Source organism: Porites lutea, chromosome 1 (assembly GCF_958299795.1).
Source record: "Porites lutea chromosome 1, jaPorLute2.1, whole genome shotgun sequence".
Taxonomy (NCBI): Eukaryota; Metazoa; Cnidaria; class Anthozoa; order Scleractinia; family Poritidae; genus Porites; species Porites lutea.
Genome location: NC_133201.1, coordinates 58,061,803 through 58,121,541, shown reverse-complemented (window position 1 = coordinate 58,121,541; position 59,739 = coordinate 58,061,803). Strand labels below are relative to the sequence as shown.

At 44.5% G+C, this 59,739-nt stretch overlaps 5 protein-coding genes across 5 annotated transcripts in view; all 5 read right to left on the bottom strand.

Annotated features, from left to right (window-relative positions):
* Positions 1–8,419: 8,419 nt before the first annotated feature.
* On the bottom strand, positions 8,420–21,650 carry LOC140932821 (patched domain-containing protein 3-like). The gene is made up of 5 exons (XM_073382331.1): positions 21,606–21,650; positions 21,051–21,142; positions 13,674–14,898; positions 12,037–13,165; positions 8,420–8,901 (listed from the first exon to the last, which is right to left on the bottom strand). Exons 1-5 carry the CDS (start codon positions 21,648–21,650, stop codon positions 8,420–8,422), a joined length of 2,973 nt encoding a protein of 990 aa, XP_073238432.1.
* A 277-nt stretch (positions 21,651–21,927) lies between these two features.
* Positions 21,928–22,653, bottom strand: LOC140932811 (uncharacterized). The gene has a single exon (XM_073382322.1). The coding sequence runs from the start codon at positions 22,651–22,653 to the stop codon at positions 21,928–21,930; it is 726 nt and encodes a 241-aa protein (XP_073238423.1).
* A 2,299-nt stretch (positions 22,654–24,952) lies between these two features.
* Positions 24,953–28,924, bottom strand: LOC140925828 (uncharacterized). Its single transcript, XM_073375706.1, has 2 exons — positions 27,589–28,924; positions 24,953–27,537 (listed from the first exon to the last, which is right to left on the bottom strand). Exons 1-2 carry the CDS (start codon positions 28,922–28,924, stop codon positions 24,953–24,955), a joined length of 3,921 nt encoding a protein of 1,306 aa, XP_073231807.1.
* A 4,533-nt stretch (positions 28,925–33,457) lies between these two features.
* On the bottom strand, positions 33,458–34,171 carry LOC140925745 (uncharacterized). Its single transcript, XM_073375651.1, has one exon. The coding sequence runs from the start codon at positions 34,169–34,171 to the stop codon at positions 33,458–33,460; it is 714 nt and encodes a 237-aa protein (XP_073231752.1).
* A 17,573-nt stretch (positions 34,172–51,744) lies between these two features.
* LOC140932804 (fatty acid synthase-like) overlaps positions 51,745–59,739 on the bottom strand; it is an 8,442-nt gene continuing 447 nt past the window's right edge. The window contains 10 exon segments of the mRNA XM_073382314.1: positions 51,745–52,758; positions 53,574–53,702; positions 54,464–54,779; positions 55,109–55,339; positions 55,702–56,019; positions 56,124–56,435; positions 56,902–57,290; positions 57,627–57,905; positions 58,101–58,259; positions 58,738–59,739. The exon segment at positions 58,738–59,739 is cut by the window's right edge and continues 25 nt beyond it. Coding sequence (XP_073238415.1) covers positions 52,538–52,758; positions 53,574–53,702; positions 54,464–54,779; positions 55,109–55,339; positions 55,702–56,019; positions 56,124–56,435; positions 56,902–57,290; positions 57,627–57,905; positions 58,101–58,259; positions 58,738–59,739 — 3,356 coding nt within the window. The 3' untranslated portion in view covers positions 51,745–52,537.

Genomic DNA, 59,739 nt, shown 5'->3' with positions numbered 1-59,739 from the left:
AGGAGTATTATAGGATGCCCAGGGGGCATGAGCACATTTCGTTTGTATTTTCGAGTGCTTTTCGGAACATTTTTTCTTAAAGTTTTCTTAGAATAAGATTGTGATGGGAAAAAAGATCCTTGTGCCGTGTTTGGATGTAATAATGATAGCCTTTTTTTAGTTTAGTATTAGAAACATGGTCTTTCACTGTATATTTCTCGGCAAAATAGGCGATCATTATTACATCCTGCTCCAAAGCCGTAGGAATTCCCGTGACGAATTCAATGTGTGGCATGGCGACTAGCATTTCTGTATACGCGGGCTGTCATTGTGAATAACACCAAACGTTCCTCTCCGGGGGAGGGTAAATGGTCTCTGAAGCTTGTTGCAATAGGGATCGAACCCAGGCCGTTTTTCCGGACACGGTGATTCCGGCGATAATGGAGGCGAAAGGATGCTCGAAGCGAAACCGCTGACATTTCTGTAAAAAAATTGGCACTGTTTGAAATGGGGTGAGACCAGCTTTGCGGTGTGTAGACATCAAGTGCCTTTGCATACTATCTTTTCTACTAAAGGATTTTTGGCAAACGAAACAGAGCCAACTCATGTCAACTCCTCAGGAGCAGAATGTAGACTGAGAAAGAGGAAGAATGTGGAGCATTTACATAGGATTTCAAGCCATAAAATTCTATTGTTTTCTTCCAGCACCACCAGCACCACCACCACATTTCTACTGTTTTCCCTCCTCCACTAGCACCGCCACATCTCTATTGATTTCCCTCCACCTCCACCGCCACCGGCACCACCACCGCCACCATCACATTTCCACTGTTCTCTTCCACCACCAGCGCCACCATCATATTTCTATTGTTTTCCCTCCACCACCACAACCACCTCATTTCTATTGTTTTCCCTCCACGAGATTCTATAAAAGACTACCAACTGCCATTCTTAGTTCATTTTGTAGCAATGTCTCGTGTAGTGAACAACAATCGTGGTTTTCTTCAACTGTTAGCTGATCGCCCTGCTTATCAGCGCCAGTTTCTTTTAAAGACAGCTACTCCACAGCAACTACATGCACTAGTCCAAGTCTTATACAATATGGTTGTGGGACACATTCCCATCCCCGAAGAAAATAAGCGGATATTGCTGCCATATAAGGATGCTTTACTTAGGATTTTTAATGCTATAAAAGAGGTGACGCATCGCTACGTTGAACATTCGAAGCGAAGTCTGTCACTGGTACTCATCAAAATGAAGAGAAAGATAGATTTGGTTGAAGAAGAACACCAGAGTGAACATGAAGAAAGCGAAAGTTCTGGTAATGAAAGCGGCGAGGATGAAGAACTAAGAATAAAAGAAGAACCATGAATAAATTAAGAATTTGTTCATGCTTAGCGTGCGTATATCGAGTTATGGATGCACGCGGGAAGTTTGGAGAGCACCAAAGATGCGTAAGAGTTGCACGAGGCGATAGCCGAGTGCAACTCTAGCTTTTTGAGTGCTCTCCAAACTTCCCAAGTGCATCCATAACTCGATATACGCACAGCTAAAAGCATGAGCAAATTCTTTTATAACATAGCTCACAAAAATGCTTGCTTTTTGATTAACTGCAAAATTCTCGTAATGCGCGACACAATAACAAGCGGTTCTATTGGCTGTTTACGAACACGCCACAATCGTCTAGTTTGAATGAAAATATTCTTTCTGTAAAAGTGAGAAAGAAAATTTGCTTCTTTATTCGTTAACGATCAATGGAAACTAAGCAGAAACAAAGGTAAAAGAGTCTTAAAGTTCACCTAAAGTTAAAACTAACATGTTCGTAAGAAGTCGTGGAGTATGGTTTGGATTTGCTGAAAAGATGTTTACGTTTTGCTCGGCGAAATCCAGAAAACATGTTTTTAGCGAAGACGATTGTCATCCTTCTTTGAACTTATATTCATTTACGAACATTGGCTGGTCATTACGGCTTCTTGAGAAGACCTGGCAGCAGTTGTTTTTGTGAGTAATAAATTTATGTCTTCTTGTGTAATTTGTGTTGTTATTGCGATAGAGATTTTCCTGCTTCAGTCGGATTGTCCGGAGATAACAAAGTGCATAACAAATTTCAAAACAACAATAAAAACGGAAATTTTGCCTTTAAATGTTGTTGATGACCAGTTGGTGTCTGTTCTTTTCCCAGTGAATGTCTTTCGGCCAAAATTTGCTGCAGCTGGTCTTAGACAAATTTGCGAAACGCGCAAGTTGCGAGTTTTTTTTAATTCGGCTTTATTTTTGCTGCTTGTTGGATCAGGACCTAAAAGGTCAATGCCGATAGAAAAATTGGGCAGTTCTTCGCTGGTTTTGTTCCATATTTTAAAGACAAGGAAAAGTACACTGCAGCTTAAAAGACGACAACTTTGCATCCAGGTAAAAAAAAATTCTCACGTCATCTTATTTACGCACGGGCGTGCGTAAATAAAGATTTTGTTCATAGCGGCTCAATAGGACTTATATAGGGCAAGCACGCGCGCTATGTTATAGAGATGTTTTGAGTGATCTTTCCCGTGCAGTGTCGGAAAAGCGTGCTTCTGATTTGCTGCAAAGTATGGCCGCTTCCAAAGATATTCTTTTCTGGACTCCCAGGGGACAATTATTTCGAAATAAACGCATTATTCCCGTCAAAAACATCGCCGAGCTAGATGAGTATGTGTTACTCCCTCATAACAATGAGGTTACCAAGCCTTGTGCGCTGAATACTTTTTAGATGGGCTTGCAGAGTTAGGAATCGATAAAGGTTTAATCAAGAACAAAAAGTTGTTAAGTGATTTAATAGAAAAGGAAAAAGGCCACCGAACTGTAGAAAATACTCCCGATAACGACAGTAATAATGAGGAGAGTTCATCGGATATTGAAAATCAAGAGGAGGAGGAAGAAGTGGCTTCTGAGAATGGCGTTGAAGCTGAAGGCACCCAAGAAGGCGACAACGACACTGAAAACAACAGTCACAAAACAGAAAGTAGTTATGCAGCCCTGAAAAGTCCACCACCTTTCAATTTAAAAGGCTCTGTGAACATTGCGAAAACTCTAATAAGTACTCGACATTTATCATTATCGTACAAAGGTAAAGAAGACCCTCCGGGAAGCCCTCTAATTTATTTTATTTTAAACAACATTTGGTCAGGGGTGCCCAGTTCAGCGAGGCTGGTTTGAATGGGACCCTGATGAAAAAGGGCAAGACATAATGTTCTCAAACTCATTAATAATTCATTAAGAAAATACAAAGGAAATTAATGTTTAATGAGTGTTTGGAAATCGGATGAAACACTGCTTAGTATTTGCACCCTTAATTTCTCCTTCAAAAATGATTTTGTTTGAGAAGAAATATCAAACATTCGACACAGTGTTTCATCACCAGATGAAACACCTCGAAGTTCGTCAAAAATACTCCGCTGCGCGTCGTATTTTCAACTCTCTTCTCGGTGTTTCATCTGGTGATGAAACATTGCATCTCATGTTTGATATATTACATGAAAAATGGTAAAACTTAGGATAACAAAAGTAAGGGCGGCTCATTTAGGCTTGGATCTAAAGGGCCTTTTTAGGCAAAACGCAAACTTATTGATATCATGCTCGCTCCTCAGGGCCAGAGGAAGTGTGTTCCAGGTCTTGGCTTCGCTGAACCTGAAGGAGCCCCGGTACGTAGTTGTCCTAGCAAGTGGCAGGCGGAGTAAATCTCTATGGTGCGTGTTATATGAATGGAAATCGCGCATCAGTGGCTAAATTCATTTTGTAAATATGCTGGAGCCAGGCCATGAAGGCTTTTAAACACTAGCATGCACTTTAGATATATAGTCCCGGCGGGACTGGAGCGTAGGCCAACTGAATGTGCGAGATGTCTGCAATTGTGAAACTGCAACCTTCAGTAATACTGGCGGCACGCTTATGAAGGTTGTCCAAGGACTCTCGGTCAGTCTTACCGCAGGAGTGGTCCGCAAATTTTGCAAAAAGAAAAACACTTTAACAAATATCGAATCAATACCAAGAATAACAAAATTTAGCAAACGTTCATACTTATAAAGAACAAAAGTTAAGGAAGGCTCTCTAATGATCCGCACACTTCGCAAAAATGGCAAAAGTATGAAAACAAGAATTTTCACTGCAAAAATAAAAACGCTTTAAGGTGTTTCGATACAGTTTTTCAGAGGCGATATTTTCCTTTTCCGATCGCTATAAAATTTTTACCAGTAATCGGCTATGGATTGAAATATGTGAAAATGTAGTTTTAAATAAAATCGATATTACTTTGACAACAATAAACAAAAAACTTTGAAATTGATAATAGCCAAATTTTGTGTGATCTAGACCTGCTACTGAAAATCCAACACTAGGAACTTAAAGTTTGGTGTTTAGCAAACAATATCCGTAAGAAGTAAAAAATTCTGTATGTTTGAATTCGACTAAAACGAAAAAATATTTCAAACCTTAAACTTTCAATAGCCGTGATAGGTTATTTAATAAAAACTAGTCATGGATATATGTATTGTCCGCATTAATTTGGAAAAATTAGCATAACGTCAAAACAGTGAATATTGTAACGCAGATTTTTGACTGGTTCGTAGGATAGGTTTCTCTTGAAATTTCAAGGTGTTGCAGTGAATCAATCTTAATGAAAGTTACAGACATTTTTATATACATTATGAAGATTATGTGAAGAGATTTTAAAAAAAATTCGTTCAAGTCGTTTTGGAGATATACAAGAAAGCGCTAAAAGTCCAAATTCTGAATGAAGTTGCACTTATACAAGTGGTGAGAAAACGGGTTAGATTTCAAGATCGCATGAACGAAAGTACACCAAAATTTCCTAGCATCAAAATATGATATTAAGCATCATTCTTACGCTACTTAAGAATAATTTGAGTCATTTATAACGTTTTCATTAAATAATCTATCACCGCTATTGAAAATTTAAGGTTTGAAATATATTTTCGTTTAAGTCGAATTCAAACATACAGAATTTTTTACTTCTTTCGGAGATTGTTTGCTAAACACCAAACTTTAAGTTCCTAGTGTTGGATTTTCCGTAGCAGGACTAGATCACGCAAAATTCGGCTTTTATCAATTTCAAAGTTTTTTGTTTATTGTTGTCATAGTAATATTGATTTTATTTAAAACTACATTTTCACAAATCTCAATCTATAGCCAGTTACTGGTAAAAATTTTATAGCTATCTGACAAGGAAAAAACCACTTTTAAGACGATTGAAATATATCGGTATGGCCTCTGAAAAACTGTATCGAAACACCTTAACAAATATCGAATCAATAGCAAGAATAACAAATTTAGCAAAAGTTCATACTTATAAAGAAGAAAGGTTAAGAAGGCCCCTCCAACTTGTTACCAATCAGTTTATTTTAGTTTTGTTTTCGAGTTTTGGCATTTTTAAGGTTTTTCTTATTTTTAGGGTATCCGAATGATTATTTTGTAGTACGTGCTAGTTTCTTAATAAACGGTTCAAGGAAATTCAATGTATAGCCCACACGTTTAGTTCCTTGAGTTTTTGAGTAGTATCGTCTTTATGAAGGATTTGTTAAAATTAGTTGTAGATCTTTGAAGTAGGCATGTTCTGGATTATAGCTGACCTTGAGTTTTACCTATATTGAAGTTACTGTTAATTTGTATACTTTGTCCCACCTAGCGAGCAGTTTTACCGCTTCAATTGGTTCTTTGGTACTGTCAATTACAACAATGTAGACTATTCTGTTCTTCACAAGTTAAGCGAAAGGATATGAGATGGAAAGTTCTCACGGTCAGCTAACCCAAACGCGTCTACAAGTAGTAGTTGCAAGTAGTAGTTGCTGCTAGATGAAGAAGAAGCGTTGTTGTAGCTGCTGAACGATGAGAAGAATAAAAGATTAAGAAGAAGAAAAACAGAGTCTTGGTTCCTTCGTTAACTAGCCAAGCGAGAACCTTACAGTCCCCAACATAATTGGTGGAGAAGTTCATACTTATAAAGAACAAAGGTTAGAAGGGCCTCCAGAAGTCCACAAATTTCGCAAAAATCGCAAACGAAAACTTTCATTGCTAAGAAAGAAACAAGCTAACAAATATCGCAAGACTAATAAGAATATCAAATTCCGCAAAAGAGTAAAGGTAAACAAGGCCCTTTAACGGTCCGCAAATTTCGCAAAAATCAACAACAACAACAACCAAAATTGTTCCAATTTGCAAAAGTTCAGACTTGTAAAGAATAAAGGAAAAGAAGGCCTTGGGTTTGCAAAAGTAAAAAGAATTGCCAAGAATTGCGCATTAAAAAGAAGGGCAAAAAGGGGCCACGACACCCGCACGTCAGTGTTTCTTCCCGACCCATAGATACAGGAGTGTCAAAACCCAGTGCTCACAGACGGGCGCAAATGTTAGCAACAAACGTAAACGTAAGTAGAACTTTTCATGGCCAAGAACCACCATAAAAAAACGTCCCAAAGTAACAAGAATAGTAAAAGGCGAAATCTGCCAAATTTTCGAGGCCCTTCCTTGCCTTTTCTCTTTCCAGCCCTAGAATTTTGTTAAATTTGCTATTCTTTGCGATATTTGTTTCTCAGTCTTTTTTCATAGCAAGAAAAATTCTTATCACGTTTGCGATTTATGCGAAATTTGTGTCATTCTCGACAACCTGCTTGACCTTTTTTATTAGTGTAGAATTTTGCTAAATTTATTATTCTTGCCATTTTTGCGGAATTTGTGACCTTTCCGCGGCCCTTCTTTGTCTTTTCTCTTTGAAGTCTGAAAACTTTGTTAAGTTTGTTTACTGTTGCTACTTTTGCAATATTTGTTACTCAGTCTTTTTAGATATCAAGAAAAATTCTTGTTTCTTTTGCGAAATTTGTAAAATTTGCGGCCTTCTTGAGACCCTTCTTGGCCTTTTCCCTTTCTAAGTCTAGAATTGTGTTCAATTTGTTATTCATGCTTTTCTTGCGATATTTCTTACCCTGTCTTTTTAGATTACAAGGATATTTCTTGTTACTTTTGCGAAATTTGCGACCTTTCCGAGGCCCTTCTTTGCCTTTCCCTTTGTAAGTCTAGAATTTTGTTAAATTTGTTAGTCGTGCTATTTTTGCGATATTTGCAATTAAGTGTCTCTCAATATTTCTTGGAATCACTTTGTTTTGCTAAAATTGCGAAAAAAAATTACGTTGCAAATTTATGCTACTGCGTTCGATCATGGGTATAGCTCAAATTTTCACGACTCCTTTGTCTCGCATTTTCCAGAAGAGACTTGAGCATAAAAACCAGACCAAATATTATAGAAGAATGACCAGAAAGCCTCAGAGTCATTTTAAAATTTTGATATATCGAACGTGGGTTATTATTTATAAAGGACTCTATTGTACTCATGTCATATCTTCAGTCTCTCAAGGGGGGGGAGGGGGGGGGGTCAATAGAGACGTTATTATCTCCCCGCATGTTTGGATTGCGCGCAGAACAAACAGGGATCAGCTTTATCACAGTATCCGGGCGCGTAGCTGGAGTCTTAGAAGGAGCGTTCGTTTTGAAATTGAAAGCCAAATGCGGACCGAGCACTGTCAGGAAGAAAAGGAAAAACTTGGGGCCAAAATACAAGTATTTCAAAACACGTTTCATTTCAAGGCACGAACGGAAGAAAGAGTTATAATTCTGCTTGTATGAATAAAGAAAAACTCTTGACAGATATAGATACAGAAAAGTTCGCTCTTATATTTGACTCTCCTGTTCTCATGTGTGTTTTTTGCGTTCCTTTCAATAAAATGATGTCTCAGTGAAACCAGAAGGAATAAAGAATGAAAAGACAGAAATTTTTCTGAGACTTTGTTAAAGGTACACGCTCTATGCGTCCGGTCATGGGTATTCATAAACTAAACGTCCTTGGGTGAAGAATTCCAAATAGAGTACGTGACAATTTCTTCCAAATCATCAGGTAAATCATACCTGATATGCATTACAGCAAGGGAGGAGAGCCTAGTCTCGCCCGTGGTAAACATTGTTATTCAACATGCACCAACTCAATAGTTCATGTATATTGCTTCGAACTTTGACAGTGTACCCAAGTCTTCTTAGCAATGATTATGAAGAATCTAAGCTACGACCGTAATAAAGTTAGCAGTTTTCTGAATTTTTCCAGGGTTTTCTGCAACCTCAACAGTTACGTTCCAAAGGTAGTCCGTCCGAACCCCTCAACCCCGCCCCCTTCCCCGCCCCTACTACGCGCCTGGTATCGTAGATAGAAAGTATGTTTTTACCTTTCACTTAAAGCTGCTGGCGAAACAAACAAACAAACAAACAAAACAAACAAAACTGCAATAGTCGGCGTTCAAACCTTTTCCTAACTCACACAAAAAGAAATAATACAAACTGGACCCTTTAAGGTTATAACTTTGCTATGTCAAATAAGGTCCGGTCACGCCCGAGTAGCCTCAGATTATCTTCACGATAAAGCTTCTCGCTCACGCTTTGTCGAGGCATCTAGCTCATCGTGACCACTTTCTAAGCCCTCGTTCTGACGTCCTTTGAAAACGTTCACTATATATTGATCGTAATCTGTTTCATCATTTTCCTGTCTCTCATTACTATTAGGATGCACTTCGTTGACGTTTCCTTCTACAGCCAACTCAAAGGAAGCGTTCTCGGCTGCTAGACCAGGGTTTTCATTTCCAATCACTGCCAGATGCAAATCGTGGCTACTTTCATCTTTCTTGTTTATGCTACCTAGTCTTTCTGCGCTAACTCTGACTGAGGGAGATGTGGTAAGTGAAGGCTTCCAACACAGCAAGGACATATAAACAGGCATAATGCACAGACCGTGAATAAGACCAAACCCGACGGTTCCAAGGAACATTCGGAAAAAGATTCGGAATATCTCGGACGCAGCAAATGCTAAGACGATCATTCCAAGGAAGGTACTGAAACCTAAACGATGCACAAAAAAATAAAAATAAAATAGACAAATAAATAAATAAAAAACCAAGGATAAGATCGAGCCGCACTATAGATTTCGCATATTTCTTTTCAATTTTTTACACTGGTGACTAAAATCATTTAGTATATACTAAAACAGTGGACAGTGTTTTTCGCGCTTTGATTGGCTGCTCAATCATTGAATATCCAGCGCTATTCTCGGCTTGCACTGTCACGCAATGAAAAATGAAAATGCAAACCATTCAATACAGAAGGACTAGAATCTGGGAAATGAAAAAAGATAAATATACAAAAACTCTTGCCAAGAATCAGGTCTGTGAAATATTTCAAATGCGAGATATTGGGCAAAACGGTTTACCTAAATTTATAAAGCTTTGTATGGAAACGCCATGTTGGTGTCCCTTTCAGGAACACCAATATGGCCGCCGAATACCAACACAAACATCTGTTTTCGAGTTTTCCTACTAATGCGTGAATTCTTCGCTTGAGGAACTCATAAAGATTACAGTAATATTTATTCTGAGACAAGGAATGTTTAGATTGCAAAATCTCCCAAAATCGGTAATGTTTTTAACCCACATTAGAGCTTTCCCGGCCGCCAGCGAAATGCCGCGTCACGCAAAATCCTGGAAATTCAAGCGTCCTCTCTCGCAAAACGAAGAACCCTTTCGAACCAAAAATTTGCTTATGTAAAGGTGTTTAGGTACTGTAATACCTCGTGAAAGTAGAAACTCAGAAGAATCGATAGTTTCTTAGTTTGATTTTTGGTAACGTCACGTGCAAGCTAAGAATTCACTGATTCGCCTCCAGTTCCTCCGAGCGAGCGACGCCAAACTGGCGTAAGTTACGAGCAAAATGGCTTCCCGGTTTGCCGCCATAACAAACAAGGAAATTTCACAAATAATCAAACAACCTGTTCCTGAAATACACGAAGAAGCTGACGAAATTCGGTTTGGGAGTTTTAACAGGTAAAGCTTTGTCGGTTTGACTTGGATTTATCGATGAAACCAGTGAAAAGGTTTTTTGTTTACAAATGCAAATGAAGCTTAAGTCTTGCGTTACTTTATTTACGTTACATGTTCAAAAATAAGCTTTAAATTAAATTTAATACTTTTTTTACAGAATGGTTTTTAATACAAAGAGAATTCACAACTCCTTTTCAAGAAATTTCCCCGAAAGAGCTGAACAAATACTTTCAAAAAGTTTTATTTGTCAACAAGAAAACACGACGGCCGTTCGGTCATTGCGCGCCAAAATTGTAATGAGATCGTTGACAACAGTAAATGAGTTAAAATATCATTTTTTTGCTCAATCATCTCACTGTTTTTGTATATACTGAAACAATTATTCACCGAAGTGGAGGTGACTAGTGGCAATTTTATCGAGCCGAGAAGAGACTAGGTAAATATCCACCACCAGCCACCGATTAATTGTTATCTATGCCTTCGTCGAATACTGGCATCATAAAAGTGTAAAATTTGATGTTCACGAGAAAGGTTGACCCACTAAAGGCTCCCTCGTGATTCGAAAGTAAAAAATCCCAAGCATATCCCTCAAATTACGCTCGCCGATATTATTTTCGCCGGCCGGTTTACCGTTTATTTTGCAATACTTCTGTATGTGACGTATCATGTTTGCAACCCATAGTGACCCGCCCAAATAGAGACGCATGCGTTCTTTGAACGCTTTTAAACTAGATTCGCCTGCCGTTAGTTTGATTATGTTCCACCGACATGTTGAAACCGATACTATGTGCTTGTATTAATAAAAAAGTAATGGTGTTACGTGAAGGTAAAGATCCTCATTTCACGACATTAGCTTCTAACAGTACTCATAAGACTGAGAAACGTCACACGGACGGTGCGCTTATTTTATCACCGTCGGGTGTTTAAAGGTATACGTGAAGCTACAAGGAAAGGAAAGAAGTCAAAACAAGAATTTGAAGTCACACCTGGGAATGGAACGCGGAACCTTCAGCACAAAACGCCGCGTACTAACCGACTTTGCTAGTCTTGCTCTCTCCTTGCTCTACATCAAAATAAAACTCTATAGGTAGGTTATTTAAACGAAGTCTTAGACTGCGGTTTAGGAAATCTTTGGACCTCCGGGTCCCGGTTGTTCAAGCGTTGGATAGAGCTATCCACAGGATGAATCACTATCCAGCGGATAAGTATTAGGAGGGTCTCAACATGTTGGTAGATTTGGCGGTTCACTGTAATTTTTTTTTTGCCATTTTGACGGTTGACGGATAAATTTTAGAGCCTTTGAGGGTTGACGGTTATTTAGTGAAAATTTTGTCCACGATCGAGTTCGAGTCAAAGTTAAGACTAAATTCTGTTTAAATCAATATTAAACTTCGCTTTTCACATATAAAATTTTGTCCACGATCGAGTTCGAGTTAAAGTTAAGATTAACCTCTGTATAAATCAATATTAAACGTTGTGTTTTGGAGGTTGACTTCGCTTTTCACATATAAAATTTCGAAATGTTTTATCATATAAGAAAGTTGTAGGGTCTTGTAATGTTCAGAGATAGTGTTTTTGAGAAGATGGCCAGTAGTTTTTCCAGTTAAAAGATTCTTCAGGAGCTACGTCCGTGAAAATCAGTTGAAATAGTGAGATTTGAAAAACCTTGAAACGTTTTGACGGTTAATAATACTCTACATTTTTGACGTAGACGGTTAAATTTTAGGCCGTTTGACGCCTGACGGTTAACCCCATTGAGACCCTATATAAGGGAAACCAATTGCGTTATCCACTGGACAAAGATACATCCAATGGATAGCGTTATCCAGCTTTTGAACAACTGGGGCGAGATCTCTTCCGCAGTGGGTTATTTTAAGAAGGCAAATGCTTTTATAGTCTTCACCATATGCTTTCATGAAGCTGTTCATCATAAATGGTTTTTAAATAAAGAGTTCGGCGAAATGAAAATGGCTAAGAACGCGGTTTTGTTACGCTCGTTAAATTCCCTTTAAATAAGAGGCCCTATTATTCCAGTTAAAACTAGGTGATCTCTAGGTGTCCTTTTTTGGAGCATTTTCGTTGTATAGCAGTGTCTTAGGTCCGTTATATGATAGGGTTGACTGTACATTGAATGAAGTTGACTTATCTCCCATAAGCACACTTGCACCCAGAGTACTCAGAGCATCTACCACTCGGTCATTTGCTGATAACTTGTTGGAAAAAACGTACGCATGGGCAATGTGTGCGCTGTAATCAACTGCAAACCCAATAGCCATAACAAGATTTATCATGGACACAGCGTTGAGTGACACACCCCAAATAACCATTAAGCCAAAAAGTTCACATATCAGAGCGGCAAAGTTGAACAACACGAGGATTGCCACTGTGCAGTCTACCAAGAAGGGACTGGTGATGACAAAGACTGTAATGGCAGCGATTATGAGGTTCCGTATAGTTTCACGTGATGTAATAACATACTGTTCGAAGAAAATAAACAAACGTGTAATGGGGAAGGCGCTGAGTTTGGACTTTGTTTCTAGATCTTCGCGAAGTGTTTGCATAGCATTTTTCTGGAATGTAGATTCATCGTTACCTTTCATAAAGCAAATAATGCGCGAAGCTTCTAGCGCAGAGCCATTATCAGAAAACTTCAGATCTTGAGCGAAGAATAAAAATTCTGTTTGATTGAGGAAGACTTTCAAAGCAGGCAAAAATGCTGAACCGGTAGTGCTAATGCCAGTCCTGTTAGCAAATAATGAAAAGTGATCCATCCACGACAAAGAACCAGCTAAATAATGTTCGTTGCTTTCGACAATATTCGTTAGGTTTCTGATAGCTTGCTGGGTGGAAAATTTCTCATAGCTGTCTTTTCCGGTTTCTACAATGCTGACTTCGATTGCAAGTTCAAAATGTTTTTCTTGAGCAGTCAGAAATCTTTTCAGGTAAGAATCATCCTTCGCCAGGATCCTTCTGTCGAATTTTTCCTCTACTCTTGTAACGCCGTATATTCCGACACCTAGTAACCCTAGTGACAGAATTATAACAACTACTTTTGTGGCAGGATGGGTCAAAAACCTGCCCCAGGTCTCCATAGCGCGATTTGATAACTGTGGGATCGGCTCGTCCCAGGCTAGCGCGCCCTCCTTTGGCTGAGGTGCTCGGCAGAATGGTAAGCAGTCTCGACGACCTGATTTTATTCTCTTTACGTCGTATGTCATGCTGGCCACGAAATAGGTGATGATCATTAGGTAGGAGAATGTCACTGTTAGAGCCGCATATGACAAAGCATAGGCACAGTTAGCGTGCTTTTTAACAAAAATGGGAGATATGTAAGTCAGTTGTGCCAAGTAATTAAGAATGCATGACAAGCGGATCTGGACGTTGGTTGTTAAAACATACAAAAATATAATGGGGATGAACAAGCATTGCTAAAAGAGAGCTGAATATAAGTGTTTTCATATTGAAAATAAATGATATTTACATTCTCCAAACAGACTTCACTTGTCTCTAAAAATTTCATGGTAATCACTGTCTTTATTTTCTTCATTGCGAGACTATCTTTGTCTTTATATAGTTGCAGCTGCAGTCGAACCCCGCTTAATACCTACACCTCATTATTACGAACAGTTTGCTTTGTCCCTGGGGAAAGAAAGCCCTCACATTTTCTCCAAATTCAACCCGCTTAATACGGACAACCCTTCAATACGGGTACTTTCTATGCTCCCCTCAGTGTTCATATTAAGGGGGATTGATTGTATTAAATTAGTTCCGTATATAAGTTTAAAGTTATTGCCCTTACTTTATCGCTGGAAACGAGGACGACGTACTAACAGCGAATGCCACAAGATCAGTCATAGTTGTCATGGTAACAGTGGCTCCTGAATGCGACATCACAGCCTTAATCTTTTCTGTTACTGACATGTCCCGTGGCTGTCGATCAAGTTCATCTACTAGAATGAACATGTCATCGATTCCAATCCCAAGAACCAAAAACGGCAACACGCCCATGAAACTGACGAAAGGAACGCGACACCACATGGCAAGGCCAAACGCGGATAGTATTCCAAGGGCCACAGCAAACACTCCTGTGTTAGCGAGCAACGAGTGACCGGTCAGCGGATTCAGGAACTTGCCGAGCATGACGCAAGCAAATGTGATCATTAGCATAAAAGTGATTGACACCAGAGTGATGTCAGAGCCACTGCTTTCAGCAATAGCATCGTCCTGGCTTCTCTCGCTTGAGTAATGGACTTTAAAACAGGAAAAATTACCTTCTAACGACTCCAGTTTGTCGATGAACTTCTTCTCCCACTCCAGAACTTTATCAATTTCTTTCTGGTCGCTAAAGTCATTCATTAGATACACCATTTGCAGTGCTGTGGCTTTTTTGATGGGTCTGTCCGGTGGCGTGGTGCCACCAAAAGTGCGTTTAAAGTTGTAAGAGAAGGTCCGGCCATTTCGCGTCAAAGGGCTTGAGCTGTCATAGGCTTTTGTTATTTTCCCTAGAATCTCATCCAGGGTTTTGTTATCGAGGTTGCTCTCATTAAACTGTAAAAATTCCAGCGGGTTAATTATCATGCAGTCGTCCTGTGTCTTTGCTTTGTCTCCTGACAGCGTGACACAGAATTGAGAGTATGATTCTAACTCCATAACTGCACGATGTGCCTTGAAAGCCTCCCGCAGACAATCAGGATCTAGGACATTCAGATGATAAGGAGACGCCGTTAAAAGGACGATTTCCTCACGAGCTTTTAATCGGAAGTATTTCTCGGCCCTGTCTAGATCCTTCATAGAACGACTACCTTGAGGAATATATAGATCTACTCCTCTGTTTTTTGCTTTGAACCAGACAAAACCCACTGAACATACACTTACAAATACGAGACATATTGAGATGATAATTAGCGGGTGCTTTGCGATTCCTTCGCCAAACCAGCCAAAGAAACGTTCCAGTTGAGTCATTAACCAACGACAGAACCTTGACCACCAGAAACATGGGCTGAACTTGGATGCACAGTAACCACTAGGAAGAAAAAACAAAGAATTCTCTGAAACGTTTGCAATAAAGGCGCTTTCAGATTGCTGATTGCTTTCCCTCCTTTATGAACTAAACAAATCTTCTCTTAATTGTTGAATGACTTCGAGGTAACTCGCTCAGAGAGGGCGCAGCAATCGGCTATAAAAGGCTTGAAATTTGGCGAAAAAACTCATCACCTTTGTAGTTTTTCATTGGAAAAACGGTTATTTTGTTCCTCTGAGTAACCAGAGAAAACATTTCGACTAAGCTTTTCATTGAGTATATCTCCCGGGGTATAAAAAAGGAGTTGTTTACAACATAGTTTTTAAGTTAGCCTATCTTCCTAAGAATTTTATAAATAGATCATTTTTTGTCAGTTTGCAAGGGAGCGGAATTCTGCAAATCCAGCTAACCGATTTCAAGGGCGGACTTTTTTGTGTGTTTGTTTGTTTTTTTTCAATACTACCCGCTAACCCTGGCGGAATAGGATTTAGAACAAGAAAGCTTCAGATAATGTGCGGTACAGCCGTGAAGAGGATTCGGATGTGGTTTGGTTTGTATATATCAACAACAACTGTATTTACATCAGTGAATCTCGTACGTAATGCTTGGTGAATTTACGTACTATACACCCGGAAAAGCGAAGCCTTGAGTGCTCACACCTGTAAATAAAAATACTCAACGCCATTGCCACTCTGGAAAATTGTCAGATCAGTAATACAAAAAGTTAATGTCTGTTTTAATACCTAGGTTAAAAAGTCCCCGAATCATGTATGTGGTTGGTAGCGAATACTTGTGAAACTTAATGCAAAAAATGATTTTATATAAATTTTGTTAAAAATAAACAGATGCTGCCGATTCAGTATAAAAATGAGGGCACATTTACGCCGGATGTGAAATCAGGCGGGCTACCCCGTGTTAAAACTCATCAAACTTTTAAAATGATTTGAACCGTCACTCGGCTGATGGCCCCATGGCTGGACTAAAAATAAAAATCCGAAAAAAGGAAAGATCGCAGACGGCATATTTTTAGTTTACTGTTTCCATTAGAGGTATTTGCTGAGCGATCGTACATCCAATTTCGCTACAGTTTTGTTCATAGTATTTGCCACTTTCGTATTTCATTTTGAAGATAACGACAATTTTTTTTCCGCTTTCAACCGCTTAAAGTATTTATTAAATATTTTTTCTGCAATCAAAAGGATCAGTTTGCGGGTAATTCTTATATTCTTAACACTACCCCTGTTAAAAACGGCTGAATTTACCATAGAACTTAATCTCTCATCAAAAGTCGCTCAAAACTCACTGGACACGACCAACCGAACAAGTAGTTGGTGAAAGCCCACAAACCTATGGTTTATCGAAACATTTAACTTGAATTGAAATTGTAGTCTGGTGACTGATAAAAAAAATTGACCTGGACAGGAAAATTGGCTGACTTTGCCATAAACTGGACAGTTAAAAGATGATGGAGCCCCCCAGCAAGGGCATTTGAAATGATGGAAGCCCCAGTTTGTTAGTTGACTGTTTAGTGAGTTTAAGTGAAAATAGAAAAAAAAAATCTGTAGATACCCAATATGGACGTTGCTCCTTGCTTTCTCTTGTTCAGAGGGATTGCAAATCACTTCTTGGCTTCTTGCTTCCATCTGGGAAAGCTAAATATCTGATTATTATCGGCTATGGATACTCTTCAATTGCAACTACACGGTACGTCTGCGGCGTTGACTATTTTCATCTCGATTAATCGATGTTTCAAACAGCTTGTGGCACTTTCTTAGGAAACGTATCTTTCGTGACACATTACGGACGTTTATGCAAATTTCTGTTGAAGCAAAACAATATTAGTTAGGCAGAGTGACTTTCCATTGGACGAGATCTTGGAGGTGTTACATTCTTTGGAATATAACGTCATGATCCTTCGGACAAAACCTGTGTACCACTTTAAGACGGAATCCATCAGGGAATTGAGTAATTTTAATTTCCAGTGGGCAAAAACCTTGTACCAGAATAATTTAAAGAATATTGCATTCTTTTTTACATTTTTCAAGGGCTAAAGATGTAATTGGTCATCTGTAATAACATCAAAGAAAATTTCTCTTGGGAGTCCGAGAAACTGAATGTCAAATTTTACAAGAATTGTGAAAACACAGGTAAAATTCTGAACATTCATTTTGTAAGATGTAATTTTGTGAAATTTGACATTCATTTTGTCGGGCTCCCATGAGAAATTTTCTTTGGTGTTATTACAGATGACTTATTACATCTTTAGCAATTGAAAAATGTAAAAAAGAATGCGATTATAAATAATAAATTATTCTGGTACAAGGTTTTTGTCCACTGAAAGTTAAAAGTAATCAATTGCCTGGTGGATTCCCTCTTAATAGATCAGATGACGCAGGTGCAAGGTATACACTTGGAAATAACGAAAAACAGCAGAATACATCAAAGACTACAGGCAAAACCCCCGGAAAACGAGACAAAAATCCTTTTATTAGGCGGGCTACCCAAAATTTCTTATTTTAACTTCTTTAGTGTGTTTTTTTTTCAGTCAGTCTGAGTTCTGTTTGGAAAGGGTATATTGATTGCATTAGGTCATCCTAACAAATTACGCTAAGCTTTCATAAAAGGTACGGATTGTATTTTTTTGTTCTGGTTTCAAACCTCTTTCATGCTGATCTAAATGGAAAAATACTTATTTGAAAGAAACTGGTAACTTTCTTTAACTGTTTAAATTTGTAAAAGATGACATGTGATTTTGACTGTCTGCAGCTTCCTGGCTTCACTAAACTCGTGGGATACAATTTAGCAAATGTTGCTCATGAAAAATAAAATGTGCTAAAATTAATTTTGTCGTTTCAGTTATTTGTTTCTATTCTATAGTAAAAACAACAACGTACCCAGGAAATCTGTGTTTGCATGTTGGTAAATGTAAACATTACATCTACATTTACACTGAAATTGATAAGATATCGCTCCAACTTTCACAAAACATAAAATGCAAAATAATCAATAAACAGAATAAATTGTATAAAATTGAATAAATGAAATGGGTGAGTATATGCACGAACAAATTGATGAAAACGGGATATTTTGAAAGATTATAGCAGGAATGCTCTAAGTCTTGTTCGTTTTCAATGTATATCATAGATGAGCGTAAACGAATAGTACACGACGTGAAAAAGTCTCCTCTGTTGCCGAAAGTACTTAGTTGGCCATCTAACATTATGGTCGACTGATAAAGAGTTACAACACGCAGAGACCACTTTGAGACCAATATTAACGAACGCGTATGCTACTAGGAACAATATCGGTTTCGTAATACGCTAAAACAGGTTATCAACAAACCTGACAGCTTGCATGAACTCAGACCTAAACAATTTCCGAAACTAGTGAGCTATGAAGGCCGAGCAATATCCCAGCAATATCGGCTATATGATAATAAAGATGATATCAATTTAACCACGCCGAACTGAAGAAACCTTACAAATGGTTTAATTTTGAATTAAATGCTCAGTTTTTCAAGGTAGACATCATAATGATCTAAAACAGTCCTCGGGAACTTGCTTTGAATTGTCATTCTGTTCGTAGCGCAGCCAGACGAGTACTATCAGATGTTGTGTAAACTTTTGACCTTTGCTACGAATACTTTTTCGTCTCTTCTATTAGTTCTTCGCCTGTGACATGTATACAGTGCGCCGATTGCCAGTCTTCGTGTAAGCTGCAGAATCATATTTTGTGGCTCTTTTTCTCATACCATATGAATGTGCCAATATCGACCATATTGACCAGTGTCCAAGCGGTTAAATGTAAGACAAAAATAGGTTTAATAGCTGGAATAGGGAACGGGAGTTACGCTGATACGTTCTAGGGCCCATCATTTGACAGAGTAGCCTGGAAATTGTACATGAGCCGGGTTGGCCTCGTTTGCCCTGCTGGTTCGCCTTGTAAACATGAGTTAACCCGTCAAATTCTTAAACTGCCTCCTTGACACTTTTTGCCTTATCGAACACTGTGATCCAAGAACATATGAATGCTGGTTAGGCCCCGTTTATAGCGAGAAAACCTGTCCTTGGTAGAAGAGTCACCCTGCCAGACGAGTGATCTTAAGCGAGCGTTTATATGAGAAAATGTTGATTCCTTTGTAAACAGCTCTCGCGCATGCCTTGATTGCCTCGCCTTGAATAAATTGACCCGGCTGGGTGAGCCAAAGAAAAGAGAAGACTAGAGAAAAGTTGACCCGGATAGGAGAGTGACCCTACATGCCTAGCCGGGCCACCCATCTAGTCGAGTCAACTTTTTGTTTCTCATGTAAACAGTTCACCGCGTTTCGTAAAGGAAATGTATGAAAAGTTGGCTCGCCCAGTGAAGCTTGGTTGGGCAACTTGTTTAAATATATATTTTTTGTGTTATTCTTTTGTTTACTTCTTCATCGCCTTGCCGTAAGGATCAGTTTGCCGTTTCATATTTTTGTACAAGTTTAATTGTACTGATCTAGCTGGTATACAACTGGGAGATCCGGCACCACTCATTGGTTTGTTGCTGTGGACTTGCTGACATTTTAGCGGGGCTCCCACGCGCGCGAAGCGCCCCTGGGACAGAGCCCCATACCCATAGATTATGGTCAACCTCTTTTCCTTTGGTTGTCACGTGATTGACCGAGCGTACGTACGTACGCGTCTACGGATTGTACGGGTGGGGTAGGGGAGACTATCAAAAGGAAGGGAGGGGTGTCTCAGGCGTGTCTTGCCAAGTCCACATCTTTTACATTGGACATTCACAATATCGTCAATTGACAGCTGTCAAAACAGGATAGCCACTGACCAGTATCCCATGACCATATCGCGGGCTCATGTGTCAATTCATTGAGGTGACGTGATTTATTTGGAAGCTGTCCGCTGACCAGTTAATTATTTTACTAGATCGCGATTAATGTTCAGTCTCATACTTTTTAGCTAGTTTGGGATCGGAGCACAGGAAAACTGATACACGTCAATGTTGTGATCCATTGACAGCTGTCAAATTAAGGTATCCACTGACCAGTATCACTTGACTGTATCGTGGGCTCAGGTGTCGACCCATCGAGGTCAAGTGTTTTTTTTGAAGTTATCCGCCGACATGGTACTGGTTTTCAAATGATCGCAGGCTGAAGTTTAATTTTTTTTAAAATTCATATGAAATATGTTGTGTTTATATGCCGCACAATTAAAATTTTGATTTCAAACTGACCTCGGACGCGAAAATTCAGTCAGCTGCTACAGGCAGGGAAGACAGTTGCTTTTGACTTTTCTCGCCATGTTCACGCGTTGGTCACGCTCTACGTCCAATGTTTATGCTCTGATTGGTCAAAATTTGACAGGTGAGTTCATGCGGAAAATTTATGCAGCATCTTGAATCTTGTTTACTTTGACGGGCGTCTGGAAAAGCGGGAAACCGGAATCCGGAATAGGAACGGGAATAGGAACAAGAACAGGAACCGGAACCGGAATAGGAACCGGAATGGGAAGAGAAACCTATATAAAAGCAGGGACAACATTTACCTTAATTTAAGTTAATCTGGATTTATAATTAATTCCTATTCAGATTATATACGAAAAATAAGGGAAAAAATAGAATTGGAACCGGAATAGGAGGGGGAATATAAACAGTGTATAGAAATATGAAAAGAAACAGCTATAATCGTGGTATAAATAAAAAGCCAGAGAAATAATTAAAGAAACAAGACAACACCCTTGAAATGTTAATCTAATTAACCTTTCTTTTTCTTTAGCCTATGACACATTGTGTTTCCGTGTCAAACATAACAGCGAACTTAAGCAACGAGAACGCTGACCGTCGCTTGATGGAGCGCTTCTGTCTCACACAACGAATCTGAATTCTTCCTCTTACCTTCCACTGTGCGAATTTGTTGAGTCAGAGCACCGAAAGAGAGAAAACATCCACTTCCAGTTTCCATTTTTAATGTCCTGGACGTCAACGTTCAGGTTGCTTATTAATGTCCCTATTGCACTCGGTTGAGGTAGATGAAGTGCTGGCTGGGATGGGGATAGGGGGGACGGGAGGGGGAGGAGGTACTTGTTAATACCCTTTTTAAGCTGAGGACTATCTATATCTGCTTAACTTCCCAATTTAGCACAGTACAATATATCTATGCAGCAAACCTGAGGTGTATGGCAGCCCAATAAACATCTCTGATGGGTGTCTCGTTTACACATGGTCTGACAAATAATATTAACATGTTATAACCTCCTTCCTGTGAGAGACAAAAGGAACCTTAAGATCTGACAAAGGGAATGCCAGCAAAAACGTCACTGAGAAATTGAATTCGGGTCTTAATTCAAACTATTCCTCATTAATTTCAAATTGTCCAGGCTTTTAAAGGTTGGGAAATGAAGCTGGAGACCGCGTCCGAGCTCAGAAAAACACAATAAAATTTATCGCCCTACGTTCACGTTCTCAAGAGAACTTAAGATTTGATCATTTACGTCGTAGTTGTGCATAGGCGGTGAAGAAATTGACAGAAAGCGCGATGCACTCGCAAAGCTGTTGCTTCCAGGTTTTTCTACCTTCTCGTTGCTGCAATATAAAGAGATTCGGGGGGGGGGGCATGATACCAGACTAGTTTTCTTATTTTTTTTTGTATAAATTGAATAAGAATTAGAATAATTTGAAGTAAATGATGTCCCTGTTCTTCTTTTGGGTCCCCTTCACATTACTGTTCCTGTTCCGTTGCCGTTGCCGTTTCCGGTTCCTGTTCCCATTCCCGTTCCTATTCCGGATTCCGGTTTCCTGCTTTTCCAGACGCCCTACTTTGACAGCTGAAGCTGACAGAGTTTTGTGTCAACTGTAATGTTATTGAGAGGCGAAACAGGCTATAACACAACAGCTTTAATCGAGCTAGTACAAGTAAAAGGAGCACATGGTAAAAACAGCCCGCCCGCTAAGACTAATGGGACATCTAAAGCGATTACATCACATCTCCCCTCTAAGTCGGAAACAAACTTTTCTTATAAGCAAACAAAGTAAAGTTCAGAGTCTCTAATCTTTAAAACGTTCTGGGAGTCTTATCTCGCGACCACGTCGCGTGGTCCTCCTAGGAGTAGTAGATGTCGGGGTCTGGATAGGACTGTTGATCTTAATACTGGGCAAGGTTTGATCAGGAACTGCACTGTCTCTCTGGTTTCCTGCTTCAGGTGGGTCTGGTAGGAGGTTCAGGTGGCGTCTATTTCTCCTCAGCTCTCCATTTGGGGTCTCTACTGCGTAAGACTGTGGGGTGCCAACTTTGTCCAAAACTGTCCCTTCGACCCTCCGGTCCGGTAACCAAACACGTTCTCCAGGGGAGAGGTCTGAGAGGTTCTTTGCAACGTGGCGCTTGTCAAAGTTCTTCTTTTGTCTAGCTTTGAGGGAAGCATCTTTTTCTCGGAACTGCTCCAAGTAATGCCAACTGGGGATTAGCTGCGCTGGAACAGTAGGGACTTGAGTACGGATTTTTCTTCCCATTAACAATTCTGCTGGGCAGAGTCCACTCTCAAGGGGTGTGGCACGGTATGCCAAGAGAGCTTTGTAAGGATCTTGAGCTTTCTTAAGCAGGTGTTTCACTGTCTGAACTACGCGTTCCACTTCACCATTCGCTTGTGGATACCTCGGGCTGGTCGTAATGTGGGTAAATGCATACTCTTCGGCGAACTGGGCGAATGCGTTTGACGAAAACTGCGGGCCGTTATCTGACACAAGTTGGTCCGGTATACCATGTCTTGCGAACATAGATTTCAGATGTACCACTATATCCGGTGAAGTTGTACGGGTTAGCTTAGCAACTTCAACATAACGCGAGAAGTAATCAACAACAAGCAGAAAGGTTTGACCTTTCAGTTCAAATAAGTCTGCGGCAAGTTTCTGCCAAGGGCGATCGGGTAGTTCCGATGGGATCACTGGCTCGGGTCTGTTTACACGCTCTTTGATGCACGTGGAACAGTTGTTCACCAGTTCCTCGAGTTGTTTGCTCAGGCCTGGCCACCAAACTGATGTTTTGGCTCTCTCTCTGCATTTAGTAATGCCTTGATGGCCCTCATGTAACTTATCTAGGGCATCAAGTCGCATAGACACAGGAATCACCAGTCGGTTGCCTTTCATTAATAAGCCTTGCTGCACTGTCAGGTCACCTCTCTCTTGCCAGTAGGCTTTAAGTGGAGTAGGAAGATGGGATTTCTCTGGCCAGCCATCAGAACAATAGGTAATGAGTTGCTTAGTAACTTCATCTTGCTTTTGCTGGGACCTCAGCTCCTCAAGTCGATCTTCAGTAGCAGGTAAGTGCTTTATAACTGAGTCAACATAGGCTTTGACATCATCAGTCAACTTTTCTTCTTCTTGGTTCAATGGTCTAGCAATCGGGGCTCGTGACAGAGCGTCTGCAGTGCAGAGGTCTTTACCAGGTACATGGCTGATAGTGTACGTGAAGCGCATCATTCACATTCTGAATCGCTGTATTCTGGCGGGGAGATCCTCAAGACTCTTGGAACCGAGCAATGACACTAAGGGCTTGTGGTCTGTTTCGATGTGGAATTTGAGTCCAATCAGGTAGTCTGCAAAGCGTTCACTTGCCCAAGTTATGCCCAAAGCTTCTTTTTCTATCTGCGCATAACGCTGTTCTGTGGGGCTCATAGCTCGTGAGGCGTATGCAACAGGGCGCCATTGGTCATTTTCTTGCTTCTGCAATAATACAGCTCCCAGGCCATAGGATGATCAATCAATCAATCAATCAATAAACTTTATTTACCCTCGAATTTACAGTGTAGCACTCAAGTGCTAATATCTTCGAGCCAACTACATTAATAAATAATTATAATAAAAAGTTAATTCTATATAGCAAAAAAGATAACTAACTACCTAGACAACTAACTTGCAAATTATCATGATGTAGAAAGGTTTGCAGTTCCTGCCCTTTTAAGTAAATTATTGTTCCCAGTAGATATCAGTCGTCGAAAAGAAGTAAAATCAGAAATAGTGCGGTAATGGTCAGGGAGAGAATTCCAAGATGTTGCTGCCAAGTAACTAAAGGAATTGATACCATAAGAAGTGGTCGATGGTTTGGGCAAACAGAGCATATTATGTCCTCTTAAAAAATAGGTGCTAGAGCGTAAACGCAACATATCTTTTAAATATCTTGGATAATCAGAAAAATGAAGACATTTAAAAATAGTGAGAATCATGTTTTGTAAACGCTTGTCCTTAAGGTTTGCAGTGCCTGCCTTTTTAAGTAAATTATTGTACTCAGAGTTAAAATCCTTGAAAATAAATCGAAGAATACGTTTGTTTAAAAGGTCCAGTTTATCAGAATCTTGTTTACTAGAGAAATGCCACACCATAGAACAATAATAAAAGTGAGGAAGTATAAATGCCTTATAAAGACGGAGCATGGTTTCAGTAGACATCAGTTTGCCAAACCTTGACATAACGCTAAACTGATTGTTTACCTTTTTGATGATGTGATGATGCGTCACTTGAAAGTGTTGTTGCCCGATGTGCATCATAGTGAGCTAGGGTGGATGTAGATGCAAGGCTCTGTTTCAGGGCTGAGAAGGCCCGCTGTTGTGCGTCACCCCAAGACCAGTGGTCTTTTGAACTCAGGAGGTCTCTCAGTGGTTTAGAAAGCTCTGCTATTCGTGGCTGATATTTGTTCAACTGGTTAACCATGAGTAGTAATGGAGGCTACTAATTGTACTAACCAATCACAGCGCAGCAAAAATTGTCTCGACCAATCAGAATCAAGCATACAGCCCATGTGACCAAAGTGACGTCAAAGCTCCCAAATATGGGCATAAAAATCACGTGACCCCCCACAAGTGGTGGATCCGCATACTTGGCATAGTTTTGAAGGACCGCGTAGAACCTGGGTACAAGGGAGTCACTCAAACCAAAGCCCCAGTCCCCTCGCATTCCCCCGGAAGTCCATAAAAAACACACACTGTATAGAGGTCCACATCATGGTTTAATACAAATCTCGACAGTGCCCTAAATGACATCCGGGACGTGTGTGAGGTCCTAGTGACATCACGCCCATTGTTTACAAATCTAATAGAAGATCCAATTCGTCCCCAATCCTCTCGTAGCCATAGGGATAGCTGGATCGAGTCGACACATCAATGACACGCTTATCAAACACCAACCCATACTGCTTCACGCGCGGAACCACTTGAATGTGTTTCTTTTCCAAATCCCGTGTGAAATGATAGGGGTTGACAATGTTCAAATGTCGGCGAGTGTCCTGAGGCGAGTTTAATTCCGAGAGAATGTTCTCTTTCATGGTATGAAAATTGAGGATGGCCGACCCCCGGACGTTCAACGTGAAACCGCGGACCTTGCACACCACTTTACCTCCACGGGTCGTGTACCCATAATTCTTGGCGCCCCCCGAAACAAACTCGGTGATGACATCCCCGTCCAATTCATCCGTCATGTCCCCGAGAAAATCCCCAGTGGTAATGCTGGGTTGACCGGGACGCCACTTGTACACTACACTGTCGGTATCATAGTAGAGGACTTGCTGTTGCAGGGTGTCCAGGGACTCATAGAGTTTGAGCCGAGCATGGGACGTGGTGAACGCCGCCACAAAGATATTGGTCTTGGTGCCTTTGACAGCATTGTCTTCGACACTGGTGTAGACGGCTTCCAAAATGTCGTCGGTACAGAGGCGGAGCGTACTGATATCGAGGGCTGCATCGGAAACGAGGCTGAACAAATGGGCGGGGTTTTGAACGGTGACGGTGGTGGGTTTGTTGATCCGCTCGCCGAATTTGCCCCAGAAACTGTTCAGCATGAGTTTGGCGGTGGCCTTACGACCAGGGTTTTTGGCAATGCTGGCAATGTCTAGTCGGATCCCCTCCCGTTCCTGGTAGCGAAGAATGTACTCGCGTTTCTGCTCGAGGGTCTGACACCAGCTGGGCCACCCCGCGGATTCTTGCTTGAGTTTGAGCCAAGTGTTCACGTACTCAGCGAAAAGACCTGTTTGGCGTTGCTCGGGGGGAAAATGCCAGACTTCATGGATCTTGATCAGGGTGTACCCCTTTTCCACCGCTTTGACCAATTCGGGCGTGCACCAGGTCCCACGTAGTGTACGATCCGCATCCGAATGAGGGCAATAATGGGTTCGGGTCAACATGGGTTGGGCTTGCTCTGCCTGGACACAGGCACGGCAGAGAGGAAACGTGAGTTTTTGGCCACAGCGTACAGGCAAGACGGGGTGGAATAGACCAGCCGGGGGTAGAATATCCACCGTCGCCACACCAAAATAGGACGCCAGGGACTGGTCAGCGGGTTGGGTGATGATCTTGGGATGACCGATTGGGTAGGGACAGTTCTTATTCACCCATGGGTACAGAGAAGTCACATCCACATAGCGTATCTCTTCATTCTCTTCAGCCACGGCATGCAACGCCACGGCACCGGTGCGTCCCCCAAAAAAGGCGTCACGGGGTTCCAGGGGCGCGACCAGATCGAAGGACGTCAGGAAACGTTGGACGGCTTCATCGGTAGCCACCAGTTTGTCCCATTCACACTCCCACATTTCAATCACCGTATAGCCGGCTCGGAGCAGGGCCATGCGTTTAGAGAGCGTGGCTTGATAGAGTTCCTCCACAGTTCGATCTGGTGTGGCATAATGTTTGGCGTTCCTCATGGGATAACAAGTGGGACAACCGTGATCCAGACACCCATGAAATTCATAGACGGTGCGGGTCAGAAAATCATAGCCATCGACAAAATAACTGTTCACGAGGGTCCGGACAAACTGCTCGCCCCCATTCCGGACATGTCGAATACGATCGGCACTGGCTCCCTCTTTAGGAAGAAGGTGTTCTTGGTAATACAGCCATTGTAGGGCCTTGAGGGATTGATTGACTTGGGCGCCTCGCCAGCCCCTGAGCGGTTCGACAGCGATGGTGTCGGGGGTCAAATGGTGCTTGCGCCAATAGAGATTGCAGGCACTGGCGATGGTGATGCATTTGGCCATGGGATTGAAACCAGCCTGCTGTTCAAATTCTTGCTGAAAGGCTTCACACCCCGCTTTCAACAACGCCACATCCGATTTGCAGTACTCGATCATGTCTTGCTGGAAATCAAAACGCACGTTACGACGGACTTGCTCCGCATGCCAACGCGTCAGTTCGTCTTTCTTTTTGGCCATCATACCCTCAGGATCGTAAAATTCCAAATCAGGGATGCGGCCCACATACTGTTGATGATCCGGGGTATTAAACAAATGCGGAAAAAAGCCCTTCTTCAATTCGGTCAAATTGAAGGTGCTGGGAAACGAGGCCAATGGCATGGGCAGGAAACACAACGAGTCAATGAATTTGAGGGGTCCACTCCTGAAGGACAACACTTTAGCGCCCACGGTCAATTGATCCACCACCTCGCGTTGTTGCTGGTACAGTTCATGCAAAATAAACATACCGTCAAAGCCTTTCAAATTGTGAAACACCACAAGAATCTCCCGTTCACTCTCGCTGTCTGGAATGTCCGTGAGATCATCCAAATCATGCAAAAATTGTTGGGCACAGTCTTCTCCGTCCAACACATGAATGGTCGTTTCTTCACTGGACGAATAACATAACAAATTGGCCACAAACACACCTTCCGCATTCTGCATGGCTTCAAAATCGGCGTAAACAAACAGGGGAGAGGGTGGCGCCACCATGCTACCTCCCCCCTCCTCTGTGGGTTCAGGCTCTTCCTCATTCTCGACCACGGGTTGAATGTAACACTTATGGTATTGGATGGGTACCCATTCATGACACACAGGACATTTGGCGTACCCGCACTGGTGACGTTGGTTAGGGAGAACGTTGTACTGGGCCTGGCACTTGAGACAGGTTTTGATGGATTGACATTGCCGGCTTTCCACATGATGACGTTTGCATTGCTCACCGTAAAACTTGCGATGACAGAAGGGGCAATAGTCCGTAGGGCGGGTACCACGCACATACTCTGGACAGTCAAATCGACCACACGCTTTGCAGCGTCTTCCTTGACATCTGTGATGAGTCCGGTCGTTGGTGTTGAACCCCCGTTCACAGTCCAGGCAATAATAGGATCGGTTGACAAACGCCGGAAAGGAGGTGCAACCATCAAAATGATGATTGGATTTGAGTAAACGAATCGAATGAGGCGCGTCAGGGCCTTTGAAGATCAGAAAAAAGGGTTTCATCCGGGTCATCACCAACAATTGATATTGAGACCCCAAGGCTTGCTGAAATTGACGCAGCTCGGGTAAACCACAGGGACCCTCAGCCACCCCTGCTTGCTGATGGAGGGCCTGGGCTTGACGTGACTGCACAGGAAGCCCCCGTTTGAGATTCTCCCAATCGCGAAACCCATCCACGCCTTGATCTTTATGGCAGTGGGCACGCATGGTGACGATCGCGCGAGCACAGCATAGGGCATCTCTGTTTCGAATGGTGATAATACATCTTTTTTTCTTATTTTCTCGATCCAGGCATAGTCGACCAGGATTGCGTTCTTTATGTCGACCAGACCCTGGACCGGGCATGGAGACAAACACCACATCGACTTGGAATCCGTGGTCGGGGTTGAAGGCTTCATTGCTGTTCAACTTGCCGGCCAAGGTCGCTAACATTTCATCCAAACGGGCAGTGCGTTGTAAAAACTCCCCCACGGTAAAATTGGCGGTTTGGTAAGCGTGGGTGAATCCATGCGCTGTAATAGCAAAATTCACAAAATGATGGGCAGGTCGCTGCTCACGGCCCAGTTCTGTTTCAATGGCTTGATGGAGTGCTTCGGTCAACGCCAACCCAATATTGTCCCCAGGCACAGGATCCCGCAATTGCCGTAATTGCGCATTGAATTGCGCCCGTTCCACCACATCACGCCAGCGGCGTCGTCGACCGATGGGTTGCATAGTGAATTGAAAGAGAGGGCCACGGGCAGCAGCCCCTCCCAACTGTTCCCACCGATCATAGGCGCGGTCCAATAGAGCATCCCCTTCGTCATCGTCACTGAATGGATACGCCTCCGCCATGACAGCAGCAACAATTTTGAATTTTCCCGCGCTGGCTGTTGACTTTTATAGACCGTCTCACGTGATTTCGCCTGCGCTGGGATTGGTGGACCCAGCTCAGGTGAGAGTCAGGTGAGGGGGTTTGATCGACAGGAAGAAGATTGAGGGGGGTCCCCCCCCATGGGTACAGACTCCTTCCATCGCCTCTGGGCCTGGACCGAGATCGATGATTGGCGGAGAATCCCTTAGATAAAGTCTGTCCATCAGAACAGACGTCAGTTGCGTTCGAGAAATGCCTAACAAAAATCCTGAGAAAGCAAGAGAGTTGAAACACGCGTGGTACGTCAAGAACAAAGAGAGATTGTTACAGCAGAAACGGGAAAAGCGGGCGGCCCAGAAAAAGGTGAAACCCCCTAAACCGCCTAAACCAGCGCCGACCCCCGATCAGGAAGCGCGAGCCCGAGAATTGAACCGACTGGCCTGTCTGCGCTACCGCACCAAAAACGCGGCCTACGTGCGTCTATTGAACCGAGATTACTACCACAAACACCGCGAGCAGATTGTGCAACAGCAACGGGACCGTCGTGCCAGGGATCGACAAATCAAAGAGAGTCCTTTCCGAAAGTTACGAACCTTGGCGGACGTGTGTTCTTCCCGTTGGCTAGAATTAAATTATGGATACGCCAGTATCGCGCCGAAAAAAGCGGGACCCCGAGGCCAACAAACAGTCCCAAAAACTGTATCGGAAACGTCAGTATGCATCCGTGAACGGGATCGAAAAAGTAAAGGCCCTCCATCGTCGACGCTACCACCAGCACATGGCAAACTTGAAAGCCAAAGGGGAGTACGAGGCCTTTAAAGCCAAAAAACTAGAGTATGGGATGAAACGCTATTATGCCATGTCGGAGGAACAACGGAGTGAAGTAAAAAAGAGAAACGCCCAAGCCCAGAAAAACTGGATGGCCAAAATGAAGGAGGAAGGAACCTTTGAAGCCTACAAAGAACGCGTGAATGAGCGGCGGCGACAACTCCGGGCCGAAAAACAGCAAGCCTTAGGGGAAGAGGGGTGGAGAGCGTTACAGAAAGAAAAATATCGGAAGCGGATGGAGACCACACAAAACCAACGCTTGGCCGAACATTTGGAACGTCCCTTTCCCCTCCCGTGGTGGCCGATAGACTGGTCCGACTCCGAGCCTGACGAGGACCCTGTGCAATCATCCCGTTCCAATGCCTTACAACAATTACAACAATACTTGTAAGAACAAATGTGAGTTTTATTAAACCATGTGTTTTAGATTAATCCATTGTGTGATAACTGTGTTCCATTAAATTACATGCCCAATCTCACTTTGGTTTTCATAATGCGTCTCACAATACGCTCCGTCAGGGTTTTACTACCAGGGAGTTGATCAATCTTGGCAATCATCTTGCGATCCGCCACCCATTTATCTTTCAAGGTCTTGGCTTTATCATAGTCCATGTCATGCACTTTCGCAATCCTGTCTAACCGGTTGATGCCGGGATCCCCACGGGCCAACCGTTTTTTCAAATGAGTGCCAGGGCCCATATACTGATAACCGGGCCAATGAAATTCAATGCCCGTCTTGTTGAGGAGGTTTTGCACATCAAATAATTTGCCCCCGCGTTGCGATCGTCGTCGTCGCCGCTTCGGTCGGGCACGGGAGGTAGTCGTCGCACGACGTCTCCGTCCCATCACGGGGTTTTCCACGATTTCCAATCCAAGGCTTTCTTGGCGAACCCAGCAGCTTTCTTTTTGGCGATACTGGCGGCTTTCTTTTTAGCAGAGTCTGTCGTGCGTTTGCGAATATCACGCGTGACTGCTTTCGTGATCGAATCCGCCCGTTCTTTAGGGGTTTGCCAGGGTGCTGTACCGTGCGTGTCTGAAAAAGGCAACTCGTGCGCCAACTCCGCGCTGCTCACTTGGGGTGTAAACTTGAGTTTCTTTTTAGCACTCGGGGTGATGTTCGGTTTAGGCGGGACCGGTGGTTTTCTGGGCCCAGCTGGCGTGGAGCCTTGTTTTATACCTTTGGTGGCTTTGACCAATTGCGTGAACCACGCTTGCATCGGCCCCGCTTCAAAATCATCATCCTCGCCGGGCGTGGCAGTCCCTGCAGCACTCACACCCCCCGCGGGTGCTCCAAAGGGTTGACGCACTTTTTTGGTCCAATGGCGTAACTGACGGCTCACGGCTTTGAGTTGCGGGCGTTTCCAGGCATCCGGGACCTCACTGGTCAGGAGCACATGTTGTCTGGCCGCCAAATCCGCGGCTTTACTCAAGCGAGTGTCTTCCACCAATTCTTGTTTGTACTTTTCTTTTAATTGTAAAAAAGCCGGGGCGTTGTCCACCGTGGTGCTCACCATCTCGGGTTCCATGGTGCAACTGAGGTGTCTCCTTTAGCGCATGCAACGTTTATAACATCGGTAGAGTTCCGGCCAGAGAGCGCCGCCGGTTTGAGCCATCATGATAGCGCGCCGTCGTTTCACCGAATGCGCGGGTTTGGCCATCGCGCGTAAACTTTGGGCATGCGGTTTGAGCAACGTGATAGTCTGTCGAGAACGGGGCACCGTGCCACGGAGCGTGTTCATCACTAATTCACTGATGGCATTGATCTGATCCGCATTGGCCATCCGTAACAATTCTTGTCGTTTATGTTGATTGGCTTCTTGTAAGACACTTTTCAAGAACGGGGCTTGACGTTCCATGCGCCACGCCATGCTGAAGGTTCAGAAATTGCCACGACCCCGCTCTATTTATGGTAAACTGGGCCCCACACTGGCGACACAGTTCCCCATGATAATGCCGTTGCATATGGCGTCGACATCGTTGACACAATACGGCCTCCATCTCCTCCGTCCATTCTAACGTCAACGTGATGGCTTTACGGGGGGGTCTAGTCCGGTCGACGAACACGGATCCTGGGTTTGTATTTTCGGAGCCACAAAGGCGAGAGAGCCATTGCCAACAACGGTAGCCTACCTCCGCGTTGCAAACCACGTCGACGGCGTCGTTTTCGGGGGACATAACGGTGTCGGCGTCCATTGGGTCCACGGACCATCCTCCAATAATGTCTGGGTCCCTTCCCAACGTGTCTTTTATAGCTTTCTCAGTGTTTTAAACCCGCCCCACCCCGTTCGTCCTAACATCCGCTGAACCCGTCGTTGATTCGCTGCCATTTGCTTGGCACTGATCTTGCCCACTTTTTTCTTTTTCTTTTTTTTCAAGAGGATGGCGGCCGCCACGGCAGGGAGGAGGAGCGGGAGAATACCCCCTCGTTGCTGTCGGCGTCGTGGACCGCAAGGCATGATTTGTCTGTCCAACGAACGACACACCTCTTGTCTTTTATACTGTTTTTTTTTCACATGATGGAACAATTAAACGATTCCCCCGCATAGCGTTTTCGTTTGCCAGAGGCCACTTCTCGTCGGCGTTTTTCGCCAATAGCGATGGCACGCTTGGTTTGATGATCCCCAATGGCTTTGGTGATCCCATAGCCGGCTTTGAGAATCCCGAGAGGCAGGCCGGGCCCGACACCCCCTACTTGACCCCTTCGTCGTTTGGCGGGGGATCGGCGTCGGGTCGTGGTGCGTTTGCGTTTGCGTCGAGGGGCCATCCCACTTCAACATCGGCCACACATGGTTTTGGGGACGGTGAAAGGAAGGACCCTGGTTTTATAGCTTCACGAGCGTCGTCCCCGTCCACGGGCTCGGCCACGGCCACGGCCGCGGCCACGGCGGGCTGGTGCAGGGGGTGGACTTGGACTGGAGGTTCGCGTGGACGTGCGACGTACCGACGGTCGCCCTCCCTCTTCATACACGGTGGTCACCGTATTGGTATGCGTGATATTGCGAATGCGTCTCCCTCGCGCCCGTTCTTGCGCATCTTCGTTCAGCAAATCCAACCGTCGCCTTAAGCCTCGTCCTCGATCGTCATCATCATCTTCATCTTCATCCTCCGACGGTGGGGAGGAATCGGGGGACGGTGGAGAGGGCACACGGGGACGTCGTCGCGGTTGTTTGGCGGCCACCGTGGGTCGGCCCGTCGGGGTCGTCACCGTGGACGTGGTGGTCCTGGTGCCGGCTCCAGCGCTGCGTCGGGAAGTGGAGGGGCGGGAGGGAGCCGTGGTGGTCGTGGCGGTGGTGACAGGGCGTGGTCTGGGCCGTCTAGAGCTGGTGGTGGTGGTAGTGGCTGTGGGACGTGTGCGGGTGGATGTGGTGGGACGGGTTGGGGTGGCGGTGGTGGTAGGAGCGGTGGTGATCGTGGGTGGTGGTGGCGGTGCCGTGGTGGTGGTGGCCGGGGCAGTGCCTGTGCCTGCCACGGGGGGTAACGTAAAGGCATTCAGGGCATCGTCCACATTGACCGGGTAGGTCAAATTAAGATCCTCAATCTCTTGATCCAATTGGGCTCGATCCACGGGTTGGTTCAATTCAGCCACCATGTCTGTCATGGAACTAAGGTCCCGAAGTACCGAGGGCGAGGTCGGGGACCCCACCCCGGCAGGCGAGAAGGTCGGGGTGTCCATGCGGGCCGCTAAGTCACGTTGTTGTCCGCCTTCTCTTTGCCGACGGACCCGGGCGAGTTCTCGTTGCAGCTCGTTTTCGAACGGCAGGGACATCCACGGGCAAGGTATGGACTTGCGCCTTGCCTTCTCGGCGCGTTAAATGACTCCACAGGCGGTACCGATCATCCGAGGCCGGGTGCACATCCAACATCAAATAGCCAAAGGGACGGGACGTGATGCGTTTAAATAGGCGCAAGACTTGACGCCATCGGTCGGGAAAAGCTTGCAGTAAAATAGTGCGTATGCCCGTTTGATCCCGAGGGTTCTTGAAGGCCACAATGTAATGCGCGTTGCGATTAATGGTCTTGGCAAATTTACCCGGTGGGAATAAATCTTGCGTCAAATACAAGACGGTGATATTGCGATGATGGGAATCTTTGGTGAACAAATCCAACACGCGTTTGTCCTGTCCCCCTTCTTCCATCAAATCGTCCAAGACGAGCACGCCACCGCGCGTCCGGCCAAACCATTGGGTCAAATGACGGGGGTCCGGTAACCCGCGATGAAACTGAATTCCCTCTTTCTTTTGCATACGCTCAAACCGGGGTTGCCATCGGTCGTACGCGTAGACGATCTTCTTGGGTGGGACTTGAAACACGTTCAGGTCTCGTAACCATTGTTCCACTAACTCGCTCTTGCCACTGCCCGACGGGCCCGCGATAATCACACTACTGGGCTGTCGAATCATCCTTCCCACGGTCGAGGATGACGTCGATAATGACCCGTGGCCCCTTTCGCGCCCATACGTTTATACCGTTTGTCACGTCCCAATTGATCCCCGATTTTATACGCTTTGGCCAACACGCTCATGATCCCTCGCCCGTTTTGACGGAAACGGGGTCGTCGTTGGGAGGAAGGGCGCTGCCGTCGTCGTCGTCGTCTGTGACTGGGCATGCTGTCCAATACTCGCGGTAGAGGCGTGGCGATTCGAACTGAATCAGGTGTTCCATCGTCTCTCTTAAATGCGTTTCTTGCATGGTGTCCATGTACTGTTTGAGCGCGACCCAGTCCTGGTCTTGGGCCAGTTGGCGGGCCACGAGCCAATGATACCCATCCCAGGCATCCACCCCTCGGACGGTGTTCACCCGTTCAATGGGGTGGGACCACCAATACAGGGTTTCTTCTAACATGAAAGCGTCCATCACCCGCTGGACATCCCCTCGCGTAATCATGATGAGAGTTCAAATGACCCCTCGAACACAGCACCTCTCGTTTTATGGTGTTTTTTTATTTCAACACTCACAAGGATTACAAAGCATAAAGGCCTGGCGGCTCACATTTTTTTGCCCTCCCTCGTCTGGGCGGGCATCGACTTCATCTTGGACTTCTTGTTTAATCACCCATTTCAACCGCTCGGCCACTTTCTGATCATTCAACACTAAATTGTCGCAACTCCATTGCCCCAAAAAGTCTTGATAGGACTGGCCTTGGGCACGGGCTTTCAAGAAAAATAACGCATAATGGCCACAGGTCTGACTATCCAAGGCTTGCAACGTCTGGTCACTGCGGATCAGGTGCTTCCATTGACTCCACCATTGGTGCAGGTCCGGGTGGGTGTACACGTGCAAGGGCAACCCATAACTGTCAAAGATCTCGCACTTGTTCTGTTCCGTCCATAGACCCAACCAATGTTGTCCCGGTTCTCCCGCTGGATCCGTGTTGACAATGTAGGCTTGACGGACACTCTTGGGGGGTGAACGGGGTAACTGGTCGGCGGGGAACACGCCATGAAACACGCGTCGCAACGTGGGATCTTCTAGGGCCAACGTCCGCAGCACCCTATCACTGAGCGCCACAAACTCCATGCCCGGTGTCTTCTGTCTTCTGAATGCATCTCAGCCGTTGATGTTGTATTTTATACCTCCCATATGATTGATCTCATACATGTTTTCATACTCGCTCCAGACCAACACAGTGATGTTGTGATTGACAGCCGCTGCAAAATCAATGATCAGTCGCGTATTGCCCGATTGACGGGGGTTGCGATACTGAGGATCATCGGCTTTTCCACTGGGCACATTATTGAACAAGAACAACGTGCAGTTCTTGCCTTGTCCCCAATCTCCAGGCAGTAGCATGGGGATCTTGTCTTCATTGTAGGCACCCATGGCTTGTAGAAATCGATCGTAGCCCAGCAGATCTTCATAGGCTTGGTCTCCTGTCAATTGCAGGGTTCTGTAAGGGTATTCTTCTCCATTCAAAGTCTGTCGTATCTGGGTGACCCCAAACTTTTCAAAGGCAAAGGGGTAGCGTTGTAGGTCTCCATTGAAGGTATTGGAATGCAATAATCCGACCATCACTCGGTCAGGAAATCGACCCACAAACGCATTGTCTTGTTCCCACTGGGTGGTGCGTCCATCAAAGGAAAAGGTCCGGATTTCGCTCCGCACCACAGGGTAGCGGGCAATTTGTTTGCCCAGCTGTCTTTCTTTCTGCAGTCTCACATAGACACTGGCATTCAAGGTCACTTTTCTCATCAGCAAGGTGACTTTGATGTCTTCTGGGTGAATGGCTGGAAATTTCTTGGCCACTAAGGTGCCTTTGTTGGGGGTGCCCATCATGTAGACGGTGTTGGGGTTGAGGAAGAGTTCAAAGTCCATCTGGATATTGGGGACCAACAATTTGCCTGTTCGGAGGGGTGGCAAATGAGGGCGGATGAGGAAGGTGTGCCAATTTTCGCTCAGCAATCGGCTCGTCAAGGCACGCAATTCTGCATTCCCACTCCATCCAGCGTTCGTGGGGATATCCGAATTGGCTCCTGTGGCTCCCATGATATTCACCACATTGAGGGCATTGACCCATCCTTGGGGGGCTAACTTGGTGGCCCCTTCTTCTCGGTTGTAGTTCAGGAGGGTTTCTAGGTAGGCTCTGTAATGATAGGTGTTGCTCTGTTCCGTCATGAGGACTCCATTCATGCTCAAGGTGATATCTCGAAAGATGGAGTGTCCAAAATTGTTGACGCAGTACGTGCTCTTGGAATTGTTGGCATCTGACGCGGCGGTCAAATCAGCGCTCAACCCATTATACCCAGCGGCTGGATCGGTCAGACGGACTTTGACTTTGAATCGAATGGAATTGGTATCGTAATAATCGTCGGAGCCCGGGATGGAGAACGTGATGGGTTGGATCCCCGTCAAGGCGGGTTGAAACTCCACCCCCCGAGAGGCTTCGTACCGATAATCCACATCGGGCACGTCAAACAGTTGGAGCGACATGATGCGGTCTGTCCCTGGGGTTCAACGTTCCCCCCTTTTTATACGTTTTCGCCTCCGTTGCCTCCTGGCTTTGGCTTGGTTGGCCATAACACTTTTCTGAGATCCCCCCCTTTCATCTGGCGCGCATATCGAACCATTCTCTTCTCCATGGCCAGGGGGTCCAACAGACGGGAGGAGGTATGCATCAAGGGATAGCGCGCCGTCGTCGACTTGCCAAAGATCGTGCCCCCGACTTGGTACGGCGAGATGAACCGTCCACGGGCCCGTTGCCATCGAATGCGATTTTGCGTTTTGAGAAAACCACCCACGCGTACCATCTTGTTTTCAACGTCCAAAGATGTCCCGTATACGTTGAGTCGCTCTTTTATAGGTTTTTTTGGCTTGGTGTTTGCCGCCTGCCCACACCATGGCGGGGGCTTTCCGTTTCAAGCCGCGGGTGAGTTGCCCCTGTCGATCCGCCCACGTTTCTGCGGCACTCTTGCCTCGTTGAATATCTCGCAATCCCGCTTGCGCTTGCTGTAGGACCAGGGGTCCCGCCAGTTTGATCAAGTCTTCGGCCAACCCTTTCCCCTCTTGCGAGGTGACCACGGGCGTGTGGTACCGCGTTAAACTGCCTCCGCGCATGGGGTCGGTGTCACGTCGAAGGTGCTTTTGGGTCCCTCGCGTGGCGTGAGTGGCTTTTTATAGCTGTTTGAGACCGATGGTCACCAAAGTTTTGCCCGGGGGTAAGATGGCCAGGGGTCCACTGGTACTGGCAATTTCCACTTCCAAAATATCCAATTGTTGTCCTCGTACTTTGATCCATTGATGGTGCAGGGGTTCCGCGGTGCTTTCCCCATCGCCGGTTCTCAACAATTGCACTTCCCGTAACAAGGGATACTTGCCACTGCCCACGACGGTGGATTCTACGAGATCCGAATAGACCATGACGGTGCGTTTACGGGTCCCCACAATCTTTTCAAAGGAGGCATCGAGATTGTTCAACCTCCATTCCACCATCAAGGACAATTGCACAAACTTCACACCAGAATGGGTCACTACATGGAAGGGATCATGATTGGTAACAGAACCTGTGTTACCGAACACTAAGATGGGATTGATGCCCATGTACTGCTCGCCTTCCCAGTCGTAGGGCGTGCGATTTTGGGACCCAGTGGGTTGGGTTCTCGAACCGTAGGAGGCTGTCGGCAGCGTGTATTGCAGATTGGGCCCTATTTCATACATGGTCGTGTTGTTTCGACCGGTCTTTTCCACCACCAACCCAAATTTGAGCGCAATGGCCAGGTTGATGAACAGATCTGTGATGGCGCTCTTGTCCACTTTCAATAAATCCTCGGCGGACAAAGCCTGAATCACCAAGGCACCTTTTTTCCAGGACAGTCGGGGTATCGCGTTTTTTTTGGCACTGACAATCGGTTTTTCGTCGGGTTCAAGGACCAAACGCTGTATTTGTTCTTTCATCACATTGTGCATGATTTTGTTGTTCACTTCTTGCATCACGCGTTGCCAAAACATACTCCCCGTCGCCACGATTTGATTGGCATTCATGATCTCTTCCAATTCCACTTCGCAGTCCACGGTTTTGGTTTCCACCCGTCGATAGGAGTTTAGCACAAACTTGCGGATCACATACGTCATTTTGAATTTGAGCACTTTGGTATGAGGATCCGCGGCGATGACGGCATTGCTCTGGCCTTGATCCGGCACGGTCAGCGACATCAAGGAGGCATGCCACCCCGCGCCCGGTAACACCAGCCGTTCGGGCAATCGCACCTTGAAACTGTTGTTGGCATTGTTGGGAAACTCGTTGGTGGGATCACTGACCAGCGTCAGGCGTTTAATCTCACTCATGATGAAGAGTGGTCCCCTCTGACCAGGAGCAGGGTCCCTTTTATAGCCATTGGGCCACTTTCTGTTTGCTGCGAGGGACGCGTCCTACCACGGAATTGAAGGTCGATTGTTTGGGATGAAAACACACTTGCTGGGCAATGTTGGGAAAGGCCCGGGCCAATTCCATCAGGGTCATGCACGTCTTGGGTTTGGGGGGTTTCTTCTTGCGCATCGGGGGATGACGCCCCGCGCGTCGGCGTTGTTGTTTTTTCTTGGAGGGGGACCGTAACGCCCCTCGTTTCTTGGCATACGCTTCGGCTCGATGGTAAGCATTGGCGTACGCCCATTGCTGCTTGGTCGGACTGGCCAATTTTTCCCACCACGGTTGGGTTTGCCGTTGTTCGGCCGCTTTCTTCTGAATGAATTTCAGCACGTCGGCGTCGCTGGTGGGAGAGGGCGTGTAACTGGCGCGCGGTCGACTGGAATCCGCTTGCACTTCATCGAGAAACCGTACCCGCTTTTTTCTTTTTCGAGGCGTGATTTTGACGCGGACCATGCTGCGCGGGAATCCAACTATCGTACTTGGCCGGCCACCCTTTCCACCGGACCAATACCCGGCGTCCTTGGCGTTTCAAGACTTTTTCGACCCGAAATAACGAGTCGTCCGACACTTGTACTTTTTGAACATCGGGTTCGTAAAACGTGCCTTTTATAGGCGTACCGTCCCATTCACTGAGTCGATACGTGACGATCGGATGACGACGAACGTGCGTGACCACAAACACTTCTTCCGTCCACCCGGGCAAATACCCTTTTTTGAGGGGACGATGTTTCTTGTTGAGACGCACCCGATCCCCGACGCGACATTTAGGCGGTAGTGGGGTCGATTGGTCCAATCGCGCGCCGTAGAGTCGGTCCCACACCTCCGGGACTGTTTTGGGGGTGACTTGATGCGGGGCCAGCCCAATACTGCGATGCTGGGTGTGATTGTAGGTATGGATCAAGGGTTGTAACACGTCCACGTACCGTAACGTATTGTGAGCAGTGAAATACCGGTACATGCGTTGTTTCAACGTGCGATGCCATCGTTCCACCACGGAGGCTTTGCTATCCCCAAACGTGTAAAAATGATGCCACCCCTGTTGCTTGAACCAGGCTTGTACTTTTTTATTTAAAAATTCTTTGCCTTGATCCGTCTGCACGCGGAGCGGTCGTCGCGGTGAGGCTTGTCGACGAATCTTGTCTAACCCTCGGAGCATCTCCGTGCTGCTTTTGGATTGGATGGGGACGGCCCAGGCGTACTTGGACAGGACGTCGATCACGGTCAACAAATAGTTGTTCCCCTGATTCCATCGACGGAGTTTTTGCATGTCGACCAAATCCATTTGCCATTGTTCGTCTCGGTCAAAGACCAACGTGGGTGCGGTGGGAAACCGCGTCCGTCGGGGTTTGTTGAGGGTATAACTCAACACCGATTGGAGAATCTTTTGGGCTTGCGGGGTTTTCAATTTATGGGCTTGGGCAAAGGGTCGGACCCCACCCAACGCCCCGGGTTGCTGGGGATCTTCGTAAGCGCGTGGCCACGACATCAAGACACTGACACACACTCGTAGCCAATCTCGGTCTTTAATAGTTTTTTTCACACCCCTACATGATTTTTTTTCAAAACAAACATGAGCTACCAAAGTTCTTATGCAAATGGCGCCTGCTCTCATAGGCTCGCTCCTGGGCTTGGGCGGCTTCCTTAAACTGATTGGCCCACGGTCTATGCCTCTCCACAAAATCCCTCTCTGGGGAAGCATCGTCTTTCTTAGTGTCCAAACAGTGTTTTTTCAGCAGGGGGACTGGCACATACCCATCGCTCCATGGTCTTACGGATGCCTTCCTATGGTCGTGGACCTCAGGGGGTGTGTCTTTCACCCATCGTCTCAGGGTGGGTTGCGCTTGCTCTCGGGGGGACCACAGGGGGCCATGGAGCCATTGAAAGTAGCCACAGGGGTCTTGACCTGGGAGAAAACTGCCACAACTGAAAAACACTTTCTGGTAATTCTTGCTGGTCCGACTCAATTTCATCCTAGGGACCAACCCACATTTGCACTTGAGCTCCCCTCGTTGCAATCGGGTACGGACTTGAGGGTGCGTGTCTTCTTTCAATTTCTCCATCATCACTTCCCGACTATCTTCAAACAAATACACGGGACATCCTTTTTGGGGGCATTTGAACCTCAATTGGCCAAATTGGGTCTGGGGGTTGACGCAATAGAGGTACTCACACGGATGAAAGGGGCACGTTTCATACAGGAGCTCGTTCAACTGGGTGTCCATCTGGTCGAGGTCCTGGTCTTCCTGACACGTCCCTTCCTCTAGACACTCTTCCTCATAGTCTTTCAGGGTGCCCTCCATCAAGTCGTTCACGGAGGAAACGGGTGAGACGATGGGGGAAGGGGTGAGTGGTGGGTCTGCTCGGGGTAGGGCGTTCAGCGCCAACACGAGTTCACTGGTAGGGGTCGGTTCTACTTTCCTCTCTACAACCTGTGCTTGATAGGCCTCTGCTTCCGCTCGGGGCAACCCGATCAACGTCATCTCGTGTTCACGGGTGGCTTCCATGTCTAGGGCTTCTTTTTCCCCCTTGGGTTTCTTACTACTACTACTCACTCGGCGTCGTTTGCGTCCTGTGGGCACCGCGGCAGGTTGAGTGGCTTGACGTTCCATGTCTGGGCGGAATGATTTGGGTGCACGTCTGGCCTGCCTTTTATAGCCCATGTCTCTGCATCTCGTGATCCTCCTATGATCTTGTTTCCACCAATCCTGACTCTACTTGGGATCTCGTGAGGGTGGCGTGATCGGTGGGTTTACCAATCAGAGCCCACGCTTTCTGTTATAAAATCCGGGGTGGTTCGACGATCGTTTTCAGTCGTCGCGATCCTCTCTTCTTGACGGTAAGCGACCATGGCGTTGAACCAAGTGGGTCTTTTGGCGTACAGTCAGGGGTTTGCCCTTTCCCGAGACGAGTATATTATTCGAGAACTGGCTTTGTGTGACTGGACAGGGCATCATCATGTGTTGTTCAAATACCTGTTACCGAAAGGCGTGTCCTACGATCAATTATCCGAGAAGGCTAAGACGCGTGTCGATCGTCAGACCCGGACAGTGCATGGGTTGCCTTTTAAACCGTCCACGGTGTATAACCGCCAAGAGTTTCATCCCTACCATCAGATCCAGGACGATCTCACCCGTTGGTGTCACCAGTACCTTACCCCCCAACGGCCTCGGGTTGGGGTGTTCACCCTCAATGGTCTGTATCGACTGTTCCAAGAGAGGTTGACCCCCCTCGTGGTCTTGGAAGGGCAGGGGTGTAGGGACTTGGCCAATCTTCCCATTGCCACCGCTAATGTGATGGCCGCCAACGATCAGGGCCGTAATTGGTGCACGGATCATACCGATGGCACTCGTGAGAGTGGGGTCTGGCACGATCATTGCGCGCATGTCCGGGCTTGTCAAATGAGTGGATGGTTACGTCGCCAAACCCATGTCTTACCCACCCTGTACCAAGTCAATGCCCAACGCGTCTTGTGGCAAAAACGATGCGATCGATTATTGGATGTGATCTTATGCAACCCTTGTAAGGATGACAAAGACAAGGCGTTCGCTCAAGGGCAAGGCCTGGATTGGATTCCCGATACTTGCTCCAACTGTCGCCATGCCCGTCGTATTTTCGAACAAACGGTCACGTGTCGGGAATGGCAAACCCCTTTGCTGTACGCGGATGATGAACCGCATACCCTATGGGCGTGGACACCCTTATATCACCCTAATCACTGTTAATTTTTTTCGATAGACCATGCCGCTGACTATTTACACGGGCGGTGCAAAAGGCGTGGATACGCATGTGGAACGATTATGTCAGTTGTATGGGCATATGTGTGTGGTCCTCATCCCACCCTGTCACCCTCGAGCCAAGTCTCTCACGCCCTTGACGCAGTCCGAGTTGGACGCCGCTACCCCTACCGTGACCCAGGCCGCGTTTCGATTGGGTCGACAAGTGCATCATCCCATCAGCCTCCAGTATATCCAACGCAATTATTACGTGATCCAGCCCGCGTCTTTAGTCTTGGCCGTGGGTTATTTTGACGCGTTGCACAAGCATCTATTGGGCGGGACAGGCTGGAGTGTGGTCATGGCCCAGCTCTTAGGCAAACCCCTCTATGTCTTTGATGTGGATCGGGAAGAATGGTTATGGTGGAATCCCACCCAAGGTCACTATCAACCAGGTGAAGGCATGACCGAGGACTATATTGCCCTCCCCACCCTCCAGGACAAGACCGCCCTTGTAGGCACGCGGGAAGAAGACCAAGTCATTTATCCCACCCTGGAACGTTTATTCAAACACCAATAAGACATACGGCTATAGAACACGTTTTTAATCTCAATGTATATCAAGGACAATAAAATTCATGGCTGACATGACATTCATGATCAAGTCTAAGCGTCTCATAACTTTGTCCACCGTGTCGTACGAGGCCTTCCTCCTGCCAATCATGACGGGGTGTTTTCCAAGGGGGACATCGGAGATCCTATGCTTGAAGGTATCAATCACAAAGGCAATACCCTCATTCATTAGGTGGTCGAGATTGGGGGATGGACGGGCCATTTCCACCATCATGCCAATCTGAAATCCAGATATAAAAGATTCTCAACGTCAAGGTCATGAGAAGACAAAGAGTCAAACCACCTTTTTTTACTCACCGAGAGTCGCTGATCCATGAGACGGTGGCAGTGGTGGCAGCCATTTTTTCTAGGGGCATGCAACCGCACCACCACCTGGTTCCACCAACGGTCTTCGCCCAGGTGTTGTGGGAAGCCTGTGATGTCACATTTGGGTAACCCTTTGAACTCCTGCACCACCTTCTTCCGCTTGTCCATGGTGTAAAAGCACTGGACCCAAAACATAATCTTGATCTGCACCTCTAAAGGCAACACGCGGCCAAACGGTTTGTTCCTGGGATCAACTAACCCTCGGCAGTCCATCTTGACAGCGCAAAACTTAGGCAACTGACCTCTCACCGTGGTGGTCCCCTTGTTTATCCTCCAGTCTCCACCAATCACACACTCGCGCTAGACCCTCTGGTCCAGGGAGGATAAGGTGTACCCATGGGGGGGTACCCCTAGAGTCTCCTCTTGTTCAGACTATCCCCACGTGATGGCTCTCCACTCATCTGATTCGCTCGTGGAGTCTCTAAAGCACGTTGCGCGCCCTGTGTGGGTTCATTCCAGTTTGTTCAGTTGTGCTGGTCAAAATGGTGAGCTCGTTGTCGTCGTTGGTGTTATATTCCATGCCGATCGCCATGTTGTTTGACGCCCTGAAGTTGTTGTGGCATACGCCTTTAAGAAGCGATTGTCTGCGCGCCTTCTTCAGACGCTGCACGCATGAAGAACTCCGTGATTGGGCCAAAACGTTGCCGTGGGACCACCCTGTTGCCCGGAAACTCGACCACGAGGTCCATCGCCGCCGCATGGCTGGTAAGTGTCATGGCTTTCCTTTTTTTTCGGGTGTGTGGGTCCCTTTTTTCCCTCATGTCCTTTTTTTTGATTCCTAGACGTGTTCAAGGGGTTTGAGTTTCTACGCACTGTGCTGTGGCCTATCCACTTGTGCCTTTGCCCTCGACGAGCTCGACTCAATTGGGCCGCGCGGTTCTGGGTCCCAACCTGTTCGTGTTGATTTTTATTTTTTTATTAGATTCTTGGGATCATGTGGAGAATCAGCCGGTGTGTCACATTTATCAATGGGTCGCGCATCCCACTCCTGGCGGGGTCTGTAACCATTGTGAGCGGATGATGGAGGGTTTGACCTTAGATGATGTGATTGCTGGTAACCGGGAGGGGTCCCTCACCGAAGATGATATTGTGGACTATGTACAGAGTGGGGACCCCAACCATCGGGACTGGGACGATTGGCCGTTGCGAATGACGTTCCGTATTAATTCGTTTCTCCGGCGCCAGGGTCCTGTGGGTGAACCGGATTTGGCTGCCTTAGGGTTTTTAGAGGATTAATTTTAGTTTAAATTTTTTTTTTACAGCCACGCATTGTTTGTTGCGTCATCATACGCAATGGATCCGCCCTTTGCAAGCCGGTTTTTTTCGTACCAGTATTCCCGTCTTGATTCGACTTTCCACCTCTTTGTAGGCTTTCATTATACATTAAAACAGTATGGAGGATGGATTAGACCCGTGCAATTGCGATGTCATTATAGTACGGTTCGATGTGTAATTAGTCTTCATGAAACGTTTCAGATGTGATTTCTACGATGGACGAATGGGGGTGGATCCTTGCCGTGCAACAACAATACCATATTCATAGTGTTTATCATTTCGTGCAATTCTGTAATCATCCATAGTCTTCATGAGTTCAGCCCATTATTATTAAATTTTTAGATGTGATTACCGAGATTGAAATCTATGGGTACAGATGCTGGATCCGAGACCGCATTGCTTTTTTACTCATGGCTTAGACCATTATTATTAATTTTTTCGTAGATTCGCTTACCATTCTCAGTACCCACAGGGTTCATGGTACTTCCGCTGCATGGTGTTTCCTCGGCAGTATCGTGCAGTGGTACACTGGATCGGGGATTCATCTTCCATTTCCGAGACCCATTAAATTACTCTGTTGTCGTTGTTATTTGAACTTTCGTTTTGTCGGTGACTTACACGTGCCCTGTTATTGGTGCGAGATGTTGCAAGGCATGGGCTACCCACCCCATCCTTAAAAACATGTTTTTTTATTTTTTTTTCAGATTCTCATTTTGTCATGCGAGCCATTTATCTCCCTTTCTTATTTCAGCCATTGCCGAGGTGATAGACCGTCATTCCAGGTCCCTCCAAAATTTGACGGGACGATTATATTTTGTTTGTAAACGGTGCTGGATTTATTTACGGCATGTGTCCGAACTCCATGAACCTTGTCGGGGCTGTGCCATGATGGAGAGCATGGATTGGGAATTTTGAACACCCGGCAGGGGGAGGTCTGCATGGTGGCGCCACCCCTGCTGGATGTTCATGATTATTTTTTTTAAATCTATTTTTTAGATTCTTTTTGGGTCTTACAAGATGTCCTGATTTTCCGAAGCTGGCCCATCCCTCATAAACTTTGTATCATCAATTATCAAGGACAGGCCAGCTTACTCCATTTGTTCAAACTAAAACGTTAATTTTTTTCCCAGAAACGCTTTGGATCTTTCAACATTTTAATTTTAACCAAGATTGGATGTTAATTGAATTGTTTTGTATACAATCTTTTCCGGGCGTGACACCACGAGGGCGTCACACACGTCCCACTTTGTAAACAAGTCTTTTTTTTTTTGTTTTTCTAGTTATTCATTGGACAGTAAGACACCGCCTCGTGCGTGCCAATGGTCGAGTGTTTCTGATTCAGTTTGCTTCTTGGCTCTAAACAATGTCATTTCATTTTTTTTTGTAGGTATTTTTTTTCATGTCGATTTGTTTTTGATCAAACCTTGGTCATTGCTAGGATTCAATCATTATATTCCATGGCCTCATCCGCATTGTATGACTCCTTCAGCCAGGAAGCAAACACCCTATCTTTATTGTGCGTATTGATGTCAAACAATGGGCGTGACGTCATTAGGACCTCACATACGTCCCGGATGTAACTTAGGGTTTACGCGGTACGTTCATTAAAACCCATGCAGTGATGTTGTCCTCAATAGAGTGTGTTTTTATTGACTTCCGGGAATGCGAGGGACTGGGGCTTTGGTTTGAGTGACTCCCTTGTACCCAGGTTCTACGCGGTCCTTTCAAACTATGCCAAGTATGCGGATCCACCACTTGTGGGGGGTCACGTGATTTTTATGCCCATATTTGGGAGCTTTGACGTCACTTTGGTCACATGGGCTGTATGCTTGATTCTGATTGGTCGAGACAATTTTTGCTGCGCTGTGATTGGTTAGTACAATTAGTAGCCTCCATTACTACTACCATGCCTAGGAATCTTCTTAGACCTGACTGATTCTTGGGGGTTTCCATCTCCAGTATCGCTTCTACTTTCTTGGGGTTAACACGTACTCCTTCGGAATCAATGATGCTGCCTAAATACTCGACTGAAGGTTTTGAAAACTCGCACTTCTCTTCATTCAGAGTGAGGTTAGCCTCTTGGAGCTTGTGAAGAGTTGCTTCCAGGTGTTTATCATGTTCTTCAGTCGTTTTGCCAAAGACTAGAATATCATCCATCTGACAAAGGGCACCATCAGTTCCTTCCAGAACTTGTGAGATCCGCTTTTGGAAATGTTCAGGGGCTGAACTTATCCCAAAGGGTAGGCGGTTGAAGCAGAATCTCCCAAATGGAGTGATAAAAGTGGTAAGTTCTGCTGACTCAGGTGATAGACCAATTTGCCAGAATCCTGAATTTGCATCCAGCTTGCTAAACACGGTCGCTCCAGATAGTTGGGCTAGGGTGTGGTCTACACTAGGCAGCAGGTGGAACTCCCTCAGGATGCTCTCATTGAGGTTTGTTAGATCAACACAGATGCGTACTTTCCCATTAGCTTTTGGTACAACTACCATCCCAGCACACCATTCAGTTGGTTCATCTACCTTGGAAATGATTTGCATTTGTTCCATCCGGGAAAGTTCTTCTTTGACCTTTGTAAGAAGGGGTACGGGAACTCTCCTGGGAGTACTGAGTGCGAATGGTTTGGCCGCGGGTTTCAGCTTCATGACGTATCAGGACCTCGAAGTTTTCCAAGTCCAGTGAAAAGTCCTGGAAACTTTGCATTGAGGTTTGTGGCTTCCACAGCATCAACCTTTTGTACTATGGCAAGAGTTTCTATAGCTGGACGACCAAGCAGGGCGTTGCGGGCACCGTTCACTACGAATATCTCCTGCTCCGTTGTTTTGTCTCCTTTCTGGATTTTTCCCACAAAACATCCACGCACAGGGAGTGAAGTATGAGCTGGACCAAACAATGTCTTGCTTGATTTTACGAGGGTTGGAGTCGGTCGTAGCGCTTCGTAGATCTTATCAGGGATTACGGTCACGTCAGCTCCAGTGTCAATCTTGAAGCGAACTTCTGCGTTATTAAGCATCAGATCTACTGACCAAAAGGTGTTGTTCGTTTCAGTTCCTATTTCACCAAGAAACAAATTTTCATCTTCTTCCACTTCGCCAACCGTTTTGGACGATTTACAGTTTCCCAGTGGCCTCTCTTTGAGCACTTGAAACAAGTTGCGTCTTTAGCTGGGCAGTTCGCTCGCTTGTGAGGCGGGAGATTTCCGCAGCGTTCGCAGCGTGTCGAAGAAGGCTGAGAAGGCGGTTTCTTTAGCGGTGTTTTCTTAGGTTTCGGCCCATTTTCATCCTTGAGTTTCGGAGGGTTCTTTCGTGTTACCTTGACCGCGTCGACGTTTTTCTTTGCATCTTCAGAATCCTTGAAGTCGTTTCTCAAAAGGGCTTGTTGCTTCTTTACAGCTTCGCTTTGTCGAGCATGATTGATCGCTTTAGCCAGAGATAATTCCGGGTCAAGTTGGAGTTTCTCCGATAATTTTGAGTCTTGAAGGCCCACCACAATTCGGTCTCGGATCATCTCGTCCTTTAGGGTTCCGTAATCGCAGTATTCAGCGAGTGCGTGCAGTGCTGTAATAAATGTGTCAACAGTCTCGCCATCTTCTTGGCGGCGCCGATTGAACTTTGCTCGCTCAAAAATAACATTTCGGCGAACCACAAAGTGTTCATCAAACTTCGTTTTAACGGTGTGATATTGTTTCTGCTGCGACGTGGAAAGTTTGAAGGAGGTCAAAATATCGTCTGCTTGATCTCCCATAGCGTAGATAAGCGTGTTTATTTGGCTCTCTTCTTCTTCTTTCGCCAGGCCAGACGCTTGGCGGAAACGTTCAAATCTTCGGCTCCATTTCGGCCACTCTTCTTGACGACTGAAATCAAACTTTTCCGGTAGCTGGACTCGGAAAGATGTCATGGTTCGTCGATCCCACTTCTGACACCATGTAATGTTATTGAGAGGCGAAACAGGCTATAACACAACAGCTTTAATCGAGCTAGTACAAGTACAAGGAGCACATGGTAAAAACAGCCCGCCCGCTAAGACTAATGGGACATCTAAAGCGATTACATCACATCAACTTGTGATGTTTTTAGCTTTCTTTTTCCACTGGATGTACAAAATGAAATTCAGCTGCTATCAGGAGTCTTCTGTTATTCATGACTAGTTTGTTTATTGGGTTTTTGGTTGAGTCAAAGATGGAAATCCGATTTCGGATGGCATCGTTTTCGTTTTCATCTTGCTTAATGCGTAAGAGGGTTTTCAAAGTCTGAAGCGATACTGGCCTTACTTGATACCTTTCAGGAGCTGCATCTCGAGTGGTAAGCCTAAGTAATAATTGTATTTGATGTTTGTTTTTATTCCTGATTTAATGAAGTCGAGCGTAGTTTATGCGGCTATTTTGTTTACGCACGTTTGTAAGATTTGAGACAATGATCTGACCGAGTATCAGGTTTGTTATAAGCTTACAGATCTTTAAAAAGCCTTTAGACATTTTCTCACCGCAAATAGAAAGAAAACGTTTCAAAGAATATTTAGTTATAATTCTAACTGTAAAAGAAAGGTTTGAGCGATTTTCTTGCCTCGAGTTCGTCTTTGAAAAAAGCAAACACCGGGAAGCCGGCTTAAAACATAAACTTCAGCTTTAAGCTCGAAGACTCAGGATTTTTAGAGACACTTTAATACTTGTCTTCCTGAATGAAAATTGTCGTCTCTGTATATGTTTCACCGAATTATATTTCTTTTATTGATTGTTAGTACTCTCTCTTGTAATTTTAATCGTTGTTTTCGATTGTTTTCAGTCTTTCAGTAAACAACGCTTCCCGGAGTACTCAAAATGCCGCGCGCTAAACCGTTTTAAACTAAAAAATAAACATAATAAATTCTTTATTATGTTGGAGCGTAACTGTGTTAATGTTCATTCAAACACTCGCCACTGCTAGCACTGTAAAAGTCAGAACCGGCTGGCCGTATAGATGATTTTGAAAATTTTTTCAACTGTTTACGGCTAAAGCCCACGCGTGCTTCGATCGTCCTGAATAGCAATTTGTATCACAATATTGTGAAATACTGCATTCTGTTGTCCGAGGTCTGTAAGATAGAAACAGTGCCTCATCGCCTCATAGTACTGTTTCACCTCAGATGTGATGTATAAATGATATAAAAGGTTGGTTTACACGCACCCAGATTTGTTGGCAAGATTTTGTAAAATAAACTTGTCGAACGCAAAAAATTCGGCCGGAATTTTTTTTCCAGGCCTAATTAATCTACGGTGATCAAGAGCCATTATGGCTCTTAATAAATGTGATCGAAGATGATTGCCAGTTTTTGGGTGTACTTATGAGGCTATCAACTCGATGTGAGATTTGGTTTAAATTATAAATTTATTAATGGGGGCCTCGCTTTTAGCCCTGGCTAAATCTATATATTATATTTTGGAGCTCGGTTATAGGCTAGTGACCGTTCCACACGGGACAACTTTCCTCCCTCCCGGGGCCAAACCAGCGTTCATTTGTTCTTGGATCACAGTGTTCCATGAGGCACAAAGTGTCAGGGAGGCAGTTTGAGAATTGAACGGACCAATTTAACTTTTACCTTGAAAACATGTGGCAAAGGGAATCTTAATATCAAGGAAAATGGCACAAGTCGACGTCATAGTTATCTCTGATGAAAATTTAATCTGTCTCGGTTGTATTTTTTCCGCTTTCATCAGACCCACATTGTATGTGGGTCTGATGAATGCGGAAAAATTACAACCGAGAACACTGAAAGAGGTTAGCTTATGCTTAACAAATGGAAACCTGGTAAATAATTATAACACGATCCGATGGAAGGGAGCGGGGAGGGTGTAAAGCCCTATTAATCGGTTGTCTATTTTTATGATCGCAAACCTTTGATTGAACGAACTGTTTACTGATGGATTTTTGGGGACTTCAACTATGGTAGCTTTTACCACTGGCCAAGGAAGCAAGTGAGATTTTTCTTTTAATTTGGTGCTACCAGAATCACGTCTCAGCGGATATATGCCATCCCATTTTTCTGAGTCTACAAAACCTGACTAATGACTCAATGTGCGTGACAGAGAGCCATTGATTGAAAAACCAACAATGTGTCGTTTATAGATTCCAATGTGGCCTGTGTCCATGCGCGGCATTTACATGAACTTGAAGATCGACATGCGGAGCAACCTCGACGGCTTGCGAAAACCTTACTTATAAAGTGAAGTCACGCCGTTTCAAATTTCATGACTCCATAACATCTCGTTCAATTTCTCAAATGTTGGCGGATTTTTCAGGAGTTGAATTCAAAATCATTGTATCTAAGTTCAGAAAAAGATAAAGAGAATTGTTGTCTTGTGTTCTCGCCCCCTCCCCCTAGAACTATAATCCCCGACGCCCGCCCCCTCGGCACATTTGAAAATCAAGATACCCGCCATTAATGGTAAGACGCGCTGTATCTCGACGATCTCACGAAAAAATAGGGGTCTGTGAACAGTCTAGAAGTTACACGGCGTCGTACAACGACGCCAAAGAAACGCGTAAAAACTGAACGTGATATCGCGTGTAACCAGGCCAGGCCCTTCATCTAAACCAGCAATCAGACTCTCCATTCATGCTATAAAGTATTTTTTGTAATTTTTTATTGTCGCAATCTCTAGCATGTTAACAACACTGCTTTAAACATTTGTCACATTCTACATTTTAGCGAAACTCGGATTAACTATCATTGATAACAAATTAGAAGGTCCCCAATAAATTTCTTCAATCCCATCATCCCAAACAAAATTTTCGTTCAATCCCTCAATCCCGATGGCTTCGTCGTCCGGTTATATCCAGTGTATAGTGCCAATCACAAATCACGCTAATAAAATCCCGAATCCCGGCTTCCAAATACGGCAAATCCCGTATCCCTAAAACCCATTGGAGACCCTAAAATTAGTTTAAAACGGAATTCATAAGGAAATTGAGTAATTTTAATTTTCAGGTGACAAAAACCTAATTGAACCAGAATAATTTAAAGCACGTTACGTTCTTTTTTACATTAATTTTTCAAGGGCTAAAGGTATAAAAACGAATGCAATATTCTTTAAATTATTCTGGCACAAGGTTTTTGTCTAATGAAAATAAAATTATCCAGTTTCCTGGTGGATTTCGTCTTAATAACCTATAAAAGTAATCATATTGATATCATAAAATAAGCTGCAATGACATTTTTAAATCCTATTGTGCCTTTTCAGCCAAGTGAGTATTAAAAGGGGCCAGCCCTTTTATTCTCTCTCTTGTTGGCAGCTTGCGTTCAAATGCCCCGTTCTAACATAATATAATCTGGAAGAGGATGATTGCAGTAGGCAGGCCATCAGGAATTTAGCGTACTTTTCCTAGAATGGCATGTACGGCTACCTTTATTATTTCTCCCGTCCTTCATAGGAGCAATCCTCATCCCAGATGGTCAAATTAAACTATCGTCTGGAGAGGAAAACATGGACCATTAATCGTCTGAGAAACTGACTTGCCCAGAGAAGGTTGGTTTAAACTCGGCGAATATACTACTTAGAATTTGGTGATAGCAGTAACACCAATGTAATCGTCGAGGTTCAATAAAATCTAATTCAAATCTTAATGAATTTAGACGAAGGAAAATCTATGAATCTCAAGAAATCACAAAATAACAGAACATGCTTACGATCAATTCAAACAATATTTGTTGAGAACTGTATGAATATGAAATGGCAGGCAAAATCTTTGGGGAAGAGCTTCTGAGTGTGAACCCTTTCCTTAAGTGGCAGGCAAGAACTTTGCGACAGCGTTTCTAATCCTTTCTTTGCTTATACTCTCAATCTACTGTTCATGAACCCTTATATAATAGTTTTGCTCTTCTCAGCGCATGTTTCCTTGGACCCTCAAGTTAAAAGGATTGTTTAAACTTCAAGTTTCCTTGATATCTACCGGGATAACAACTGGACTGCAAAAACAGCCTCGATCATGTTGTAGAATGATTTTAAATCCGAATAATCAGTGAATTCCAAATTGTAGACACGTTTCCTTGTAATGACAGAAGCGATTTGCCTCAGGTTTCCACTGTGATGGGCTCCAACTCTTCGCTTTCGGCCGGCATACCTCCTAGCATTGGCGACTAACATTCCTGGTTGGACCATACAGAGATCTGTTGTAAGAAAGAAAAAGGATCTTTCTTTGTAAAGACTTGACCGCAAGCATAAGCTTAAAGTCTGTTTACGAGGAGTTATAACGGCAATTTTGTATTGAAACAATTACATAACTTGTAAAGCGATTCTTTTTTGACCTTGACTGATTACGCACGAATTGAAATAAGACAGAGAACAAACAATTTTAGAAAGTGTTTTATTCCACCAGATTAAATATTTAGGTTATTATTATTATTATTATTATTATTTTTTTTGAGTGGGGGGGGGGGGGGGGGGGGGGTTGGGGGTGGGGCTCACTTCTTTGGGCCTTGGGTGGACTTGTTTTCCTTATCCCAGGCACTAAAAGGCCATAATAAAAGGTCCTTAAAAATAAAGTACAGTAAAACCCTGCGACTAAGAACCTGGATTTTTCCAAGTTAGTGTAAACAGGTTCTTATATAAATGGTAGTTAGCACATAAATTTAGCCTATTTAGCTTCTTAATTTTCTAAAGAAAAAATACAATGTAGATAAGAGTATTTAGTGGTTCAGCTTATTCCTCATTATAAAACGTGCATACCATTGCATTGCAGTTGGAGTGATAAGGCACCCATGTCTCGAAAGAGGATTCTGAATGTTGACATATCTTATCTACCAAAGTGTACAGAATTTTTTCACAGATTTTAGAAAAAAAGAACCTGTTTCAAATTTAGGCTAAACTGGTTCTTATTATAGAGGGGGCTTAACTGGCAAATTTTACACTAGTAACAGGTTCTTAAAGTCCAGGTTCTTAGTCGCGGAGTTTTACTGTAACCATAAGGGTATAATGTTCATACCTTTCAAGTCAATGATCTTTTTTGTTTTTTCCGTTTCATGTGTCTCTCCTTCATCGGCTTGTGAAGTTAATTCAAGTTTGTGAACGTCCTCCTTGAAATGAACTTCTCCAAAATGAGGCTTTTTATGTCCTATATTTCAATGAAAGGAGTTGGAAAGTGAAATACAGCATACTTAATGAAACCTTCTTAATGAAATAATCGAAAAGCGGAGGACAAAAAAGCAATGGTCTTGGACCTGATTGTAAATGTAAATGTAAACTATTTTTGTTTACAACTGAACACTTAGGAGTCCTCAAAAACTCTTTGAAACGTGTCCGTGCGTTCCAGGTCGAATTAGAATTAGAAAGTGTTGGTTTTTAAGGAGAGAGGAAAACCGGAGTGCCCGAAGAAAAACCTCTCGAAGTAAGGGAGAGAACCAGCAACAAACCCAGTTCACATATAGCGTCGATGCCTGGATTCGAACCCAGGTCACACTGGTGGGAGGCAAGTGCTCTCACCACTGCGCCAGCCTTGCTCCAAAGGTAGCTATGGTTGCTCCTACCCTCACAGCAAGGGTGTCTATGTTAAAGAATCACAAGGAACAACACATTTTGAATTTAGTAAAACGTGAGTGGCAGGTAAATAAGAGCAAAGCATCCAAAAATGCTGAAATTTTTTTTTTTACTATGTAAATTTGCAAAATTAAGTTTTATTAATAAGCTCTGGCGCATACATCGATTTCACGCAGCCATGTGAAACACACTGTAAAGTATTCTCGTATCTTCAGCTGAAGCAAAGATTAATAAAAAGTAATTTGCAACAACCTGCGTCAACTCCTTGGCGTTCAAATGGACAACGCAACCTTTTAATTTACCTTACGTTGGCCCTTTTGGGTAGAAGTCCAGACCTACCTTTCTCTGAGTGGAGGAATACAACTACTCCACTGGAAAGCTTTTCTACGGCTCGTCTCTGACTGAACGTTCTCGTGGGTCTGGGGAATTCTGGGTACAGCAAACGGTATTTGAATATTAGAGCAGTTGCTAAGATACTTCCAGTAACATAAGCGTTAGGCGATTCACTCATGCAATAATGATTTACAGGACAAACGAGCACACTTATCCCACCATCAACCAACTGGCCCCAAATCTCTTCGACGCTATCTGATGATCTGGGCGAGAAACAGGTATCTTGGCATCTGAGGAACACGAGTGGACCTCGGTAACGGACCTATTGACAAACGGGAGATAAAAAAATGCTTTCATAAAAGGCCTTGAATCTTGAAAAGTTCTTTGTTTTCACAAAAATTATATGGGCGTGGCAAATCTTTGGAACTCATTTAACTTAAGTTTTGTTATAAATGATAGCTAACGATGTTTGTCGTCCAAGCATTCAAAAAACAAGAAAATATTTAAAATGAATATTATTTTTAGTAACAGTTCGCAAAACTCTCCAATACTAACCTCGTGACAGATTGGTTGATTTTTGATGTTGGTACGTGACCTTTGTTTAAAACAATTCTAAATCTGAACATTAATAAACGGAGACGAAGCCCATACCTCTGCGGGCTGCCACTCTAGATGTGTCCTACTGGCAACCATTTGATCCTTCAAGAGAGACTCTCTCAGTGTTCTCAAATTGTGGATCGCTAAACCCCTTTCAAGACCCCGTTTTTCTAGCTCATCAAGGATCCATTCTTTAGTGTTCTGCTCTCTCATCTTATGGTATTCATCGGATGTCATTTTCAGTGAGTCTATTGCCAGCTTTCTCAGATAATTTTCAAATTGGAGCTAGAGGATAACAATTGGCCGTTAGAATTTGTTGTCACGCTATATATCCAACAGAAACATTAGTTCACTATTTTTCTTGTCAGAAGTCATGCATATATCAAACAGAAGACCATACTAAAAATGAGGAGACAGTGCTTCATACCACATATCAAACGATGAAAAGAGAGGTGAAAATTAAACAGTATCTTTTGTGTGAAATAACCTCTCAAACAAAGTGTTTTTGTTTTTCTAAAGATATTCAAACACGCCATAACGCATGATTTGTCAGTATTGTAAGCTTCTGTCAATGCCACAAAGACCATTTTAATGTGAGACAACTTCTTAACACTAGACTCCCCTTTTAGACCAAGGTAATGACAAACCTCGACATGCCGACGCTGCGAATTTTCATGTTCCTGCATTGAAGGTAATCTGCTGCTGACTGTCCGTGACTGCAGGACCCAGGGAAATGTATCAATCATTGCCACGAACTCCACCCTCTGATTATGTTCTGTCATCAGGGAAGTCATTTCATAGGCGAGTAGTCCTCCGTATGAATATCCACCCAAAAAGTAGGGGCCATGACGCTGTTCCTTGGTTATTAACTGAACGTAATGTGCTGCAAGTTCACGCACTCCACCCCAGTCCTCACTTACTGCTGCTGGGTCTGTGTAACCCAGTACGTAGAAGGAAACTAAGTCCTAAAAAAAACGAACGAAAAAGAGGCCATATTTAATAAACACTCTGCTAACATACTTATGACATCATAAATCTCCGCAAAATATGCTTTAGTATCTGAATTTACCTGTCCTTGAAATCCTGTCGCAATCGGCACCAAACTCATCGCGTAACGATGCGACGGATGGACACAGAAAAACTTTATGGCTGAGCCCTCTGGAGTGTACAGCGGTACAACCTGTATTCTGATTTCAGACGATTCAGTTATAGGCGATACGTCATCTGTTGTCTGTACTTGCGCCTGCTCAGCCTCTTGTCTGTTATCATTTTGAGGCTGGTCATTGGTTGGAGGATTTCCCTGACTTCGTTCAGTCATCTTGGCAGTTATGTCTCTTCCCAGTTTAAGAGGAGTTGTGTCTGGCTGCATGAAGTAGAAGACCTGAAACAGAAGGCCTCTTTTATGAACTTTTTGTACAGGGAAAAACTCCTTGGCAGTAGGTCCCAAGCAATGTTGGTTTGGACCTTAGAGGCAGCGTGGCCGCGCTGTTAGAGCGCCGGACTTGTAATGCAGAGTCCCTGAGTTCAAGTCCCGCCCTGACAGCTAACTCGACCATGCTTGTAAATAGCCATCTGGTTTGCCTCTCTCCAGCTGGGATTGTTAACCCTATTATGTTTGATATACATAATTTGTTTGAGGAATTTGCTCGACCCCAATAGCATTAGTGCTATAAACACTGCCTAGGGTAAATAAGGGAACTTTTGTTTTACCTTTAGACCGACCCACCACATCTCATTACAACTTTACAGCTCTGTGTAAACAGCTATGCACCTGGCCGACTTGTGACGATATTCACCTACATGTCATAACTAATAACCAACGTGATAATCAAGGAATTATTTCTTACCTCAAAGGAAACTTGCAGATTCATTTCAAGCTGCATCTTTAGCGTCAAGGCCGCGGTGGAGTCTACTCCATAGCTATACAAGCTTGTGTTGAGATCAGTCTCTGATGGCGAGGGATTTCCAGTCCATTCACTCATTGTCGCAGTAATGTATTCGTTTATGAGCTCTGCCCTCTTTTCTCCGTCTTTCTCTAAAACAATTTTTTGGGCCAGAGACTCCGTTGAGTTTGTTTGGTTGTCGGGAGCATTTACTGTTGACCTTAAAATGGACAGTCGCGGAGTTTTCTTCAGCCCCGTATTGCTCTTCAAGAATCGAGGCCAGTCTGCATCAAACATTGAGATTTGACAGCGACCAGGGTCTTCAGTTAACACTTTCACCATGTGCTTAACACCTTTGAACACAAATCATTCATTAAGTAAGGCTGCAATTTATTACATTTATGTAAATTACTTTTGTCGTATTTTTTGAAAGGTGATGCCCAACAACCCCCTTAACACTGGTATCATATCTTTTTAAGTCTGCCTTCACGTACAGTTTTACATGTGTATAATCTTTTTCCAAACTATGTCTTCTTATAGAACAGTTAGCCGCAAGCCTACACCAATCGGTCAGGCCATTTCCCAATGACGTTTTGCCCTAGTAAGAAGACATCAATTAATGCTGTACTATTTAAAACGCTCATAGTATTTTCGTCGATCGTATACGCTTACAGTAAGTTTCAACCCACCTTCCCTTGCATCTACAAAACCCAATCCTGCTAGGGTCATCAGTTTTGCGATTCCAGTTTCTCTTTCCATTACACCAGCCCCACTGATTGGTCCCCAGTTTATTGCAAGTCCGGGAAGACCAAGCACATGTCTCCGGTACTGAGCGAGAGAATCTTGGAAAGCATTGCAAGCCGAGTATGAAGATTGTCCCATGTTACCCACGATTGACGCCATGGACGAAAACATCACGAAGAAATCCAGATCCATCTCTAAGCTCATTTGGTGTAGCAACATGGAGCCTAAAAATGGAATTAAAAAAATTCGTTTTCGTTACTATCAGCCGAAGTTTCTTATAGAGAACACTGTTTCTATTTTCTTTAAAACTGTTTTCAAACCTGTTAGCTCATACCGACGTCTAAAACACTGGCGTCGACAACTGCTGAAAACAATAAGCCTGGAAGGATCTGAGAAGTTAGGTTGGTTTGCCGTTTTACCTTTGATTTTTGGGCCCATAACTTCATTGAAATGCTGAAATGTCAGGTCTTTGATATATTCGTCTCTAAGAACCATAGCAGTGTGTACAATGCCTGCGACATCTGGAAGGGACTGAAGGCGCTCTTTCAAAGCCAACATTTGTGTTTGGCTGGATACGTCTACTTGGAGAAGCCATCGGAAGAGAAAAAAATAAATGAGTTGATTACTGAAGTCAAGCAGTGGAACTTCCAGCTCAGCCACTTTGGGGAAATAGATAAGCTGCCGCTGACGGAAGGTGGCCGTTAAAACAAGAACATCCACCGAAACGCAAAACGTCGCCGTTGTGGAGGGGTAGAATTTCACTCTTTACGATTGTTTATTAAGAAAATGTCTTACATGCACTTGTGTGATCAGTGGCAATAATCATTTCACTCATGGCGAAACGTTATTATTTATGTGTGAAAAAGTATCGTTAATGTTGCTGAGACTAAAAGAAGTCCTACTTTAAAGCAAACGTTAATTTGCAATTTTAACATTCTGAAGTCAAAGTATGTAAAATTCTTATGAATTGTAGACATATTCTGAAATATTTTTCTAAAATGTTGTTTTTCGTGAGTAAAAAGGTTTGATGACTTAGTGAGGTTGCGAGAAATCTACCTACCTGAATTATATGGATCGTTGTACCGGTGCTCCTTTCAATCTGACGCACCTCTTGAATTTTGGAATCGGAGGGCATGGAGCAGCCGAGAAGTACGATAGACTTTGCACCGTTTTCTGCCATCCATCTGGCGACTTCAAATCCAAATCCTCTCACTCCTCCTGCTACCAGATAGGATTTGTTTTCTTTCAAACCACACCCATCTAAGCCTTGGGGTAGCACTGGGATGCCCTGAAGGTGATCCCCTTCTTCAAATGTTCCAAGTGACTGTATGAGAAAAGAAATGTCCAAGGACTGTGGTTCAATATCTTTAAAAGATGAGGGTTTGTCAGTGGACTCGTTTGCAGCTTTGATTGATACTACAAAGTCTACACACTCAACCGGCATTTCGAAAAGCTGTTGTGAGACTCCGTTTTTCCCCAGAATTTGTATACTTTTCATGGTTAGCTCCTCGAATGCCGTCGGCGATCGTAAAACGTCTAGTATATTCTCTCTCTCATACTTGAAATTCTTGTTCGCAGGAAAGATGACATCTCCCTCAAACTCAGTACTCAAAATAACTACTTTTCCTCCCCTTCTCAGACTAAGACCACTCCTAAGAAGGGCATTTGGACCCGGTGGATTTAAGAACAAAACGGCGTCAAACTGGTCGATCGAATCATCATTGTAGGCTGGGGAACTCTGTCGCTTTACACTCTCTGCACCCAAATCAGTAAGAAGCCTTTTCGTGGATGAACTGCAAGTGTCTGGGATTGTGCAGCACACTCTGTGGCCCAGTGTTTTTCCCAGAAATACTGCTGCTGGTCCGGGACCACGATTGGCTTCATTTATAAGAAGTTTCTGTTTTTCGGCGCCAGCCGCTGCTTTTTATAGAGCGTGAAATGCCAGCGCCAGGCATGCTGGAAGGTAAGTGGCTTGTTCGATTGTCAGGTTGGGAGGTTTCAAAAACACACTACTGAGGTGTATTGGAATAAAACGTATTGAATTCCCGCACTTCCCAG

Bases quoted from the DNA above. Each gene is read 5' to 3' on its own strand.
- LOC140932821 (XM_073382331.1), bottom strand. From the start codon at position 21,650: ATGGGAACAGGAACCGGAAACGGCAACGGCAACGGAACAGGAACA. The intron at 14,899-21,050 runs GTTTGCTGCATA...TTTTCTTCCTAG, and splicing joins TGGGCTGCCATACACCTCAG to TGGTTACTGTGCATCCAAGT. The intron at 13,166-13,673 runs TAAGGGCAATAA...GCTAACTGTGCC, and splicing joins CCTCGTTTCCAGCGATAAAG to TATGCTTTGTCATATGCGGC.
- LOC140932811 (XM_073382322.1), bottom strand. From the start codon at position 22,653: ATGTTCGCAAGACATGGTATACCGGACCAACTTGTGTCAGATAACGGC.
- LOC140925828 (XM_073375706.1), bottom strand. From the start codon at position 28,924: ATGGCGGAGGCGTATCCATTCAGTGACGATGACGAAGGGGATGCTCTA. The intron at 27,538-27,588 runs GTAGCATGGTGG...CCGATTTTGAAG, and splicing joins ACCCACAGAGGAGGGGGGAG to CCATGCAGAATGCGGAAGGT.
- LOC140925745 (XM_073375651.1), bottom strand. From the start codon at position 34,171: ATGATTCGACAGCCCAGTAGTGTGATTATCGCGGGCCCGTCGGGCAGT.